The 72,089-nt window shown below is 39.0% G+C and overlaps 1 protein-coding gene across 4 annotated transcripts; it reads right to left on the reverse strand.

Annotated features, from left to right (window-relative positions):
• Positions 1-7,359: 7,359 nt before the first annotated feature.
• On the reverse strand, positions 7,360-58,528 carry LOC117405866 (SR-related and CTD-associated factor 4-like). Of its 4 annotated transcripts, XM_059029708.1 has the most exons (21): positions 56,868-57,095; positions 51,359-51,466; positions 39,316-39,399; positions 28,867-28,911; positions 28,612-28,773; positions 28,294-28,435; positions 27,050-27,192; positions 26,264-26,413; positions 26,069-26,163; positions 25,432-25,549; positions 23,951-24,136; positions 22,287-22,375; positions 21,550-21,740; positions 21,271-21,371; positions 19,814-19,927; positions 18,481-18,637; positions 17,250-17,356; positions 15,247-15,400; positions 14,213-14,293; positions 10,039-10,251; positions 7,360-9,076 (listed from the first exon to the last, which is right to left on the reverse strand). In XM_059029708.1, the coding sequence occupies exons 2-21, from the start codon at positions 51,416-51,418 to the stop codon at positions 8,175-8,177; spliced, it is 3,294 nt and encodes a 1,097-aa protein (XP_058885691.1). In that variant the 5' UTR covers positions 51,419-51,466; positions 56,868-57,095; the 3' UTR covers positions 7,360-8,174. The 4 variants fall into 4 exon arrangements, with proteins under 4 accessions (XP_058885691.1, XP_033865205.2, XP_033865204.2 ...); XM_034009314.3 differs by lacking the exons at positions 51,359-51,466; positions 56,868-57,095 and adding an exon at positions 58,164-58,528; XM_034009313.3 differs by lacking the exon at positions 51,359-51,466 and having other exon boundaries at positions 27,050-27,189.
• Positions 58,529-72,089: the final 13,561 nt, after the last annotated feature.

Here is a 72,089-nt window from a genome sequence, read left to right on the forward strand (position 1 = left end):
TAGAAATAACATGAAATATCCAACTATTTTGGCTGCTTTCACAAACCCTGATCAGCACTAATCTTGGACTACTTTACCTGAGTTAACATTAGGTAGTCCTAGATTAGTGCTAATTGAGGCCTGTGCAGCCAGCCATTTAAGAGCTACAAATAATTCCAATGCTCTTATTAGACAAATTATTCAGTCAATTGAGGGTTCAATTCAGTCATTTAAAGCTCAGTTGGAACAAAAATCAGCAAGCACTGGGTCCTCAGGATCAAGATTGGGAAACACGGTTTTATGTAACTTGCTTCCTATATTGGTACATACCTGTTAATTATTATGAACTACGTGATTACTGTGTTTATGTTGTTATTATATAAACTGCTTTCCTTGTATGTCACCTTGGATAAAGACCTCTGCCAAATTCATGTTAATAAATTAACATTTGTTGTATGTGAAAGTATTTGAAGTCCATTTAGCATTTGTCACATATTTGCATTTGTATTTAGTTTGGTAGTAAATGTATCACATTTGCATTTGTATTAAGCAAATTCGCAAGAACATTGACATTACCACTGGTCTCTTCAATGGGGCAATAGGGAAGCTTTAAGCTGTTTATTACTATCTGGAAAACACAATTATGGTCAAAACCATAACCATCAAATTTAACAATGGAGTCACCCATACCTTTCACTGTTTATGCTCAAAGTTTGAAATCATGGATAGAGTCTACATTGTTCAAGAGCAGTTCCCAGTCATTGATGCTCATGCAATCACCATTCACAAATGCCAGGGTATGATTCTAAAAACAGTTATGATGGATCTTGGTAACTCCATTTTCTCCTATGGACAAAGTTTCATTGCACTTTCCAGAATTACTTCCTTAAGTGGTATTCACCTTATCAACTTTGACCCCAACTGCATTTACACATGTCAAACAGCAGTTGACGACTACCATCGGCTCAGAGGGATTTATTGTCCTAAGTTGATAAGCTTGAAGGAGACTAACATGCACAAGGGACACAAGGTAAAAGATCGTGTGCATTTCCTTCACCAAGCCATCATTAATGTTCAGGAACAGCAAAAGATGAAAAAGATGAAAAAAGATGAAAAAAATAAGCCAAGTTAGAGGCAACAATTGTGTGAATGTTGGGCCCCAGCACCTTTCCAATTGTGCCTATTTGCTGATGCTTGAGAAGGTTGCCCCAATTGCTTCTCCTAACTTGGGCTTTTGTGTTTGATATCACCACTTTAAACGGTTGTTGCTTTTTTTACTTTGACAAAGTTTTTGTTATAGATGCAATAGTCCTTGTGATATCAGTAACACTTTGGGGTTTGACCCACATTTTCATAAGGTCTTATCTCAGGACCTTATTAACCAAGTTTTTTTTTTTTTTTACAACATGCCAGCTACAATTATTCTTAAAATAAGGATGATTCACATGGCTGATGGACCAGTGTCTTCTGGCGTTCTGTCTGATTACTTGCAGATATTGGTCCGATTGAAAGCCTTCTGACAGCCATTAGATCTGTTAGACTCCAGCCCCACTTAACCCTTTGTTTACGATGTAACATTCTAAGCTTCGTCTCTAAAATGGTAACCACTTGTTCATCTTATTCTTGCTCAGTAATGGTAGGTCCTTTAACCTATTATTATATACATGTAAAAAGCCCATACATTGCACTTTCTGTAATATAATTTGTTTTGATATGCTATATATATATATATATATATATATATATATATATATATATATATATATATTTATATTAGGTGTTTAAATTCAGAAAAAAAAACAAGTGCATTTTTTAAAAAATATATACAGTGCCTTGCAAAAGTATTCAGACCCCTGACCAATTCTCTCATATTACTGAATTACAAATGGTACATTGAAATTTCGTTCTGTTTGATATTTTATTTTAAAACACAAACTCAAAATCAATTATTGTAAGGTGATATTGGTTTTATGTTGGGAAATATTTTTAAGAAAAATAAAAAACTAAAATATCTTGCTTGCATAAGTATTCAACCCCCACACATTAATATTTGGTAGAGCCACCTTTTGCTGCGATAACAGCTTTAAGTCTTTTGGGGTAAGTATGTACCAGCTTTGCACACAGTGTCGGAGTGATTTTGGCTCATTCTTCTTGGCAGATTTGCTCCAGGTTGTTCAGGTTGGTTGGACGACGCTTGTGGACCGCAATTTTCAAATAGTGCCACAGATTCTCAATGGGATTGAGATCAGGACTTTGACTGGGCCACTGTAGGACATTCACCTTTTTGTTCTGAGTCACTCCAATGTTGATTTGGCCTTGTGCTTGGGATCATTGTCCTGCTGAAAGGTGAATTTCCTCCCAAGCTTCAGTTTTTTAGCGGACTGAAGCAGGTTCTCTTGCAGTATTTCCCTGTATTTTGCGCCATCCATTCTTCCTTCAATTTTAACAAGATGCCCAGTCCCTGCTGATGAGAAGCATCCCCACAGCATGATGCTGCCACCACCATACTTCACTGTAGGGACGGTGTGTCTTGAGGCATGGGCAGTGTTAGGTTTGCGCCACACATAGCGCTTTGAGTTTTGGCCAAAAAGCTCTATCTTGGTCTCATCTGACCACAAAACCTTTTCTCACATCGCAGCTGGGTCACTCTCATGCTTTCTGGCAAACTCCAGACGTGCTTTCAGATGGTACTTTTTGAGTAATGGCTTCTTTCTTGCCACCCTCCCATACAGGCCAGTGTTATGCAGAGCTCTTGATATGGTTGACTGGTGCACCATTACTCCACTCCCAGCCACTGAACTCTGTAGCTCCTTCAAAGTGATTGTTGGCCTCTCTGTGGCTTCTCTCACAAGTCTCCTCCTTGTTTGAGGGCTGAGTTTTGAGGGACGTCTTTTTCTTGGCAGTGCCTGGGTGATGTGATGCAGCTTCCACTTCCTGATTATTGATCCAACTGTGCTCACTGGGATATCCAAACACTTGGATATTATTTTGTACCCTTTCCATAATCTATGCATTTGTATTATTATTTATTTCTTAGCAGACGCCCTTATCCAGGGTGACTTACAATTGTTACAAGATATCACATTATTTTTACATACAATTACCCATTTATACAGTTGGGTTTTTACTGGAGCAATCTAGGTAAAGTACCTTGCTCAAGGGTCCAGCAGCAGTGTCCCCCACCTGGGACTGAACCCACGACCCTCTGGTCAAGAGTCCAGAGCCCTAACCACTACTCCACACTGCTGCCCTGTATTACTTTATCTCTAACTTCTGTAGAATGCTCTTTGGTCTTCATTTTCCTTCAGATTCACAGCCTGACCAATGATCCTTCAACAGTGGGGTTTTTATCCAGAAAATGTGACAGCAATTTCAATGGTTCACAGGTGGAGGCCAATGGTAAGGTAATTGTGTCCTCGTTAGGGCAATTTCTTTCATCGGTGTAAACTGGGAGCTTCCACAGCACAGGGGTTGAATACTTATGCAAGCAAGATATTTCAGTTTTTTATTTTTCTGAAAAATATTTCACAACATAAAACCAATGTCACCTTACAATAATTGAGTTTCAGTGTTTTAAAATAAAATATCAAACAGAACGAAATTTCAATGTATAATTTGTAATTCAGTAATATGAGAGGATTGGTCAGGGGTCTGAATACTTTTGCAAGGCACTGTATATACAGTGTGTGGATATATATATATATCAGGCGCGTAGCGTCCATTGAGGCAGCTGAGGCAGCCGCCTAAGTAAAAAGCTGCTTAAGTCTTAATTGTGAAGACGAAAAAAAAAGATAAAAAAACCAAAACGTACCCACTTTTTAAGAGTGTAAAATTGAGATATATAAAATATTATTTTTAATTTCTTCACATTACTGTGATCTCGGGCTGTACAGACACTGGGGTATGTCAAATTCGCGCCACAAAGACGTTTCTCATTAGTCAGTTTCCCAAGTTACTCTGTACTCTGATTTACAGTGCAGCACTAACATGAAACGGAGAAAAAAACAACTAATTACACATTTCTTTCTAAAGAAGCCAACTCTTGGTAAGAATCAATGTTAAGTGAATTTATCATTTATATTTGTTGTTTTTCCCCTGCGCAATGTGATGTTTAGCTGCAATACGTTTAGATTAATCTTTTTTTTTTCCCCCCCATGTAGAATGTTTTAATGCCAGCACAGCAAAAATCCAAGAACCTGTTTTTATGATGACATTAAATGTGAAGCTAAACCGGTATATGTCTGTTTTGTTTTTTTTCCGTCACTTTAACTGGACAATCAGCTCGTCCAAGTATCACCCTACCTGCTATAGCATAGCGTTTTATTATAGCATAGTGGCTGTGTATTTGCATCTATAGTGACCAGGCCTGTGCGCTAGGCAGCACCTGGCATCTGTTGCCCTATGCAGTGTTAAAAGGACTGTCACAGTACGAGTATCCTTCCACTGCATGGCCAGGATGTTTCCTTCTTCGATACAGTGCCATCTCATATCCCACATCTTGTAATCCTTCAAAGACCTAGGAAACTGTCTCCTTTTTGGATTACAAGTTCCACAAGCCAAAAACCCACATTGTCTCAGTTCAGCCAGCAAAGATGGGGACATGTAGTAATTGTCAAACCAAAGATAGTAACCTTGGTTCACCAGTGGTTGAGACAATTGAAGCACTACTTTTCTTGCCAAGTCATACGTACGTCCCTCTTTACTGCCAGTGTACACATCAAAGTCATAGGTGTAGCCAGTATCAGAGCAGGCCAGCACCCACAGCTTGAAGCCCCAACACGTAGGTTTGTCCCTGATGTACTGCCTCATCCCAGATCTTCCCTTTGACCTCACCATACGTTCGTCAATAGACAGGTTCCTCTTTGGCTGGTAAAGTGCTTGGCAGGTGGTCTTTATGTGATCCAACAGGTAATGCAACTTATGTAACCTGTCACTGTACTCTTCATCCGGATGCACTACATGAAACACTGCAAGCAATGCCTGGAATCGCTTTCTGCACATGTAAGCACGTGCACAGAGACTGTGTCGTAGAGGTGCTGTGCTCCAGTATCTGGAGGCACGTGGCAATGGAGTTACACCCATATATATATAATGAGGCCAATGAATTTCACCATCTCCTCCACTGTTACATCGACCCATGCTCCATGTGCATCACTAAGATGGTTCGTCAAGGATGTGACAAACCAAAATGCATTGGTGTACTCGCAGATCTTGGCGAGTACTGCAGTGGTGAAAAACAACATGAAGAAATCCATTGCTTTTTTCATTGATCCATGTGTCAGGTGGCTGAAGTCTATTCCGACTGGACGACAAGGTCTAAATGGGATTTCCTCAGGCACAGAGGGGTCTGAATCCTCTACGAACAACTAGCAGGGAATCTGTTGGAGGGGAAAAATAAATACGACTGTAATGCAATACTTTATTTAAATAGTGTAGCTAGTGTACATTTTTTATATTTTAATATTATTTGATAAACAAACAACTAACGAGTTTCTATTAAGACATACAATTCAGTGCTTTACTGATACAATTAGTAAACGGCTTTGTGCATTTTGGTGGTTACGATTACAACACACAACCAAAACAAACATGATCTATTAAAAAATATAAATAAATAAAAAAATAGCATAAATGAAAACTCATCAAAAAACAACTTGCACAAAGCAAGGAAACGCATATTTTACATATGAACACCATTGCTAGAATACTTTGTCAAAGGGCAGGGCAGCAGTGTGGAATAGTGGTTAGGGCTCTGGGCTCTTGACTGGAGGGTCGTGGGTTCAATCCCAGGTGGGGGACACTGCTGCTGTACCGTTGAGCAAGGTATTTTACCTAGATTGCTCAAGTAAAACCTAACTGTATAAATGGGTAATTGTATGTAAAACAGTGAGGTTTTTATCCAGAAAATGTGACAGCAACTTTAATGGTTCACAGGTGGAGGCCAATGGTAAGGTAATTGTGTCCTCGTTAGGGCAATTTCTTTCATCGGTGTAAACTGGGAGCTTCCACAGCACAGGGGTTGAATACTTATGCAAGCAATATATTTCAGTTTTTTATTTTTCTTAAAAATATTTCACAACATAAAACCAATGTCACCTTACAAAAATTGATTTTGAGTTTCATTGTTTTAGAATAAAATATCAAACAGAACGAAATTTCAGTGTACCATTTGTAATTCAGTAATATGAGAGAATTGGTCAGGGGTCTGAATACTTTTGCAAGGCACTGTATGTATGTGTGTGTATATATATATATATATATATATATATATATATATATATATATATATATATTATATATATATATATATATACACACATACATACACACATACACACACACACTTTAGTTTTTGGTTTTGTTTTTTACGCAACCTACCTTGATGATGCGCTGCATCCGGACATAGAAGGGGGCACGTCTTCATCAGATGACTCCTCTGCTGATTCAATAATTAATTATTCGTCAAGAAGATCAACGCTTCGACATTGTCAAAAGTGTCAATCCTTCTTCTCTGTACAAATTGCTCCTCCATAACTTTTCTGTTTCGACTCCATTCTCTCAACTACACACACTAAAAAGATCAAATTATGTCACCCACTCTCTGCACGATCAGGTTGAATTTAGTTGGTTTATACTCACTGAAAAGTCCCCATCACTACAAACTATCTTTGAGATTGGTAGTTGGAGGTCTTAGGGTAATGCATAATAAAAAATAAAAAAAAGCTTGTCACATTGGTAAAATAAGCTGTCAATCACCCGTGCTTCAGCATCGATCGAAATCATAGCGCGCTGTAAGCAACGTGTGGGTCTGTTACATAACTGAATTGTGTTATGGAATTGTAATATGGAGTATGTTAAATCATTAAACCAAAATACTCACTTTAGTTTTGTTTCCTGTCTGATTGAAATTAGTTATTACAGTTGACTACTGTATGTTTGTTCCCTTCATTACCATGCACCCAAAACTATAGATGTTGTAAATGCAGACAGCTTGTCCCCACACCTGATGATTAAATCTCCTGTACCACACAGTACTTTATCCTGCTTTCTCAACTTACATCAAATAGTGGTTAATACAGGTAGCAGGTATCAAGCACTACATATTTATGTACTGAAAATGGAGTTGAGATCACCACCTCCCCTCCCCCTCTCAAAATACCAACAGCCTGGTATGTTATCAAACATGCCACCAATGTCAATGTTTCCACTGCCCTGTGTTAATGCGCCAAGATGTTGAGCACAGTAACTGTTACCATCTTCAGAAAGAAGGGCCAATATATGCAATTTCTAATTCTTCACAAACAAGATGCAGCAAGATGAAACGGTTTCTTTTCTTGAGACAAACATCATTGCATTAAAAAAAGAAAGTTCAACAAGAACTGAGCAGTAGTGTCTAAAAGCAACACTTACCTTTTTAATAATTATACAAGCTTCAAGTATCAAATGGTGAACTGTAGTAAATCAATGTTTTATATAGTAAAAAGACAACAGGCCACTTCAAAGCAAAATTGATCTGAATGTTCAGGAATTCAATTATTTTTTGTCTTTTGTACAGTTAGCATCAAGTTTACAAAATATTTGAGCACAAAATCAATAAAATAAAACTGTCTTAAAACACTTATCCTATTACATAATTTTGCTTGTCAGTTATCTAACTGTCATGTACAACTATCAATTAAACTAATTTAAAAGTGATATTTTGATTGGTAAGGAAACATAGCAAACTATATACAAAAGCATTGGCAAAACTAATTTAGGCTTAAACAAAAAACTTAACTCTTAAATGCTTTTGCCGTTACAATGGAAAAATATCACACACTAAAGTTTGTTACGAAAATAGTTTATTAAAAACAAATCCCTAAAGCTCAAACGTTGGAGGAGATTTTACCTTTTTAATTTAAAAATGATAGAAACTGCTCATTTCCTATGTTTTGAAAACATTAAAAGTAAAAAAAAAAAAAAAAGTTACAGCAAATGGGTGTTTTTTTTTTTATTTGTATTAATTCTTAGTTAATTTTGAACCTATTTTCTTGAAACACATGGGGGATGTTAACAAAATGCTTACCCCCAAAAAACTACAAAGAGGTGTTGAGTGGCATAAGCAAATATACAGTATTTTATACAACATTCAAGCTCAGAAGGGGACACTGTGGCTCACAAGGGCAGCGCTCCACATCTGCCTTACAGTTCATTTTCTAGCTCTGAGCCTTGTCAGGCTTTTCTGGTTGTTCAGTAGATGATGTGGGCTCAGCCATTGGCTCAGCTGCTGATTCATTCACTGACTCCATCGCTGGCTCAGCAGCCACCTCAGAAACCTTTGACTCAGAATCTGGTATAGTCAGTTCTTTGATGGAGTCTGTGGCTTCCTCTGTATTATTTGAGTCACGGTATTTGTCAGTGCTCTCCGAATCAGCCATTTCAGGTTTCTCCCTTCCACGGTTGTCATCTTTGTCCCTACGAGACTCCCCGTCCCTAGAATTCCGATCTCGGTCTCTGTCTCTCTCTCTATGCCCACTAGACCGTCTGTTCCTGTCCTCCAAGTCTCTGTTTCTGTCGGGTTCCATGCTCCTTCCCCAATCCCTTCTGTCTCGTCCTCCGCCAGGGCGTTCATAGTCATCATGGCGGTTGCTATAGCGATCCCGACCTTCAGGCTCACCTCGGCCGCCCCCACCAAAGGGCCGCCTTCCAAACCGCTCCTGGTCTCGCTCTCTTCCTGGAGGGAAACCTTGTCTATCATTTCTAAACTGCCTCCCGTCCCGGTCTTCTGGCCCCTCAGGACCTCTTGGACCCCCCGCACCTCCAGGACCACCGGGGCCGCCTGGTCTGACAAAAGGACCATGTGGTGAAAAGGGGCCCCGGAGTCCGGGAGGGGGGAGCATGCCAAATCCTCCAGGTCCAGGTGGAGGACCTCTATGCATGAGCTGTGGAGGCATGGGCATATTAGGACGAGGTGGAAGGAGTGAAAACCTTTGCAGGTGAGGTGGTGGCACTCCAGGAGGCCTCTGAAGAGGTATCATCCCAGGCCTTGCTCCTAAAAGACCCCCGGATGGAGGATGAAGGCCCATCACTGGCCCCCCGGGAACTCCTGTTTGGTTACCTGTGGGCAAAACGATTCATAAAGTGAGACCACTCAATATCGACTGACCTTCAACCAACCATTATTACAAAGATAACAAATCCTACATGTCTGAATATTTGAAAGAGCTCATTTACCCAAACTAGGGAGAGTGAAACAAGAATCCATTGAATCTTTTTTACAAAATGTACTCCTATTTGAAACATATTACAACTCATAATGTGTATTTTCATCTGAAAAATAATTTGTAATATACTAATAATCATGTATAGTATACTACTGCATTATGAACATCAATGTAGCATTAGAAAGAAGCTACTTTACAATTTAAAATGTGCATCTGAGTTTAAATGGTGAACGTCCATTTACAAAAAAAATAAAAATAAAAAAAAAAAGTTCAAAAGTGGAACTTTGCTTAAGAAGCTTTATTTCAAAATGTGCCCATACTGGAGTTTGTGCAGCAACATCCGTATAGTCTGAAGGCAATTAAATTAAATTACTTGGCTAAAATGCCAAAATGTACTCTAAAAACAGTGAAGAAAAAAAACAACATATTATAATATATATATATATATATATATATATATATATATATATATATATATATATATATATATATATATGTTATTAGCTCAAGCAACATCACTGGCTCCCCTTTTCTTGTGTTGGACATATTTTACTCAATTATATACAGAAAAAAATCTACCTCTTTAACCCCTGCCTTTCATTAAGCAAAAACAACTGCTTTCCTAACTAGTGACATGCTTTGACCACAGAAATGACCCAGGAAATAAGACATGCAGAATCTACAACCCCTTTAAACTTTTATATATACTGTTTTGTCTTGACAAACAGTAATATTAAATAGGTACATTTCAGTTTGTTGTTTTATCTATACCACCCCCCCCAAGTAGATTTGAATTAAAGTACAGTATCAGAAATCGCACCTGAAGACTTATTGTCATTGTTTGATCTAAACTTACCAAGAGCACCCATAGGTTGTGGTAAAGACACAGGAAGGCTGGGAGAAGTTAGTCCTGGATTCATGCCTGGACTTTGTCCTGGTAAAGAACTGTAATGTTTTGCACCTTCAGCAGACTCTGCATTATTTCTCGGGCCAGTAAGAACTGTTGAGATGGCGTTCCCACCTGAAGAATCATTTTTGGGGTTTGCTGTTGAACTTCTAAGGGAAGCAGCTATAAAAAAAAAAAAATAATAAAATAATAATAATAAAAAAATGATATATATATATATATATATATATATATATATATATATATATATATATATATATATATATATATAGATAACAGAGAGAATACTCTCCTATCATGTTTTATGCAATTTTCCTCCACGAGAAGGTACATTCAGCCATAATATTCTGTACAATACATTTTGGTTGTCGAGACAAAAATAAATAAATAAATACATACATACACACATACATACAAAAAAGTCCACCCCACCACCCACTACCTGAAAAAATTTGACACTTTGCGCCCATTTTTTGCAGTTACTAAATTAAAATACATCAGCTTTGTCACTCACATCTTGCATTGCATAACTAGCTACCTTGCATAAGTACAACGCACACACTGGTGTTCCATGGCATGTCAATATTACACAAAACACCTAAACTGAAGGGAAAGTCTGTGATGAACATTGGAAGCGATCATTGGGTAGGTTGTACTTCTCTTACAGTACCTGTTTTATTAAATACTCTAACATTATGCAATTGTTTTGCAAATACATATGGTCAAATAAGCCACAGTCTAACTATCTGCATTTTAATAAGCATACAGTAATACACATATACCAAGCATCAAAAGAAACTTATCACTATTATAACACATTTATTTTCGAAAAAAAATTAAGTTATATAAAATGATGGACATTGACTAAATGTTTTTGGTTTCTTTAAATCACTCAATCATCCATCCTTGACCATGACACGCTCGAGTGACTATGACTGAAGCACATGCACTGAATTCACCTAATTAGTAAGGCAGTTGATTGGACAATGGATATGGAGTGATTTCAGCTGTTGAATTGCAAGCTTGAATAAAAGCAATAAAGAAAATAACAGAAAAAAACAATATGCCATGTCTGTCAAGAAAGCAGCGCCTTCATGCAATTGGCATGTTGGAGGCTGGACTAGTTCAGCGTACTGTGGCTCGCCGTCTTGGGTGCTCACAGCCAACAATTTCAAACCTGCGAGACGGTATAACCAGACACACTCTGTCAATGACAGGCCACGGACTGGGAGACCAAGAGTCACAACACCTGCCCAAGATTGACAGATCATTTTGCCGCATCTTCATGATGTAAATTGTTAAATCAGCACAATAAAAAGTCACTGCACCTGCTCTAAAACAGAGTGTCATTTTTCGATCACATCTAGTGAATTTTATCCAAATGTAAGTGATAAGTTTCTTTTGATGCTCAAATATAACTGATACGTTTCTTTTGATGCTCAGTATACATTATTTTACTAAACGAAGACGGCTGTGCAGTTTCTAAGAATAGTTATGTGACAGTTACTGTACTTTAAAACTCTAATTACTTCTCTAGGCCTCTCTTCCTGGAGTTCCCTCTAATTTTTCCCTTTCCCGCAATCATATTTGCTGACCATTTCGTTACCAATCAAAATTAAACTACAAACTATAGCTTGTTACTCTTACTGACTATGATAAACTACATCAGCCATTATATCTACAGGACTGAAATGTTAAAGGCTTAAACCAAAATATGAAGTACACTATGGGTAATGTGAAGTACAAAAACAAGACTTCAGAAAGACTAACTTGAAAACGACATTAACTATAGCTAAACAGACTGTGAACACATGTGAAAAATCATTTTACATCATATATATATTAAAAAGGAATAAGTACCAGTATAAAATAATATGAACCTATTAGTTCTTATGTTTAGTGTTTTGTACCTGAAAGATAATTCAGGCTGTTGAAACAGCATCACCTTACTGCATAACACTGTTCCCGCTTATTTGGTCTAGAACTTTCAGAGAGCTGGGCGCAAATTTACCAGACTGTCAGAAAAGAACGGAAATCAGCCAAAAAAGTTCTTAAGAATCTCACACTGTTCGTACGCTAGTCTGGAAAAAGTATGGAAAAATGCCAAACTGATTTCCAGGACTGGAAAATGCTTGTAAAAAACATGTCTCACTTATGAAAGTCTTGAAAAAGTCTGGAATTTTTACTAGTATCACGGGGGAATGAAAATAATTCCGCGATTATTTTTTCATTATTAATAATAACTGATCTCGAAAGCAAGTCAGCAGCTCTAGCGACAACTGTCTAAGCAATTTACTAGTAGCAACTATATTGCTTGCGACCAAATCCCACAAGGATTGCCCCGTGTAACACCCCTGACAACGTCCTGACAACTCAAGCAATCCTATCCAATCAGCGCACTGGTATATGTCACATGACTGTCTGCTCCAGTGAAACGAAAGGTAAAAAGGACACTACGACAGCCAAAATATATACATTTATATTGAAGGCTATGATTTTTTTAAACAAAGTTACAGACTGGAATTACAAGCTACTGCACTCCGCTCACCGAGATTTACATTTTGTTATCTTCTGGTTACCTTTACTAAATTGTTTAAGTTATTTCCCAACCCAGTCACGGGTCCAAACCGTCAGCCGAGTGTAGATATACTATTTACATCCTTGCTACATGGTCTTCATTATACAATTAAATACCGATTAAAAAAAAATTATAATCAAACTGCTGATGTTGGCTCGTACAGCTCTATGCAACCGGCACGGCAAAGCACATTGATGTGTTTTTTCTTTTTTTAAAATTAACATTTACAATTGAAACAAAACAAACTTTTTTTTGGGGGGGGGGGGGTTGTACTGTGTTCTTCTACGAATAGGATATAGCCAGAATACTGGGTGCAGCACACCACAAATAGGTACAGTACTTGTAATTCTATTATTCACAATCTCATTGCTATTATTATTATTATTATTATTATTATTATTATTATTATTATTAGTGGTAGTAGTGACAAATACTGTAATAAAGAAAATCAAAGAATAAAAACAGTACTATTATTAATAATTTAGCTAATGCCTTTATCTAAAATGACTTCCTTAACTTACTCCAGCAGCTTATATTGTTAGTTTTAGATTGTCCTTTTACTATAGTGAAAAAAAGGCTTTGGAACCACACAGGGTTGTTATAGCGAGGGTGTACTGTATTTAGTATTTGACTTGTATGTTTAATATACGACACTGGCACATTTTAACATATAATGCGTGCACATTTGTTTCATTTTTTTTTTCTCCTCCCATAGTGTTCAACATTTAACAGAGGGTATAAAGAAGTTTGGATCAGAATCCAATAGCAATCCTTACAAAAAAGTAATATAATTGTCTGGTTTTAGTATACTATTGGTACCAATATACTATCCTATTTTGGCACAAGTATACTTGCAGTATACAATTTTTTATATTCTCTTTGTAAAAAATAATAATAATAATAATAATAATAATAATAATCTATTTTTATATATTTCATATTGGACCACCATCACAAAGCGCTTTACAAGATACGAGACTAGGGTGTGTGAACTATGCATCAGCTGCAGAGTCACAACTACGTCTCACCTGAAAGACGGAGCACAAGGAGGTTAAGTGACTTGCTCAGGGTCACACAATGAGTCAGTGGCTGAGGTGGGATTTGAACTGGGGACCTCCAGGTTACAAGCCCATTTCTTTAACCACTGGACCACACAGCCTCATATAATGCAACGTAGTTCTCAAATATTGGACATTTCTAAGATTGTATCTTACTTCTTTTTTGCATACCTGTATTGTCTCTTGCTAAATATCCACCTCCAGATTCTGACAAATACTTTTAGAAAACCAGGAGCAACTTCTGCTCTGGATCAAAAATCTGTAATGCTCTGCGGCTGCCCGCCTATGTGGATAACTATCAAAAAACTAGTAGAAACTAACTAAAACACAAGTCTGGGAAAAACAAATGGAAGTCTGGAAAAAGTATGGCATTTTGATGTTGAAAAGTGTATGAACCCTGATCTCATCACCGTGCATAGTATGAGTGGGTCTTATACAAATGCATTTGATCAAAATCTGTTTAGCAAATACCCAATAGGAAACTTACATGTTTGGATGTTTGTGACTGGATTAGGAAGTAAAGGTGCTCCAGATCCCATTGGAGGCATAGCACCAGGAGGGAGAAAACCTACAAAAACCAAAACCAAGTCGCTTAGTGAAAAACACAAATCTTCAGTTTCACTTGAGTTAACCATGAATTTTGCTTATGGAAACTGAAGCCCAAATAATGCATCCAGTTGGAAAGGGGCTAGAGTAGGACTACTGAATACCACAACCATGTATGGAAGGCAATAGGAAATAGGTTTAAAGGAGTGCTTATCTGGAGCGCTAGTTGAGATTTTGTTTAGTTATTCTCCAATAAGCAGGGTCACTTTCAAAGGTACAGACCATTTAAAAAGAAGAGTTTCACAAACAGTAATGCCTGACTGAGATTGACAGAGATTCCTGAAAGATGGGTTTCCCATTATAGAGGGTTCTCTTCAGGCTCCATGTCAGGAAACAGATTGCTCCATAAGAGGTTTTCCAACAGCTCTATACCAGATGGAAGTAGTTGAAGGTGTGCTTATTCACTAGATTTAGTCGGATTAGTTTCTTTGCTACACCTGGTACAGGGCTGTTAGTTATTTTGCTTACTCGACAAGTTTTAAAAATCAACCGTGGTATTACGGCGATTATATGTCAGTGGAGATATGGAATGTTAATGGTATCCTAAACATGCCACAATCTTTACCAGACTAAATTGTTTCTTTAGTTTTAATCCAATAACATTCTCTAATAGTATCTGCGCGTGTTGTTTTCACAACTCACTTAGTACAAGAACATCATTACTACAAAATTCCACAAAAAAAGAAATATCTGACAACTGACTTATGTTGCTATTTTAAAACTTAAAATGCTAGTTACAATGTTCTTACTCTCAAATCAACAACATTTGTGTCAGAATACAGAAAAATCTGCATTAAGGTACATCTGAACTAAGTGGTGACCTGTTCTTACCACCCAGTAAACCCATGACAGATGCACCTTGAATAAGCAACCACAAATATTCAGACTTGTTTTCAAATGAGTTAACCAAAGCACCTGGAGGCATCTGCAGAGGGTTAAAGCCAGGCCGCATGAAGGGAGGAGGAGGAGGGACCCCTGGAGGAAATCCCGGAGGAGGGATTCCCATGTGACCTGGGAAACTCGGAGGCTGTAGCGCACCAACAGCCTGCATTGGCTGAACTCCAGGAACCTGAATTTCAAAATAAGAACATGGTGTTTAAGTGATAAAAGGGAAAGAATTATCACACGTCAATGATTAACACTTTGTGAAAAGGCTTGACATAGATAGAAGGCACTGATTTATCAATCATGCGTACAGACAAACTTGAATACAACAGCTTGCAACAAAAGCCAAATCCCCACCCTCCTACCCTCGATTAGCCTATACCAGTGCTGCCCAAACACGGTCCTGGAGAGCCCCTATCCAGTAAGTTTTGTAGGTCACCCTAAATCGCTAATTTCTAAAGACTGGGAACACATGGAAGTTATTGATCAATTAAGCAAATAACTTCTTCAATTAAGGGAACTGGTCACTCGGCCAGTTTACATGCTGGGAAAATGTCATGACCTGTTTACTGTCATGACTTATTTGAGGTGGTACGGTCTGGATTACAATTTTAGTTAGTTATGTTTAGTTTATGTTTGAATACAAATGTAAAACATTATACATAAATCAAATACAACATTTGAAATACAACAAGTTTCAAAGCAGGAATTGTTAAATTAAACAAACCAAAATTATCTAAAATTAAAATTCAGCCGTACCACCTTAAATAAGTCATGACAGTAGACAGATAAGTCATGACATTTTCCCAGCATGTAATCCAGGCCATTGAGGGCTGAAAAGGGTAGTTCATTTTTTGTATCAAATGATCTCTAAATGACTTAATTTAATAAATCACCTGCTTAATTGATCACAATGAAATTGTTCCAGGTGTTAAGAAATTGATGATTAAAGGTTACCTATAAAACCTGCTGGATAGGGGCTCTCCAGGACCGGGTTTGGGCAGCACTGGCCTATACTCTGTTGCACATCATTACTGATGGTTCTGGCCTGGAATTCTGTATAGCTGGGTGGCAGAGTATTATAGCCAGGACCACTTTTAACAGAAAAATAAAATTGCCTTACCTTAAATATATAATAAGACAAATCACTTTAAAATAGAATAATCCACCCTAATTCGTACACATGCTACACTGCTCCATTTACCTCATGATCCTTTGTAATCTTTTGTGTTTCTGGCAGAGCTTGCACATCATACTTGCACATCAATTCCTTTCTGTATAAAGCCATTTCCATTTTTTTCCCCCCAGATAGCATCATACCCACTATCATGATGTTTCTTTATTTTGACACACTGGCCCCTCTTGCTGTTCCTTTAATTCACTTTCTAACAGGTGGCTCTTCACTGAGTATTGGATTGCTCTTTTTCATCATTCATTTCGGTTTGGTAATTTCCACATTCATCGTCACTATTTTTGCTTAGAAAATAGGTTATTTTTTTCAGTTATTTTAACGTTTCAGCCTCGAAGTGCTTCAAACAGAAAACCCACCCCTTCCACACTCCAATTTGTTCAATGTGGTGTCAAGACATAACACAGCAACACAGCTGTCATGTGGTTCCAATATTTGTTTTTTTTTTCACCCAGCGCGTGCAAGTGATCTAGTCTGCTAGCAGCACAATCCACCCTTATCGTTAAAGGCACAGCAGCAACTGCAAGTCGGGCAGTTCTGGGTTTTTCTGCTGGGCAGTGACAGCCACTTAGCTGGGCAGCCCATCCAGCTGAAAAAGCCTGGGGAGAACCCTGGTGTATGCAATAAACTCATTACTTTCTGTTGCTTCCTTGTAAGGTTACATATAAAAGATACTGTTGATCTGTAATACTGGAAATCAGTGATGCTGATCATGGGGAAATTAGCCACCCCTGAGGCAAAAAAATATCAGCACTGTTTAGATCTGCCACTTTTTGTATAACATAACCAAACATAACCCATTATGGTTTTTAGTACATCTAATATTACATTTGACAGATTGTACCTGTATTGGGGCAGCTATCGGAGCATCTCCAACCTGTGTAGCTTCTGAACCACCATTTTGAGATACCTCATCAGTTTTCTCAGAATCATTTGAATGATTTTTCCACTCTGAACAAAGAGATCAAATACAGAGTTAAAAAGAATATCCCCGCTTCAGAGCTGCCAATTTATAGAAAAAAAAGCTACAACCTCACAGGAATCAGGAGTACAAGTTACACCCAACAAAGCACCTACTTTTACATTTGAGAAAACCCACCTGCTCACATGCATTATATAGAGGGGGGCTTTAATCAATTGCCTGCAATGGAGCATAAACCCTGCAGAGCAATAAAGAACCTCTAAATTGAAATTCCTGCGAAGTACAAATTCTGAGCATCAGTGTGACCAAATAATAATGCAACAGCCACATTCTATCTTACAGTCCGCTCCGCTACACTAGCCCAGCAGCTGCATGGGTAAGAATCAGCCCTATTCACTACCTTTTAGAAAACAATATGCCTGAAATTGTTATCGGTAATTCCCCAGTTAGTGATGTAAAATCCAGAGCAAAAATCACAACGTAGATTCATTCACTCATGTTGTCTGATCAACTTCTGTCTAAACTATTCATATGTTGAAAGTACTTAAAGTGAATTAAGCTATAGCCGCATAGCTTTCTTGTCTTCTCTTTTAGCCACACTAAATGGCCTTTAACTAATGTAACTTGTAAATAACACAGAATTCAAGTGATGTGTAATAGCCATGTAATACACCCACAGTAGAAAATCTGAGCCAAAAAATATAAATGATCATACAATTTGCACAGTAATGCTGCTTATAATTTGAAGGACCAATTTCTTTTCACCACTGGTGAGGGGACTTTGTTCTCAAAAGATACAGACCACTTTCAGGATCATCTGCCCAAATAGATCTACAAATATGCACACAGTTTGACAACAAATACAAATAATTCCTGTTTTATAGGCACTGCAGCCTCTATCTCATTGGCAGCTGACAAAAGGACGATAAAAAACAATCATATCATTGAAAAAAATGTAATAAATAACTCCTCGAACAAATGAGCTTTCAACAGTTAGTCAAGGACTTCTGGTCAAGCTTTATTTCAATGGTCACTTTTTTAGTTTATTAATAAAGTAACTTACTAGAGATTTGAGAACGTTCTTAGTAATCTAGTTATTAACAGTTAAAGTTAACTACTGTGTTAGGTGGGTCTAACAAATTAGATGCATTACCTGGACATAGTGTTTCATTGTCTAAAATGCCTCCTTCACAAAAGCTAGCCAGATCTTCTGTTTTCACTTTGGCCCAAGGAATATATGTCACACCTAGATCCACATCCCAGTACTGCTTGTATTCAGGTTTTATTCCTTTGTTCAATGCCCAAGCAATCTACAAAAAGGAAGAAATATAAAATTGTATAGCGTGACAATTAACACAAAACCTTAAATACTATTTATCTGCAAGTAACAAAAGGGTTTTTACATAGAATGTAATACGCAAAATAAATATCAATGTTTAAATAGTTAAGATTTTGCAAGCAATATGTTTGTATAATATATTTAAAACCATGTGTAAATTTAAAATAGAAACGCATTTAAATGATGTCCCAATAGTTCATTCTAAGCTGCACAGACATGCAGAAATGCATATTCTTTGGTCTTCACAATACGTATTTTTTGTATTGAAAATAGGTTGTTATTTATAGTAAATATTGCAGTATTATGTCCAAGGCAGGAAAAACAACTGTAGTAATACTAAAAAAAACGAAACGTTAATCGGTAGTCTTAGTATCATTTTAGTATTACTACATATCTAAAAACAAAAGCAAGTGTACACAATTAAAAGTAGTTATTTAATTAGGACATATGGTATGTTGTTTTCAACAGAAACTGAAATTTAAGCCAGTTTTCCTTTTTACGTGCCAGTATTTAAAGTGTCTCCCCTAAAAAATAAAAGCAATACAATGTTTGACTGGCTATACCTGAACTGCAGGCATGGTTTAGGAGGCACTACAAAGTCCAGACTGCTGCCTTTATATACTCCACTGCAACAGCAGTTAACCTGGAGTTACTTCATTTCATATTCACAAGTGAAAACATTCAGTTCTCCACTATTTTTTATATTTATGTACACATAAATCAGCTGGGAAAATATTTTTCAACTTTCAATTGGGAGAGTTTGACTGGAGAAAAGAGATTCTCTTATGAGCATTACACTATCCAGTCCATGCTCCTTCCTGCAACACTGGTGCTTTGATTGACAGGAATGGTGAATTGTGAAAACAGAAAGCCATCCGCAGCATTGCAGGAGGGAGCATGGTTTGGATACACTGTTGTGTTTATAAGAGAAATCCTTTTTTCTCTTATAAACACTTGAGAAGTTGAGAAATATTTCCCCATGTGATTTATGATGTGTTTATAAAACATATTGCTGTGACAGAGATACTGCAGAGTAACACTTAATTGTCCACGTAATTAGAGACAAAAACATTGAATTACCCAAGTGAAAAGATAAAATGCGAACAGGCATTTACAATTAAAAAAGCAAAAACAAACACTACCTTACCTTAATAGCTTTTTGGTTTACTTTGAAAGATCCTCTGCTTAACTTATGTAAGGCTCTGTAGGCATCTTCCCTATGAACCATAACTATGTATGCACACCCTCGAGGAGGAATCATCTGCAGTAAATAAAAAACAGCAATATAAACTGGGTTCAATAATATTAATGTGGCCAGATTATAATCTCATCTATACTACCCAATATTTAGGGCTCTTCGTTTTCTTTTTTTTTTTTTTTTTTTTTTTTAAAGTTGACTCTGTTCAATTAAACTCTTGGAAAAGTATGGAATGTGAAACAAGTTCACTTTGTTTTTTCTCCCGTAACTTGATTGAACTATGATTCTGTTTCAACGGTAATGTAAAAGGCGGCTCCTTATTTTTAATTCAAACCGAACGCAACCAGCGAGTGAAGTTAAATTGATTTAATTTAATTAAATCGTAATTAAGGTGAAACTTATTTGCAAAACAGGTTATAACATTTTTATAACGAGCCATTAGATTTTTAATCTGGGAATTTAAGCAATTATTATTTGTTTATTTATTATTATTATTATTATTATTATTATTATTATTATTATTATTATTATTATTTATTTCTTTCTTAGCAGACGCCCTTATCCAGGGTGAGATTTAGCAGATGCCTTTATCCACAGAGACTAGGGTGTGTGAACTATGCATCAGCTGCAGTCACTTACAATTACGTCTCACCCGAAAGACGGAGCACAAGGAGGTTAAGTGACTTGCTCAGGGTCACACAATGAGTCAGAGGCTGAGGTGGGATTTGAACCGGGGACCTCATGGTTACAAGCCCTTTTCTTTAACCACTGGACCACACAGCCTTGAAGTTCAATTTATCTGAACTTGCTTTTTGTGTTCGGTTTGAATTAAAAATCAAGCGCTGTCTTTTTTTTATTATAATTTTTTACATCATCAATTAAACAGAATCAGAGTCTCATTCGAGTTACGGGAGAAAAAACAAAAGTGATTTTGTTTCACAATCAACGCTTTTCCAAGAGTTTAATTAAGAAACGGAGTCGGCTCAATATAACTTTAAAAAGGGACCAAAAATAAAAAAACAAAAAACGAACAGCCTTCCCAATATTACAAAATGTCAACATTGATCCGTACACAAATCAAAGCAGACATTCTGCTGCTTCATCAAGGTCTTAATTTCTTGGGGGTCTATTCAATTGATTATAATATTCTCTGCGGGTACCAAGGTCGTAAAAAACATTTAACTGGGCATGTCTCTAGTGTATATGTCTGTAAAAATATGTCAAATTTGAATAGACAATACTCGAAGAGTATCTTTGAAGATTTGAACTCTGAGAAAACGGGCAGTGAAAAACTGTACTCCCACCCCCAATGTCCCCCTCAAAAAGACCAGAAAGAAGGTAAACAAACTGTCAACTACATATTTTAACACAAAAAAAGTAAGCATTTCAAAGTATAATCTACTTACATTGATCGACTCTATCTGTCCAAACTCCTCCAAAAGGTTAGCCACATCCTGCTGCTGCGTCCTCTTATCCAGCTGGCCTACCCACAACGTAGTGCTACAAACTAGAAACAAAAATAACATATTTGGAACATGGACAAATAGCTAGTATTGGTTTGCTTTATATACCAAAGGACACATGGTTTACTGTGGGTACATAAGTATTGGAGCCACCAGACTTTGAAAAACAGAGCATGTTATCATGAAAATCAACTACTACATTTTTAAACAAAAGACGCTCACCACTGAGTGTATCTGCCTTCAACTGAGGCAGTCCCTTTTGCCTGCGTTCCCTGTCTTTCTCCCTCTCTCGTCTCTCCTGTGAACGAGAGCGTGGGGAGTGCCTGCGTCGATCGCGGGACCGGGACCGAGAACGGCGGTGCCGCGACCTCCGTGACCTGGAGTTTGATCGAGAACGTCTCCTTTTTGGGGATCTATTAAAAAAAAAACAAATAGGACAAACCAATCAGTAACAGGAATAACAGATTCTCAAAAAATATATATAATTGTGAGTTTTAAATTCAAACACTATTTTGTATTCATTTGTTTCAAATCTGTTTTATTTGATCCCATTTGAAATGACTAATTCATATGTCTCCTCAACGCTGCAACCCACGTACTGATTAGGACCGAAGATCAAGAGGCCAATTGCATCTTTTCACTTGCCAAACCAAGGCAACAAAGCTCCTCTCTGCCTAGTTGTCACTGGAGGGTGATGAGGTGATCTAGCCCTAACTGATTTTCCTCCCTAACCATGCAGCAATGCAAATGCAAGCAGGATTCAAACAACGCTCACATGCGGTGCTTTTACTTGGCGAGTAATGCATTCGTTCATCTTGGTATTCATAAGAGGTGCTGGACTGGCAGCACTGGAGAGAGAACCTATCCACCACCCCACCCAAAAAAAATAAAAATAAAAAATGCACACTGAAATAGGTGGGCAATATCAACATTATGCTTAACACCTGTGTATAGCTAACCTGGAGGCAGACTTGGATCTTGACATTCTGTTTTCTGTACGATGTTTTACTTCTTTCATTAAAGGTGGGTCAATTTCCATAGATACATCCTGAAAGGAAAACCAAAAAAAAGTTTTTCTTCTGTGAATAGTGGGTTTCAGAAATGAGACTTCTCATTGGCCTATAAATTGTTTTGCAATCCAAAACCAGGACTGGTACAAAATTAAACAAGCACCTGCAAAATGCAATATACAGATTTCTCAGAAGGCTATAGCATTGTAATATTTTTTAAACTAGTACATTTCAAAACTAATGCTCTTGTCTCTCCACATAAGATCTGTTTTTAAATAAAGCAGATACAGCAAATAAGTAAAATATCAAGTACATTCTGGTTTACGAATACATGACCAGAGAAAAAACCTTAAAGAAGTCGTAATTTTTTGGAGGCATAAATAACTGTAGAACTTTAAATAAACACCACAGCCTTTATTTACAATATTTGCCAGTAGCCCCGGCACCTATTTGAGACTCAGTGTTTATTATGTAAGATCACTAACATCTGCAAATACTTCCGATGCAATCATGAAAAAACTGCCTGCACACAACCTTATAGAAATGACATAAGTAAATTACAACATTCCAGCAACGTCAGTAAAGGTTGTGTCAGTGGGTAATAACAGTTTGTATTGTAATAATAATAATAAAAACAGTAAAATCCAGTAAAGACAGCCCTGTAAATATGGGAACACACACATGTATTAAAGGTGGGCTTGCAGCACAATAAAGAAACAAACATGGTTTGAAAATTAATAAAAGCAGCAAGTATCATGCTTTATTAACACATATTTATTTATTGTTCACCCTCAAAACGTGTACATTGGTAAGCATGGACAAGCGATGAAAAATTAACCAGCAACGAATCTTCATTGCAAAACAACCGCATGAAATACTGTGTTAATATGAAAAATAAGTTCATGCTGTTGGCCCACAACACACTCAAAAATGGTTCAAACTGTTTAAAGATTAACAATAAAATCAATACAAGTACCAGCTGTATCACAAAATCAAAGCAAAAGTGACTAATTTGTTTTTATAACGTGTACATTGATAAATAAGAACGTTGGAAAAGGAGCAAAATACGAATATTCATTGCAAGACTCAAATGCACTAAATACTGTTAATACAAAAAAAACAACAAAAATAAAAACACATACAAATACACTAAAAGGCAACCTTGTTAACATCAGAAAACAAGTTTGTATTTTACTTACTTTCAGCACGCTCAAAAAAGCTTCACAACTGGTTTTAAAATGAATAACGTCATAAAAAAAACCTGATATGTGTACCTTTTAAAATAAATTAAATTCAGTTTACTTATTATTCACCCTGAGCCTCGGGGTCTTTTCATCTCTGTTGAAAAACAAATTGGTAACCTTGCTGTACAGCCGTGTGTGTGTGTATTGACTGGAACATTCAGTATGACGCGCATTATATTATTATTCATAACTCGGCGTTTAAAAGAGACCCAGCGTCTATTGACCATATTTCCCAGCAGCCCCAGCGCTTATTAGACCTGCCGAGTATTGGAGACCGGTGATTATTTGAAGTTTTACGATATGTACATTTTCTCTTCGATACATTAAGGATTCTTGGAGAAGCTGTAAAAAGTGAATCATTTCACTTACTTGTTGTTGGACCATCTGTTGTGGATAAGGTTCGTTCTGTGTGGGGTAACCTGGCGGATATCCATGTGGTACTTGAGAAGTTGGTGGTGGCAAAATAGACTGTGTCATTTGCTGAACCATTGGCGGATAAGATGCAGCAGGCATAAGGCTATATCCTTGAAGCTGTCCATTGGGCGGAAGAGGGCCCTAAAAAGACAGTACATTTCCATCACATTCCTGGGCATGTGCAATTGTAATCTAAGAGCCAATCAATATAAATATGCATTGCAAAAAACTGTTAAAATAATGTTAACAAAGTGTTCTATCTAGGCATTGCAGCACAGTACTGTCTACAAGGTGCTAGAGTTTAATATGATAATGCAGAACCTAATTCTAGAAGTCTAGAAAATTCTGGATTGAAGGTGAACATTCTTAGAGAGTATAAAAGGGTTAGGCATAGGATGATTGCTGTCATTACCAATAAGTCAATATGGGAAAGTAAAGAGCTATCTGAAGACCTTTATTTATTGTCAAAGCTGGAGAAGGATACAATAAGATTTCCAAGCACTTGAGTATCCCAATTTCAACTATTGTTTCTATTATCAAGAAGAACAAGACTCAAGGTACTGCCACAACGCTCCCTCGGTCTGGAAGAAAGAAGGCTCTTTTACCAAGAACAAGTAGAAGAATTATGAGGAAGGTTAATAACAATCCGAGATTGACTGCCAAAGATATTCAAAGTGAATTGGCTGCAAGTGGGATGGGGGGTTTCCATTTCAACCATAGGTCAAGTATTTCATGGTGAAGGTCTCAATGGTCGCAGGCCAAGGAAAAAGCCACTTTTAGGCAAACATCACAAGGACAATCGCTTGAAGTTTGCAAAACGGCATTTGAATGATGTATACGAATTCTGGTCAAAAGTTTTGTGGAGTGATGAAACAAAAAATAAAGGGCTACTTGGTCATGCTGATAGTCGTTATGTTTGGAGAAAGTCTGGTGAGGCGTACAAAGAAAAGAACACCATACCGACTGTCAAGCATGGAGGTGGTAAAATCCTTCTATGGGGCTGTTTTTTCTCTAATGGCACAGGAAACTTAGTTCCAATACATGGTAAAGGAACCAAGACCCCTGTTAGGGAATGCTTTTGAATGAGGAGGAGTGGATTAGATAGGCATCCAATGTTACAGCACATGTATTTAAATTTTAAAACAGCATGTCTAGTACCACTAGGTTAAACAAAGCTCTCTATTTCTATGCACTTTCTGGATCAATTCACCTCAGCAGGGTCTACTGGGACAGGAAAGGAAGCCATTGAAGGGGTGGAGACATCTTCACCCTCCAGATGAATTGACCAAGCAAATGCAACACTAACTGAAAGCATTGCTGCAATTAACCACTTTAATCATATACAGACATTGTAGATTGTAGTGTGCAGAAGTCTGGTTATCACCCTATATATAAAAGTTTACATCCAGATTGAACATGAAGTAGTGTTTAATTACCTGATGATGGGGCGGTTCCTGTGGCATTCCTAACATATGCTGCTGAAAATGTTCCATGTTTGGCATCTGACCAGAAAGCTGCTGATACACAGGGTGCTGCATTCCTTCAGGGAACCCACTTAAAAAGTAAACAATTAAAATAAAAATGAAAAGGGATATAAACCCATTTGCATAGATGAAAAAGTGACTGGGATCTACATCCAAGTAAAAACAAGTAAAATGGCAACTCATAATAAATACCTAGTATAATCTAAACCAGGCAATAGGTTCCTAAAATACAGCATTTAATAGCTCTGTAAACATTGCACATGGTCACTGATTTCTTAACAGACACTATACAAAGTGTTACACTACTATTATCTTGAGAAGGTCTATAGCAGATCTTGTGTATCATTTTGAGTTTAGAAGTCTGGAGCGAGTCTTTTCTTGGAGTCGGATATAAGCAGCAGATATAAAACCAACTACACACTTTACATTACCTTTTTCAGTTTGGTAACTAAACTATGAAGACTTCAAGTAAGTACTGATGTATCTTCCTTTTTTTTTGTTAATTACGGTCTGGTGCTTTTACTAAACCCTCTTTTTTTGACTAGTCAACTCAAATACTTTGAAATGGTCAAGCTTCAATAATACTTACAAAGACTGTGAAGCAGGAAATGGTGTAGAATCATCCTTCTTTGCATCCTCTCCTCCTTCTGGTTCGTCATCATAGTCAAAACGATCAAGTAGTTTCTGTAGATCAGTAAAACCAATTATTTTAAATGTGCAAAATGTCACTTCATGCTTGGTAAAGGTTATTTATTGATTTGACTTGAGAAAACAAAATAGCTACCTTATCAAAAGCTGCTTTCTGTTCTGAAGTTTGAGAAACAGGGGCTTTCAACTGAGCAGTGATAGCCTGGACCTGCGTCAACACCTTGTTGTCAGGAGCAGGCGACTGTGGCTTAGGGGGCTGCTGAAATGTCTGCAGAATTTGTTGTAGCTGAAAAAGACCAAATATTAGGTGCAATTACCAGAAATTTGTATTTTCTTTTAATCTCAACAATTATTTCATTAAAAATTGTATTTCAGTATAGGGCAGCAGGTGGCAGCAAAGGATAATCATGCTGCCAGCTGAGGATTTTATATGAATTGTTTATTATTGTACAACTGTAGGTACTTGCAATATTATCCTACAGCAGTAGGTGGAACAAGTTGGCAATAACAAGAATACAGAACCATAACGTTGTACAGTAAAATCTAATGCTGAAGGCAGAGTTTGTAAGAACTCTGCTTAAATAAAGTATTTTATCTGCACCTATATAAGCTTTCTATTCATATTCACAATTGTTGTGAGAAAATATAATGCTAACATTTTAAATGGTACACTAAACATCTGTTGTGGCAATAAGTACATAAGAAAATGTTTTAAAAGTATTAGTTACTGTACCTGAAACTATTACCTTTGATAACTAATTCAATGTTCAGTGTATTATACAGAACTATGCATCAAACATTTTTTTAATTGGGCCACCAGTTACCTGGTCTCCTGTCTTCCATGGACTTGTCTTTTTAAGACTGCAGGTCTGCAGCATGGCAAGAGTTAAGATGCCCATTTTCTTTCCCACAGTTCTCCTACCTGTTGTCCTTGTGTTGACTGGAACAACTGAGCGACAGCAGCAAAGGCATCCGAGTTGGGCAGCTGTGGCACGATGGGAGCCGAGTTAGTGGTGACCAGAGGAGGTTCTGTTGGGACTTTCACAGGCGAGGGAGGTGATCCTACTGAGGTAAACAGGCCAATTAGGAACATAAACCATTCACCCTTTGAGGTCCTATGTTGACCTGGTCTGACATCGCAATTTTCCCTTTCCGGTCCAATCTCGGACCCTGTCCGACATCATCAAAGACGCAAAAAACAGGTCTCTAGTCGTTTCTTCTCCGGAAAAAGCCGAGAAAACCATTCAATGGCCGAGTGAGACCGATAGGAGCCGAGAGTAGCCCGAAAAAAATAAATAAATAAATAAAATGGGGGGCGTATCTCATGAATACTGATAGATCCGACACCACATAGATAACACGGACATAAACAAACAAGATAGCTGCTTCCGCATCCAGCGCTCAGAGAATATCACAGACATTTGCAGAGCTTTTTGAGATGTTATAGTTATAAAATAACGACTTGGATCGCATTATTGAGGAGTTTGGTGATAACACGAGTGATCAAGAGATGATGTATCGGTATGTACTATTATTACGAGTTATTTGAAAAATATAGCGAACAAGGGGTGGGTCGGTGCTGGAGATGCAGTACTGAGTGTCCTGTTGATATGCAGGGCCTTTTAAACCTGTTTTACTGTGAAAAAAAATACTTTTAAACAGCGCGTCTAAAATAAACTGCACGTGTGAAAATAAATTGGACCTGGCGCGCTGAATAAATGGACCGCAAAGGGTTAAAATACCAATAACAAATATTGCCTTTCCCTTTGTTTGAAATTAAAGATTATTATTATTATTTATATTTTGTAAGTGAAACCTCCATACTACAACTATATTTTTCATTTAAAGATGGCTCCAGTTACATTTTTTGGTTTAGAATAAAATTAAATGTTTGCTATTGTAGAACATGCAGGTTTTTTTTTTTCCCCTCAGAACTGCATTTTACCTATGGTATAAGAAAATTATTTAATTAGACTATAAAACAAATGACATTGACATTTATTTAAATTGTTTATGGATTTAGTATAATACACACTTTTAGTACCACTGCTTTTCGATCATGCTGGGCAAGTCTAGTTGCACTATACCACACAAGTTTTGAAGACATGCAAAAAAACGATAACTTGATAGAAACAAGCTGCATTTTTCATGACTTAAAGAACTCACCTGGTATACTGGTATCATTATCCAATTCAGGCACTGCAGCACTAGTGCTAGTTCCAGCTGCCATATCCAGTAGAGGCTGAATAATTTCAATCTTGAAAACTCCATTCTTTTGCCAAAGGTTCAATACACGCACTATCTTACTCTGTAAATAAATTATTTGAATTGTATTATTAATTTAATGCATCTAAGATGCCTATTACATTTCTTTAGAAGACAATGATATTTCCATAAATCATAAATACAAATACAGTAAAAACATTAGTATCTTTAGGAAATCATACAGACATTTCATAAAACCTCTGGCCATAGCTGAATTACCTTGTCTTCAGTAGGACACAAGTACAAGTTTTGGAAGGTTCCAGTGAGGTTTTTAATAAACCTGGGCCCAAACACATCTTTATCTTGTCCAAACTGGTGACGTGATTGGCGGACAATGGAATCAACAACATACAATCCTGGAACTTTATATTCTGGTTTACACTGCAAGCAAATAAAGGAGGATACAAGTCAGGAAAAAAGTTATTTAAACGTAGTAATAAAACACAACTAAAAACAGAGTTGGGGTTGTCTTACCTTTTTGATGAACTTCTCTACTATTTGGACAACATGCTTGTAAAGCTAGAGAGAAATGGGGAAGAGGTATAAATTAAAAAGAATAAAAATATGTCAGTACATCCGCTAAGAGTATAAAACACACGATAGATGTTTTTATGACCATCAAGAATAGCATGGTTACAAATGCCATTGCAAAATTTTTCAAACAACTGCATGCTTACTTTTCATCACCTAAATGAAAACAAAAATGAAGTGGAGCTGAAAAAATCCGAAACCATGGCCAATTTATCTGTTGCATGTCTTATTTTGGGTAGTACTTGTCTTGGTCTACTGACACCAGGGATTGAAATTAACACCCGCCAAACGCGGTTTCATTTGGTCTGTGGCGGGTACATTTCACATACTTATACGCCACAGTGGTGGGTACGTTTTTGTACACTTAACACTTTGAATGCCAGCGGCTCTCTTCCAGTGGTGCGAATTTGCGAAAGACCGCTGTACCTTTAAACAGAAGCTGTTGGCAAAAATTGTCACCAAAATAAGCACCACAACTGCTTTCGATTGGTCTATTATTTAATATATGGTGTCATTCAAGTGTTTTTTTTTTTTTTTTTTTTTTTTTAGCAAATCACATATGAAAGTGATGTTGCTGACAACCAAACAAGAGAGAGGAGGCGGTGCTTGCACCGTGAAGTGATAGGACTAGTTTTTCCGTACAGTCTGTCAGCACCTCTCTAGTTTAAGAATTGATGTTAGTTTCTGATATTTACTTAATTAAATCTAAAATGATTTTTATAAACAGCTTCTGTTAATCGTATGTCATTCTTTTTAGATGTAAATCGCTGAAAATGAGAACTTGTAAATGCTTACTGCTAAAAAAAAAAAAAAAATGCTTACTGCTACTTAAAGTAATGTTTACATGATTTTTTCTGATTGATTTACAATAAAGTCAAATATTAGTTAAATATGTGTGGAAAATAACTTAGCAAGTTTTCAGTGTCTGTGTGTGAAGGGCATAGCAGGCAGCTTGTCAGATTGAGTGCCGCGGGACACTTCCACAGGTTCAAAACAAACCCCCTCAAATACGTCTTGGGCCGCACTGCCTTTCTCTCCATGATTACGTTTTACAAATAAAAATGCTGCCACAGAACAGTTGTGATCCTCAGGACAGTTTAGCTAGCGAGATAGGAAGAGACGAGGTAGGAGAGGAGAAAAAAAAAACGTGCCAATTTTTCAAGTGTGTGGAACTTGTGTTGAAAACAAAAAATGTAAGGCCAATTAATGACTCAAATGTGTCATTGTTAGATAAACTAATAATTTTATTCATTGATTTATTAGTACTGAATGAAGTATGAATTATATTTCGGGGTCTCTACAACATTTCGTTTTTTGGTTGTACAGTGAAAACATTATTGCATTTATGGAATGTATTGTATAGTTAATTAATTATACATGTATAAATTATTTTTTTCACTTTTAAATATTGTGATGATGTGTATGTACCAGACAGTAATTTGGAGGCTTTAGGACCATGGGGGGTAGCCACACACTGTGTTGAAACAAATGTAACAAGTGTTTAATTGTATAATTAATCGGCAAATGCTGATCAGATGGAAGTGATCAGGTCGGGGTTAAAAAGGGTTTCAGTTTGTGTGTTCGGGGAGAGGGTTGAAGTGGAGAAACCAGCGTGTTGGACAAAAGGTTTCCTTATAACAAAATAAAGGTACGGCGATCCTTGACAACGGAGTTCTGGACGGTGATTTGGCTGAGGTGATTCTGGGAATTAGTTTAAACAGGGGAACAGGCTTACCCTGCCCTGCATTAGTTAGCCTTTCTGTTTCTCAGTTTAGTTAGCGCCTGAAGAAAGGCTAGGTTTTGTTTTGTGTGTTTTTGTTTGAACAGTTTGCTAAATAAACGTACGCCACGGCGTTTAAAGAGCACTACCCTTGTTTCGTGTATAATTAAAGTGACAAACACCTGTTGGAAAGAACAAAGTACTTCACATTTGGTACCAGAAGTGGGGCATCGTTTTCTTTGAGAACCCCGCAACATGGAAGAATTACTTAAAACAGTTCTACAAGCAACAGCAGCTCAGCAGCTCGCCACAGCGGCTTTGCAGGAGCATACCAAAGCCCTGGCAGAACAAGCAGCGCAGGATCGTCGAGAGTGGAGAGAACTATGGAGCCAGATGAATTCTGGAGAACGGGGGGGAGCAGCTTCTGCGGGACCACGTCCTATAAGAGCTAGCCATGTTTTACAGAAAATGAACCCAGCAGACGACGTGGAAGCTTACCTGTTGGCGTTCGAAAGGACCGCCGAGCGAGAGGCTTGGCCACTTGAGCAGTGGGCTGGCATTGTTGCGCCTTTTTTGAGTGGAGATGCTCAAAAAGCTTATTTTGATTTGGAGCTAACAGAAGCAGCTAATTATAATCTTCTGAAAGCTGAGATTCTGGCGAGAGCCGGGGTCACCGTAGCTGTGAGGGCTCAACGCTTCCATTCTTGGAGATATGAAGAGGGAAAAGCACCAAGGTCACAGCTGTTTGACTTAATCCACTTAGCCCGTAGGTGGCTTAAACCAGAGACGAATAGCTCAGCGCGGGTTGTGGAACTACTGGTCCTCGACCATTATCTGAGGAACCTTCCAGTGGGCTTACGAAAATGGGTGGCACAGGGCAGTCCAAACACCGCCGATGAACTAATCGCCCTGGTCGAGCGTCAACTCACTGCCCTGGAAATTGCCCAGCCCACATCCCGTTTTGCCAAAAGCAACTGGCGCCCCACAAGCCCGAAACAACGCACCGCCGAGAATCCCGGTAAGAATGTGTGGGAAAAAGGGGGCGCTGAAGAGCGGTCTAGAACCGTGAAGGGACCTTGGGCAGGGGAGAATAAATTGTGGAATGAAATGCAGAGTTTGCCATATCACAGGGTGCAATGTTTTAAATGTGATGGTTGGGGGCACATTGCCCGAAATTGTCCCAAGAGGGAGACGGTAGAGTCAATGGACTGTCATGTAGTGACTACGGTTAATAACTTATTTTCCTGCAGGTCACCAAAAACAGAGTATGTGGTTGCTGTTACAATAGGCGATAAAAGCACAGTAGCTTTGTTAGATTCAGGCTGTGGGCAGAGTTTAATATCCTCTGACCTGGTGGGGGAACACTTTTCTACAGACCAGGCGGAGGTACGAATAATGTGCATCCACGGTGATATTAAAACCTACCCAGCTACCACCGTAAATCTAAAAATAGGTTCCCAGGAGGTAAAGTTAAAAGTGGGAGTGTTACCTAGACTTCCTTATCCAGTGATTGTGGGTCGTGATTGTACCGAATTTGCTCGCTTAGTACAGTTGCGAGAGGTTTTTGTTGCTACTAATGAGGCAGGGTCATCTAGTGGCCAGAACCCAGAGTTGTCTGAATTGTTTCCGTTTGACGAAGAGGTACTAGCTGAACCGGGAAAAACCAGGAAGACACGAAGTCAAAAGTATAGGACCCAAGCTAAACCGCAAAGGCTCCCTGGGGGGAAATATACAAGCAAAAGTGCAGACCCCCAAACGCGTGTAGGGCAGCCTAACAGGGAATCTGAGTCGTTAGGAAGTTTAGAGGAAAACCTCCCCGAGATGTGGGATGAGCTAGCAGTGTCTTCTTTGGACTTCAAACGAGAACAAATAGAAGATAAAAACCTACAATATGCCTTTAATCAAGCTGTGGTACCGGACGAACGTTATTGGGAAAATAGGGACACGGTGACTATACCACATTTCATTGTTAAAAATGATCTCTTGTATAGGGTCACTAGAACTGAATGTGGCGAGTGGTTAGAACAGTTACTGGTGCCAAGTAAGTTCAAAGGGGTAATACTACAGCTGGCTCACAGTCATCTGTTAGGAGGGCATCTAGGCATACAGAAAACTAGGGACCGGGTAATGATGCGTTTTCATTGGCCAGGAGTCTATAAGGATGTAGAGCGGTTTTGTATAGCTTGCCCGGAATGTCAACTGGTCACTGGCAGGAAACCTACTCGAGCCCCGCTTGTCCCGTTACCTGTCATAGACGTGCCGTTTGAGAGAGTGGGAATGGACTTAATTGGGCCCTTGGAAAAGTCTAAAACAGGGTTCCAGTACATTCTGGTCATTGTGGATTATGCCACTAGATACCCCGAGGCTATACCGTTAAGGAACACTAATTCAATGAATATAGCACAGGCGTTGATACAGGTTTTTTCTAGGGTCGGTTTCCCTAAAGAGATCCTTACCGATCAAGGGACCCCCTTTATGTCCACAGTTATGAAAGACATGTGTAAGTTGTGCAAAGTAAAAAAAATTACTACCTCTGTTCACCACCCACAAACGGATGGTTTGGTGGAACGGTTTAATAAAACGTTAAAACAAATGATAAAGAAGGTAATGCACGTAGACGGCAGAGACTGGGATAGTTTTCTTCCTTATCTTATGTTCGCTATCAGAGAGGTTCCTCAAGCCTCGACTGGGTTTTCGCCGTTTGAATTATTATATGGGAGACAGCCGAGGGGAATTTTAGACGTTGTCAAAGAAGTGTGGGAAGGAACGCCACCTAGAGGGGACAATTTAGTCGAGTATGTAATAAAAATGAGAGATAGAATGGACAAGGTTAGCAGCCTGGTAAATGAAAATCTGGTCAGAGCGCAAGAGCGACAAAAAACGTTGTATAACGCCGGGGCTCGTCTAAGAGAGTTTAAAGTGGGAGACAAAGTGTTGGTTTAGCTCCCTTCACATGCACACAAGTTTTTGGCTAAATGGCAGGGACCTTTCCAAATAGCGGATAAGTTAAGTAATGTAAACTATAAGGTGTACCAGACAGGGAAAAGGAAACCATACCAGATTTACCATGTCAATCTGCTGAAACCGTGGGTAGACAGGGAACCTTTAGTAGGCACAGTACAGTGCGAAGATTTAGAACTGGGTCCTGAGTTGCCGGGTATGACAAGTGCGACTGAAATGAAAATTGGTGAACACTTGACTGCGGAACAGAGTAATGCAATTAAAGAACTAATTAATAGAAATGATGACGTGTTCTCAGACTTGCCAGGGAGAACTAATCTTATATCACATAGTATCATTACCCCTCCAGGAGCCCGAGTCAGAGTGAAACCATTTCGAATTCCAGAGTCTAAACAGGGGGATCTCGCTAAAGAAATAAAAAAGATGTTGGAATTACAAGTAATTGAGGAATCAAATAGTGACTGGTGCAGCCCGGTGTTGATGGTGCCAAAACCTGATGGAACTATAAGATTTTGTATGGATTTTAGAAAAGTGAACGAAATATCAAAGTTTGATGCATACCCAATGCCGAGGGTGGATGAATTGCTAGAAAGGTTGGGAAAAGCCAAGTATATTACCACACTCGACTTGACCAAAGGCTATTGGCAGGTGCCATTGTCACCAGAGTCAAAAGAAAAGACAGCATTTGTAACTCCACAGGGTTTATTCCAATTTACAGTGTTGCCCTTTGGTCTGCATGGTGCCCCAGCCACGTTCCAAAGGCTTATGAACAGGGTACTCAGGCCACATAGTCACTATGCAGCAGCTTATCTTGACGATGTGGTCATTTTTAGCGTTGATTGGGAGTCTCATGTATACAAGGTGGAAGCGGTATTGAGATCGTTAAGGGAAGCAGGCTTAACAGCTAATAAAAAGAAGTGTGCATTCGCTCTGCAGGAAACAAAGTATCTGGGATTTTCACTCGGACATGGCTTAATTAGACCACAGCAAAACAAAATTGAAGCTGTTCTGTCTTGTCCCCGTCCAGTGAACAAGAAACAAGTCCGAGCCTTTCTCGGACTTATTGGCTATTATCGCCGGTTCATTGAAAATTTTGCCTCAAGAGCTGTGCCCTTAACAGATCTCACTAAAACATCCACGTCTAACATGGTAAAATGGTCAGCAGAGGCTGAATGGGCATTTTTAGATTTGAAATCAGCACTGTGCTCTGAACCTGTTTTGATAAGTCCTGACTTTGATAAACCGTTTATATTACAAACAGATGCTTCGGAAGTGGGTTTAGGGGCAGTGTTATCACAGTCCTGTGAGGGGGAGGAACATCCTGTTTTATTTTTGAGCAGAAAGCTCCTCCCAAGGGAAAAAGCATATGTTACAATAGAAAAGGAGTGCTTAGCTGTCAAGTGGGCAGTGGACTCTTTGAGGTATTATCTCTGGGGAAGGAGATTTACACTGGTTACAGACCACGCCCCATTACAGTGGATGTATCGTCAGAAAGACAAGAATGCGAGAATAACCAGGTGGTTTTTAACGTTACAGCCTTACTGTTTTGACTTAATACATAGAAAAGGTAAAGAGCACATAAATGCTGATTTCCTGTCTAGGTTTCCGCAGCCAGCAGAAGTCTTGTATGCCCGACCCCACGGGATCGTGCAGAGGGGGAGGGTATGTGATGATGTGTATGTACCAGACAGTAATTTGGAGGCTTTAGGACCATGGGGGGTAGCCACACACTGTGTTGAAACAAATGTAACAAGTGTTTAATTGTATAATTAATCGGCAAATGCTGATCAGATGGAAGTGATCAGGTCGGGGTTAAAAAGGGTTTCAGTTTGTGTGTTCGGGGAGAGGGTTGAAGTGGAGAAACCAGCGTGTTGGACAAAAGGTTTCCTTATAACAAAATAAAGGTACGGCGATCCTTGACAACGGAGTTCTGGACAGTGATTTGGCTGAGGTGATTCTGGGAATTAGTTTAAACAGGGGAACAGGCTTACCCTGCCCTGCATTAGTTAGCCTTTCTGTTTCTCAGTTTAGTTAGCGCCTGAAGAAAGGCTAGGTTTTGTTTTGTGTGTTTTTGTTTGAACAGTTTGCTAAATAAACGTACGCCACGGCGTTTAAAGAGCACTACCCTTGTTTCGTGTATAATTAAAGTGACAAACACCTGTTGGAAAGAACAAAGTACTTCACAATATGCATCTATGGTCTTCCTATATATTAATTTGAACAACTTGCATTGTTAATATTTATTATTGTTGTTGATGTTTCATTTCTAATGTTTTGTGAATTAAAAAAAAGAAAGAATTAAAAAAAAGAAGATAGCGTGTAGTATATTATAGTTTTCAAACACTATCCTCTCCTGAAGACATACGGTGTATAAAGTACTGTATAAAAAAAATTATGATGAAATTATTTCATATTTACCTATATTGTATGGATTTTTACCCAATTTTCCAATTAAGTAATAAAATGCATACCTTTACAACCAAACATTTCATACCCGGCAAAGTAGGGAACATTCCTTTTGTTGTATCTTGTTTTTTTTCAAGGATATATAAAACCACTTACTAAAATCATGCATAACGTTTGTGAAAGACAACATTGTATGAGAAAACAATGTGGCATTGAAAGTGTTAAGGAAGGTTTATATTCCATTGCTCGACTGTCGTTGAAGAGCAAGGAGACCTGTGATCATCACTGTCGTGTCGCTGTGCAGTTTATACTTTCTATTGGCAATCGCCCTGCTCAAACTGCACTTGCTGACAGTTCAAATCAAATGAACTTTGACCTCGCCGCTATGGTTATTACAACACTAAAATGGATGACCGGTTGTTTGTCGAGAAGCTGCTCAGTGTTTATCCCTACGTATATGCAGTCGATAGAGCTGATTATACGAGCAGGTGAAAAAAGAGAACGCATGGGTATCAATTGCTGAACAAATGCAATCAACTTGTGAGTATTTTAACCTCACAAAGTGTAACTGGTGAAGTTTTAATTCTAATACAGCGATATTATGAAGTGCCCCAGGTAAAACATATTATTATTATTATTATGCTACAAGATTTTTTATATATATATTTTAGCTCAAAGAGCCAGCTGCCCAACGTTTCGATATGTTGTACATGTTGTGACATCATTTTTACTTCTATCTTTGAATCTGTATTAATTCTAATTAACACTACTTTATATAAACTTATATTTTTATTATATCATGCATTGCTGGCTTTGAGGATCAGTCTAGATTTGGCCTCCCCAGCGCATCAGCATGCACAACTTTTGAATGAATTTTGTTTATTTATTTAAATGTTATATATTTATTGAAGTTAATTAGTTCATTCTTTTCTGTTGAGTCCCGCTGGCATAATCGTGTTCAGTCTATTTATCCATTTACTTTCTTTTATTCTTCTATATGTCGCATTGTCTAATTTGAGCTGTTCTAATACTACAAACTTTACATCATTTATGTCATGTCCCTGACTGGTGAAGTGCTGTACTATTGGTTCATTCATTTTTTTATTTCTAATTAATGAAAGGTGGTTCTGAATTCTTTTATATAAAGTAGTTCCAGTCTCTCCAACATATTTGATTTCATCACATTTTTCACAGGCTATTCCATAAACAACATTGCTATTTTTACAGTAGGTATTAGTTTTTAGTGGATATGTGGTGTTCTTATGTTTAATTATATTTTTACGTTTGTCTATGTATTTACACACTTTACATCTACTAGTGCATATGTTCGTAGAACCTATTTTGTCAATTATTCTTTTATGTTTACTGTGAACTAAAATATCACCTAAATTAGCTTCTCTTTTGAATGCTACAGCTGGGGCCTTAAGAAATACTTTTTTTTATTTTTTCTGAATTATGTAGAATCCGCAAGTGTTTCCAAACTATCTTAGAAATATTGGGCAAAAGTTTAGAGTAAGTCATTATTAATGGGACTCTTTTGACCTTTTTATCTCTATTTTTATAATCTAGTAGATCATCTCTTTTTAGTTTATCCACTTTTCTTAACTCCGTCTCTATAATTCTTTCTTTGTATCCTCTTTTTTTAAGATTTGTTTTTAATACATTTCTTTGTTTTACATAGTCACTTTCTTTTGAGCATATTCTTCGTATTCTTATTCCTAGACCCTTTGGGATTGCCCTTTTAGTGTGTATCGGATGTGCAGAGGACATGTGTAAATACTGGTGCATGTCAGTAGGTTTACAGAAGAGGTCAGTCTCAATTGAACCTTCTTCAAGTTTTACTATGGTATCTAAAAATTATATTTCTTTCCTTGTCCATCGAAGGTCCACCTTAATATTACTGTGTATTTCATTTGCCATTTTATGAAACTGGAAAAGAGATTCTTCTCCATGTGTCCAAACCCCAAAAATATCATCTACAAACCGAATGTATTCTAAAGGTTCTCTTTTTGATTTTCTAAGTAATTGTTCTTCCCATTTCCCCATGTATGTACTGGCAAAATGCATTCCTAATTTAGATCCTATTGCGGTACCATAGTTTTGTTTGTAATTCTTATCAACAAATGTAAAATAACTGTTTTCTAAAACTATGTTGATCATGTTCAGTACCTCTGCTGTAGGTATTAATTTATCTAGTCTATTATCTAGTGCTTTTTGACAAGCTTCTAAAGTTTCTTTACGAGGGACACTTGGGTACAAGGATTTTACATCCATGCAAAATAAAATTGTATTCTCTGGAAGGTTGTGTTTTATTGATTCAAGTCTTTTTAAAAATTGTGTTGTATCCTTAACATAGCTTGGTAATTTCTCAACGTGCGACCTAAGTTGTTTTTCTGCTATTTCAGCTATTATGTGTGTTGGATTATCAATTGTACTGACTATCATTCAGATAGAGAGATAGATAGAGAGATAGATAGATAGATAGATAGATAGATAGATAGATAGATAGATATTTTTAAATAGCATAGCATGTCCAATATTTTCTGTAATAATAATAATAATAATATTTTGCATGCTACAAACTGAAAAAGAAATGAAAATGATTGCTAGTAAAGTATAATGTAACCACGTTAATTAAAGTAAACTCTTATTTGGTATTTAAGATTAATTTTGGTGAATTTAAGTAAGTTAATGCTTAGCAGATCCTCAGTCAGAAAGTGTGACAATATAAAACAGCATTTTTTTTTATTATTATTATTTATGCACTACATTGCAGAGGTAGAAAGAAGGCAACTGCAAGAGAAAATAAAAGAAGCAAAGTTCCTGTCAGTGATGTCAGACAGTTCAACCGATAACGCTGTCATAGAAGAGGAGCTAGTATATGTATGATTCTGCCAGAAAGGGCTGGTGACTGCAGTTTGTGGGCATGCAGTCTGTGGAGAGGGCAGATGCCCAACACATCTCAGAAGCTATATCTACCCATGGTGGCTAGTGCATGGAAAAGTTAATTTCAAGCCCTGAAACATTGAGTTTTGTTTATACACACAATAACTGTGCAACAAATGGACGCAACATCTAAAGGAAGATTATTGAGGATGCTTGGGTAACCAGAGCTATCCAATACACTCCAGTTTCTCCCAGCTCTCACTGTAGCAATTGATACATTTACAAATACCCCTCTTACGTCCTAAACTGGGGAGCATATCTACTTTACCACCATTTTCCCCACAGGGTGACTTCTCAGTATATACTATTTTTCTGGTTAATGAGGATGCAACATCAGAATAAGTTTTCCCTCATCTTACCTTAATAGCCTTGATTGCTGATTTTGTAATTGCAATCATCTTTGCCCGTGAAATCGGGGGCTTCATGTCCATCAAGCAGAAAAGCTATAAAAGAAAAAAAAAAGACAACTTTGAATACATTTACTGAACCTCTGATTTGAAAGGCGACCTTTCTCATCTCTCATACTTGGACATTCCATTCTAATGTAACTATTGTTCCATGAGAAGTCATCAACAAACTACTGGCAAGTTCAAGACTTTTGGATGATCACATTTCTGTGCATTAGGACAGACCCATCGCCACAATACCCAACACAACCATCTTGTAATAGTGTTATTTTTCTCCAATAATTATTTTCCTATAATACATACAAATCAACATGCAAAAAACAGGATTGTTATTCTTTATTCATAGGGGAAAGTCTATAAATGTTTTTTTTAAAAAGTCAGCCATGGTTTAGGTGTGGGCAATTGCAACATTTTCAGGGTATATTAGTTTTTTTTGTGTTGAGTACATCTGCAGTGTTTTTATTTATTTTTCCCTCCGTGTCATGTCTGTGTGTGCGTGCTTACTGGGCAGGGCTAACTTTTATGATTATAGACAAGAGTAACTACTGTACCAACATCACATTTAAAAAAAAAAAAAACTCAGTTTTTATTTTAGATTTGTTTTTCCATTTTTTGAACTTGTTTCTCCTCAGGAGATAAGGCAAAATTAAATAGGTCTATCGCATGTGATGCCAAAAGTTAGGTGTTTGGGTACGTCGTATATTAGCTCATTTTTGTTTACTTTTTCTAGGAGATTCATTATTTATCTGTAGTCATTATTTATCTATGCATTTACTATTTTTTTAACATTTTTTTTTTTTTTATTTGATTTGTAAAAGAGGAATTTTCATTTTATTATTGGTTTAGTTGTTATTTTTACTTTGTGTATGTAGCCTATGTAAAGAACAAAGGCATTATTTAGCTGTAGTCATTATTAATATTTAGCCATGTATTTTATTATTAGTTTACTGTGTGTGTGTGTGTGTATAAATAACAGAAAAACACTTGGCTGTAGTCATTATTTAGCCACTGTATTGTTTTTAGATTGCTTTTACTTTGTGTGCATGTATGGATATAAAGCACAGTCATTATTATTATTAGTTTACTTTTTTCTGTATGAAAAATGATGGAGAATCTAATTATTATTATTATTATTATTATTATTATTATTATTATTGTTATTATTATTATTAATAATAATAATAACAACTGGTATTTATTTTAATGTTTTATGTGGGTGTGTGTAAGCCAGAAAATGGATGGAAACAATCAGTTCCAGCATCTGGTTCAATCACTGCAGAGGAGATGGAGATCCTCCTCGTGGAGGACCACGAGGGCATGGACGTCATGGAGGAGGAATTTCAGATTTGGCACGCCCCCGAAGGTGATTTTTTTTGTTAAAACAAAAACAAACAAAAAAAGTAGGTCTCCATACGTGAACAGGGTGCTTGTTGTTCAGTTTCATCATTTTGCATGTTGCCTCACTGTTCATTCACTGTTCTTATAGAATGTTGTCTTGTTTTCTAATTGCATGTTGCCTAACAGTTTACAGTTTTCTTACTGCATGTTTTCTCTTTGTCATCTTTCTGTAATGACAATTTATTAAGTAGTTTACCGATCATTATCTTGTATAAAATGTTATAAAATATTAATTTTCTGCAATAAAATGTTTTAGCCTGATTTTTATTTATTCTAGTTCTGAAAATAAATAAATACAGCACAATATGGAAGTGTTTTTTGTCTCCCTCCCCCCAAATAAAATTTTTATTCGTAATATGTTGTTTTTTGGGGTTTTTTTTCAAATAATAAAAAAAATTACTTGATAACTTGTGTGTTGTTTCTTTATTTTTATACTGAAATATAATTGCATCTCAAACAGGGCAATAATGTTTCCATTCTGACTTTTTGGCAAGTCTTAGCCCTGGTTTGCCTTTGCCATTTTGGAGGTTGATTTTTGTAAAATACTATGCATTATAAACCCTGATCTAGTTCTGCAGCTTTACAAGATATTTCAATTCTGATTCCAGATTTGAAATCCTTGACCAATAGTGAAGCTACTCTACATTTTTTTATATAACACTTGGAAAGAGGTTGAAATTGGCAATTTTTAAAATTATTATTTTCATATGTTTATCATTTGTTGGGAGGTGTAGCTCATATGAAAAAATTAATTAATTGCATACGTCATTTACTGTTTGCCAACTGATCTTTCAATTTAATTTGCCAATGATCTTTCAGTTTAATTTGGCAAACAAAGACCTTTAAAGGTTGTCAATCATTTGAGGGGGCAGGTTTTGTCCCCATTAAGTGACCAATCAATCGTACTAGGGCGGGTTCAATCGACTATGCTGTAAATTGTGAAGCAAGACTCGTTGTGGGGATGACTGGCCAATAGGGGAGGAGAGGAGGTTCATTCCGTCCAATCATTTTTGCATTCTGAATCGGAACTCGGGAAACCAGGTGTGCGTCTGAAAAGCTGCCTCGCCGAGTGTTAGGTGGGCACATACAGTATGTGATAGGTGAAACCTACATTATGTAAGTACATTTTTTAAAACCTATGCTGTCAAAATGTTGTAGTTACAGAGGTGAATTCTGGGTAATCTAGTCCTTACCTTCTTCAAAGCGCTCTCTCTACTCTCGAACCGCTTCGGCAGAGCCCTCTGCCTACTGAACACAGCACCTCAGGAAATATTTTTCTATTTTGGTTTTTGAAACAAAAACCAAGCCATTTTCCATTTTCCAAATAATTGAAATAAGACCTTTTATATTTTTCTTTTACAAAGTCCTTGTTTAATAAGACGTTCGAGTCGCATTGGGTTTGCCCTCGGTCTTACACAATCCAATGATTTTCGCATTCTTTTTCAACAAATGTGCTTATTGTGGACGTGTGCTGTCTCTGTGCTCAGCCAATATTTTTATTATGTATTCATTTAGAAGATGCTCTCATCCAACGCGGTTTAGAGTTATTACAAAGTACTACTACAATACAGCCAAGTACAACAACAATGTAAATATACAGGTACTTTTTTTTCTCGGCTGCTGCTGCACTCCAGTATAATAATAAAAGGTAGGGCATACGTTTTACGAAGCACAAGAGTTGTCTTTATACATGCAAGTCACGAAAATAAGCACATTAACACACACATACATCACAAAAAGGAAAAACACGCACATTGCTGTAATACTGTGCCTAACCCCTGGTTTTATAACTATAAAATTAACTGGATTATACCATATATGTTCAGGGCCTGTTCATAGCACCATAGCTCGGCCAATTGAGCGCCGCCCCCTGGAAGCTTCCATCCTCGGTCGGCAAAGGAATAGCCTGGACTCGAACTTGCGACGTCCAGACTATAGGGCACATCCTGCACTCCACACGAAGCGCCTGGAGGTGCCACTTGGGAGCCCCTAAACCAGGGTTCTCCCCAGGAATTTTGTATAGCCGGGCGGCAGAACATTATAGCCGGGAGCATTTTTAATGTAAAAATAAACTTGCCTTACCTTAAATATATAATACGACAAAGAATTTGAATAATGTGTTGTCTTTCATTGACTATATCTGGCTGCGCTTTTTTTATGTTCTACATTCTTTTTCATTACTGTTTTTTTAATTTCACGGTAAACTACCGTGCTTATTTAGGAACTACGATTTGACTGGGGAAAGATAATGTAAGTTTGTTGGAGTTCACAAAAAAGATAAATGGTAACCTTTTCACTTCCTTTTTAGCTTAATTACTGAGCTTATTGCTTCATTTAAATTGTTTCTTTATGTTTAGTTTTCAGGGCATTTTGTTAATGCACGTCTATTTTTGTTTTTCGCTGTTCATTTTAACAATTATTATTATTATTTTATTTTTTTTTACACAGGGGGAGGGAAGGTTAGGTCGGCCAGGGTGTCCTCGGCTCACCGCGCACCAGCGACCCCTCTAGTCTGGCTGGGCGCCTGCGGGCTTGCCTGTAAGCTGCCCGAGAGCTGTGTTGTCTTCCGACACTGTAGCTCTTGGGTGGCTGCATGGTGAGTCAGCAGTGTGAAAAAAAAGAGGTTGGCTGACGGCACACACTTCCGAGGACAGTGTGTGTTTGTCTTCGCCCTCCCGAGTCAGCGCAGGGGGGGTAGCAGTGAGCAGAGCCTAAAAACAATTGGCCATTCCAAATTGGGAGAAAATAATAAAAAATAATTGGCAACAACTAAATAAAAAAATTTAAAAAATCCTGGTTTAAATATAGGCCCTATGTCTTGTTCTAGTAGTTTACCTGCACTGCCTAACTTTATCTGTGCACCCCTTATTGTTTTCTGTTGGTATGACAACCTTAGTGTAGCATATTTTGCACAGTGCACCTCCATTTTCTCCAAGAATACCAAAATGGATACTGTGTGTGTGTTTGAGCTGTTTTGAAAGAGTCCTCACTGCTGCTTTCACTCACCGCCTTTTGTCAATGAAATCTCGCAAAAGCCTCACAACCACTGGGTCATCGCTAGGGCGGAAGTGGTGGCTGCTCAAACACTACAAGACGTATTAATTCAATATTACTAGAACAGACAGAATACTTGGAATTACTTGTGGAATAATTAAACAAAAAATATCATTAAAAAAAAAAATCAGCCGTCATTATAAATCATCATAATGAATACAATCTTACATTTCCAATAACTAAATTATTTTTATAATGCAATTTTTTTTATCGTGTCTTCTGTGCTATAGAATATTACCGAGTTATCATAAATCGTCCCAACCCTAGTTGAAAGGTTGTGTGGGATTAACATCTGGCTAATAAAACACAGTTTACCAATCAGAGAGCAGGATTTCTCCAAGCAGGTTTATAATGTGTATTAATGGTCGCAATAGCTGGAAGCTGATTTGGCTGATGATACTGAATTGTAAATGCTCCGGCTAAAGGAATACCTTCTAGGCATCGACAGCGATCCGTTCACAACATATACAGTACCAGTACTGTTTTGTAAAATGTAGTTTAGTTTGACAGTTTATTAACGTTAAGTTAACCCTAAGTAACGGCCATTAGTTTTGCCTCTGCCATTGTGATAGACCGAAACATAACCGCCAGATAGTACATAGAGATTTATGCTTTTTGATTGTGTTTTGTTTTAGTTTTATTAAATGTTAGTTTGTTAATTCTATTATAGTTTATTAACATACACTTGCCTATTGTTTTGCTTTTACTTATTCAGTTCATTTCATATGTTAATGCACGTGCGTCATGACAAGTAATACATATGTATTTATTTATTTATATTGTGTCTGGTTGCTAACTCCGTCTTAGAGAACACTTTGGCTATAAAAACACTTTGCTTGCTTCCCAAGGGGTGTTCTCTTAGCCGCAGGACTACATTACTCTGCTGTTACCTTGCTGAGCACATGTGAACACAATAGCAAAACTGGGATGATTGAACCCTTTTTGTTTCTGACCGGGACCAAAAATGAAGGCTGAAAACTGGGACAATCCCACTTGTCCCGCGACGTCTGTAACCCCAGTACAAAGTCTAAATGTTATGGTACATTTTTGAAAGTTTTGAAAAAGAAACACTAAAAGCCACAAACAGAATGTTGTTTGTTTAAAAGAATGAATAAGAAAAAGACATTGCAATAGAATCCACACCCGTGTCCATGGGTGAAACTGCTATGCAACTGGAGTCTTATTTCCATTATTATTATTATTACTACTACAATTCCATGTTTTGCTACAAACTCGATCAGCCCCAGTGTATAGGTAACAAGCTCAGGTGTGTCTTATTAAACTCATACTAAAACCAGGAATGGATCAAACTGGTCTTATTTTCCAACACTGATCCGCGGTGAGGGTGCCCGTGTCAGATGGACAGGCGCACATTTTGGGGACGCAGACAGCATGCGTGCGTAAAAAAAAAAAAGTATGTTGCTTACATCTGCAGAGCAACTGGGGCATGCAATGTAAAACAGCATACAAATGGCACACACACGCCAATTAATGTTGAACAGCTCTATACAATTTGCCCTCTAGACTTCACAACCTCCATTACAGTATTACTTACTTTTTTTCTTCAAACTAGGGGCTGAATTTCAAATAAGAGTACTCTAGCACTTCAAATTTAGAGTACTTGCAAATCCAATGAGAAGCACAGCAAAGTTGTGGTTTACTGATTATGTTGGCATGACATCCACCCCTACTCCCACCGCTGTACCTTTATGCAGTAATTGTTGACTTTCCCGCACCACACTCTTTAACAGGTTGAACAGCACGTTCACCCTTTTCCAACCGTTGAATAAGTTTCAGCTGGAGTAAGTACCATTTTGAATTTGTCAGGGACACGCTTGCAGTGCGGTGAATAAGGCGATTCGGATCAAAGGGGTTTGAGTAACCGGCTTCTACTGTATTGTTTTCAAATTTTGTTTGATTCTACATGGAAACATCTATGTATAGAATATGTACTTGTCAAGGTTACCAAAATTACAGTTTTGGGTAAAGAACTTTTGCGATCCTTAAAGTAGGTGGGGTTTCCCTGTTAGAAAGCAAAGTCAATGGTACTAGGCGATACATTTCTAAGGCTGGGGCGATGCCTAATTTTTCACTATCAACATATCCAGGGTTCTCCCCAGGAATTCTGTACAGCCAGGTGGCTGTACATTATAGCCGGGAGCACTTAACGGAAAAATAAACCTGCCTTACCTTAAATATTTAATACGACAAAGAATTTGAATAATGTGTTGTGTTTCGTTGACTATATCTGGTTCCTCATTTTTATGTTCTAAATTATTTTTCATTGCTGTTTTCTATTATGGTACATTTACCGGGCCTGTTTAGGCACTCTACGATTTGACTGGGGAAAGATAACGTAGGTTTAATGAAGTTCACACAAAAACAAAACAAAAAAAAAAGTAACCTTTTCACTTGTTAATGCATGTCTATTTTTGTTTTTTGCTGTTCTAGATTTTTTGAATGCAACTGTTCATTCAAACCATTTTTTTTTTATACAACAGTACTCACACACGTTTGGTCACCATCATAACTGTTGCATGAAACCGGACTGTAATAATCTTGCACCTCTGCACTTAAGCATTTGTGACCCGGGACAGCAAAATCAGTCTGAAGTTGCATATGTAGATTTTACACAGCAGCCAGATTACTGAGTGAAGTCATGAATTATCGATTTTGAGTTTTACACGTTTTTGTGTACTTAACAGTCCAAACTATCGTTTTATCAAGTTTATTTTGTGAAATAATGTCTTTATTATACTGTAAATAGACAGTTTGGTAACAACAGCGACCTATAGATTGTCAAAAGTAGCTGAAACAAAGACTAAAATCCGTACAATTCACGGAATCACAACAGCGTCCTTCCACGCATACACATCATCCGGGTATCTATTGAAAGCTGTACTTTCCCGCTATGTAGGTCATTAATAGACTGACATCTTATTTAGCCAATGAAAACAGTTTTGAGAAGTGGTTGCAGTGTAAACAGTTCTGCTTGTTGCTATGTGTGACGTCATTTGGCTTCTTGTAGTATCCACAGATTGGCTGAATGCCTCCACGCGCTTTGACTTCTGGGACAGCGGCATTGCTGTGGTTGTGAACGCAGAGAACTTGTGATATTAAACCCCGGCAAAAAATAAATAAATCAATAAATCAATAAATCAATAAATCAATAAATAAATAAATAAATAAATATAAAAAATCACAGGCGAATTATGTCTTTATCAAAAGAACAGGATGTTGCAAATTCTCTTAACATTTTATGATCCAGCAACATGGAATCTGCTGCGACTGACAGACAGTGGATGCAGCTGGTTTCGGAATATTTTTGTGATGGTGCGTACTCGTCTGAGTCTGACAGTGAGAGTGGTGATGTAGATGACCCTGATAATGTTGACAGCATAAGCGAAAGTGATCGTTTCAGTGCCGATAGTGATGACGACGCGGCTGTCATTGATGAAGTAGCTGTGGTGATGGAGAATCATGTCGCTGACATTGTTATTGATAACAATACTAGAACCGAGTTGCAAAAAATACATAATTACAGCTGTGTAAATAAGTCATCTAAATACAGCTGCAAACTGAATGACGGGAAACCCTGTGTTAAGGTATTTTCTGATGAATATATACTTGACCTGAGGACATCAATGGGTTATTTGCCAGACTATGAGAAGGATCTGATTCTCTTAGGAAAAATCAGCGCCACTATCAGCAATGACAAGCTAACTACAAACTCAAAAAGAAAAGAACAGATACCTAGAAAAAACCAAAGAACAACCTACTACATACAGGGCCATCGTGTTTGCAGAGAAGCGTTTAAGTTTCTACACTGGTAAGCACTTTGCCATTGAAAACTTTCTGAAAATCAGCCAGGATAAGCCGACAGCACTGCTGAAGCATTACCAACAATTTTGTTTGGTACCTCGGTACAAGAAGTCAGGAGGCAGGCAAGCAACAGATGTCAGGCTGCTTACGCATGCTGCAATAATTAATTTGCCTAATTAGAGCTTTTTAATGATTTTTAACTCTTAAATGGCTGGTTTCACATACCGATTAGCACTAATCCTGGACTAGCTCATGTTAACTGAGGTAAGGTAGTCCAAGATATGTATTTCAGAATATGCAAATACCAAGTGAAATGTAAATAGTAAATGTAAATAGTTCAGCACTTTTAATTTAAAAGCATTTACATTTTTGTTAAAAAAAAAAAAAAAATCGCTATGAATTGTAAAAAAAAAATGAATTTTTCTATGTTTCAATAAATGAAAAATAAATATTTGTATCATATAATTTCTTTGTCATATTTTGCAGAAAGGTATGAGGAGTTATTGGTGTATGTGTCAGAATTCTAACATAATGGTTGCTAAGGAAATAGCTGGAAAGTAGGTGTCCCATATTTCAACTTAATTTTCTCAAAATGGCGTCTTCTGACTTTGCTGATTTCAAAATGTCATATCTCAGGCCCCATTTGAGATATATCAATAAGTTTGGTATTATTTTAAAGCTTATTATATGCCCAATCCATTGCCACAATAAAACAGTTTTTGAAATTTTTGACCAAGTGACTGATTTTGCTGTCCTGGGTCACATTTGTAATTGTGTATCAGCTAACAAGTGTTCCGCTGATATCCCATGACGCCTTTCATCTTAAAGGCATACAGCCTCTATACATGAACCCCAAATATGTCTCACAAGAAGGTGAGCTCAATTGCATGCAGATTCAGCGAGTCAGACCTGAGGGGAGCAGAGAAGCTATGTGCGTAATGCAAAAAATAATTGCAGATTCCAAATTTAATAAAAACTTTCCTTTGCTAAAATCGATGCATCGCCTCAGCCTTATACATTTCAAATTGTAATAACCAACAAGGTATTGCCAAGTACACTATAGCCAAAAGTTTTGCATCATCCTAGAGAATTACCGTAAAAATCGTTTTATAGGTAGGGCTACTGATTTTCCACGATCGCAGAACCACGGACGGAATCGCGGAATTAGGCATAGGGAATCGAACTGGCATTTTGGGAATGGAATTCTGCGCAGCCTTTTACTGCTGTTATTCTCCTATAAAAATAATGGATTGCTTTGAAAACTACACTACCCAGAAGCCCAGTGATGAGTCTCTGTTGCGGCGCTGCCTGTGTGCTGTGTCGTTCTGTGGTTCTGTGGAATAATTTTGGAGTTGTATATACAGAAAAGTGAAAAGTACCTGATAAAAACGATCAACCCCCTTGATTAAAAAAAACTTAATTGATTATGTATTCATTTATTTAGTTATCACAAATCTGTTAATCCGTCACCTGTTCAACACAAGGAAACAACACTGTGGTTGAGGTGAAACCTTTAGTTTTATAACTTACTATTGCTAATTTATCATTAACTCCTTAATAATAATACGTACTCTGAGTGATTTTTAGTTTTTGTTTAACTCATGTTGCTATAACATTGCTCTCTCTACTCCACATACTGTAGTAAGAACAGAAATGGTTAAAATTGTAGATTCAACGAGTGGACCAATAAATACTTTATTTACCAACTGTACCGAACACAAAGCCAGTGTGTTTATTGTGCAATGAATGTGTGTCAGTAGTTAAGGAATACAATATGAAAAGGCATTTTGAAACTAGAGGCACAGTAGTTAGAGGCTCAAAAGTAGACACGCTGATCTCTTCTTAACAGTTACACTATTAATATGTCATGCATTTTAAAATGTTTGTAATGATACTCCGTTAAATTCTCACACTGTTCTATTAAAAGTACTATTCATATGCAGGGGTGGACAAATTATTACTGTGTGGTAGACCAATGGGCTACCAAAAGGTAAACTATGGTAGCCCACCACAAATTTTGGTAGGCTACATTTTTCAGTAGATAAACATTTCCCTTTAACGCTACGCACCATTAAAAAATACAATACAATTGTAAGGTGGTAAGGTTCAGAAAATAAATCAGACATCACTTCTGAGTGCCACTAATAAAACATGTTTGGTTTTCTTTACCATATATAACCAGATACTACCAAAGTTTGCTAACAACCTAGTTTCTGTTAATATTTCTACCAAACAATAACAAGCTAATAATAGTTTATTTTATATAAAATGTAGGGAATTATGCTGGACTGCATTATTTGCATTATTTTATTCTGCTAAGAAATAAATAAATAATAATAATAATAATAATAATAATAATAATAATAATTTGGCTGTTTTATCAGTTGGTCTGTACAAAGTAACCAAAGATCTTCTATATAGAAGATCTTTAAGTAACTGCTTAAGAAAAAAAAAAAACCTTTCAAAGCCGTCGGTAGTCCCGCGGGCTTTGGAACATTACAGTACAGTAGTCCCGGACCCAATTATTGGTAGTGCCAGGCGCCCGGACTACCGATTTGTCCGCCCATGATATGGTAAAATGTGTAAGTCTTGTTCAATATATGAACATGAAGTTATGCAATATTTATTATTGCTTAAAAATGTGCAGAGTAAAATATTCTGGCCCACCTACTCCTAACTTTTTTCCAATCTGGCCCCCTTAAATTTAAAAAAACAAGTTGAAGAGCCCTCCTCTGCCTGTCTGTCCAGGGTATAGGTGAAACACATGCAAGCAGTTTTACAGCAAGTACAGCATAAACCAGTCTGTGTTACTGCAGATGAAACTACAGATGGGAGAGATAAGTGCCCTGAACATTGTATTTAATTTGTAATTTTATGAAAATTGTATGTTTTTGTAATAATGCCTCTTGTTTGACTATTCTGTATATTGTAATTCTAGCAATATGCTTTATTTGTTGACTGACCTACAGTACATTTCTACTAGTGGACTGCTATAAGAAAGTGTAGTTTTCAGGGAAAAAAAATCTACTCAGGGACTTAAATTTGAAAATAAATAAATAAATAAATAAATAAACAAACATGAATTCTATAGATTTTTAATGTAAAAATGTTATTTATGTTCAAATTACGCTGTTAACGCTTAATAAATTGGTAAAAACAGAATTAGTCATTTTGAAAAACGGAATTTGCCATTCACAAGAATGGAAAATCAGGAGCCCTAGGTCACAACTGGCATAAAAGTCGCTGCCCCCCCGTTTTTTGAGACTTACATTTAAAAAAACACTTTCTCTTCCTACACCAATTCAACACAGATAAATAAAGAAAAATTACATAGGTTTAGTTTCGAAATAACCCTTGTTTGCAACATTTTAATACACTAGTAATTTGTGTTTTTCATTTTAGTTATACTGCTAATAGAAACTCCATTCCATTTTTCTAAATTTCATAATTGGTTCAAGACAATTTAAGTACAATGTCAAAATACATCAAAATAGATATAATACTACTACTGTAAATTCCAGTAGTAACAGTGCAAACCACTGACAAGTGGTACTTGAATGGATTTAAAAAGTAATAATTAACAGTGCACCAATCAAGTTATACATTACAGGAGGCTGTGTGGTCCAGTGGTTAAAGAAAAGGGCTTGTAACCAGGAGGTCCCAGGTTCAAATCCCACCTCAGCCACTGACTCATTGTATGACCCTGAGCAAGTCACTTAACCTCCTTGTCTTCCGTCTTCCGGGTGAGACGTAGTTGTAAGTGATTCTGCAGCTGAGGCATAGTTCACACACCCTAGTCTCTGTAAGTCGCCTTGGATCAAGGTGTCTGCTAAATAAACAAATAAAAAATAATAATACATCCCACATCAAATCTGTATTAACTTATTTTATTTGAGCTTCTCAAGTACCCAAACACTTCAAGAACATACCTTCGCGTTACTGAACATTTCTTTCCAAAACCACTTAGACAGTATAGTACCAGCTGCATTGGTTTTTACACATATGTTGTATTAATTACAATTTTAAAGAAAAGTATTAAACAGTGCTGCTTGCACCAATTAAAAAAGCAAAAAACAAAATAATCTAAACAGTGCACCATCTACTAACCAGTTAACAAAACATCTTAGTGTTGCATACGGTGCAGTACAATTGCATTAACCCTTTCATGACCAAGCATTTTTCAGTGGGATGCTCCCCCAAGACCAGGCATTTTTTGGCTGTAGTTGACTTTCTTCCTATAAAAATAAAAAAAGAAATCACTAAAAATCCATTTTTTACAGTAGCATCTTGCAAATGGTGTCCTTTTTTCAGCACATTCTGGGGGAACATTATAAAGTACTTCAGAAACCATACAAACGTTATGCTTTCCCCCCCACCCCGCCACCCCCCAGTAATTTTTATTATGTATTCTGCTTAGAGATACATGTATAAAAACGCGTTATTCTAAGACCTGAGGGATATTACAATACTTCCTGAAAGTTTTGTTGCAAAATACTGGTGTTTGGGCAGATTACAAGACATTGTTTCACTTGAGTGACTGCAATGACATAATACACGTTTATTCTCAGGGTCTTTATAAGCAATAATGGTCACTACTCGATTTATTTTCTCAAAATAAATATTTATAAATAAAATAGGTTACACGTTTCATTATCAGTAACAACGAAAATAAACGTACCCGATACATTTAGTTCATGAAATAGTATATGCTTATATCCACTCTTTATATTTATAAAATGTTATAAAAACATATATATTAAAACACAACAGAATAAATGTTCTAATATAATTATTTACAGTCTTTCCCCATTTTTTTTATTAGCTCTAAACAAGTTTCTATGATGTTTTGTTTCTGCTTTTGTCTCTTCCTGGCTGCTGTAAACAATCTCCGCCCTTTAGACACCAATGCCCCTCTCAGCGACGTCACACAAAAAAATAAAAACTATCAGGATGTGAACATCAGTCTCTCCCCTATCCATTGATTTGTGTTTAAAGCCTGTACTGCAAAGTATGGTGGCCCTGTAAGTCTAAAAAAACAAAGTGCTTTTTTTATCGTGTTTACACGATCGCGGTCCTGTAAGCCCAGTTCAGTATGATTGTGTTAACACAATCCCAGTCCTTAACCCTTAGCGCTCCTATGTCAGACCAGGTCCGACATTACAATTTTCCCTTTCCGGTCCGATGTCAGACCCTGTCATGGTCCCTGCACCACAGACCTAACACGGACATAAACAAACAAGATAGCTGCTTCCGCATCCAGCGCTCAATGAATATCACGGACATCTGCCAAGCTTTTTGAGATGTTATAGTAATAAAATAATGACTTGGATCGCATTATTGAGGAGTTTGGTGATAAAACAAGTGATCAGATGATTTATCAGTATGCACGACTATGAAAAGGTATGTGATAAATACAGCGAACAAGGGGTGGGGTAGGGCTGGAGATGCAGTACTGAGTGTCCTGTTGACATGCAGTGCCTTTTAAACCTGTTTTACTTTGAATAAGAGGCAGTGTGGCCCAGTGGTTAAAGTCCACAGCTTGTAACCAGGAGGTCCCCGGTTCAAATCCCACCTAAGCCACTGACTCATTCATTGTGTGACCCTGAGCAAGTCACTTAACCTCCTTGTGCTCCGTCTTTCGGGTGAGACGTAATTGTAAGCGACTCTGCAGCTGATGCACAGTTCACACAGACCGACCCACAGACCCAGTGTGAATGCAGCCTTAGACAAACTGTGTGAACTTAATTGCTGAATAGTTTTGGAAGTTGGGAAAATATCTGTTTTAACTGTTTGTTTTTTTTGTTTGTTTTATTTATTTATTTTTACTCCAAAAAATAAATCAGGAAAGGATAGGCCCCAAACTTCTGTTTATGAAACATTTGTTTTGGCGCATTAAGGGACTTTTGGACAAATTAATAAAACAATTATCAGTATGGAGGGTGTATATATTTACTTAAATGTGCTACACACTACTGCATTCAGTAAAGCTGCTCCATCAATAATGTTTAAGTGTTCAATGATAAATACAATATTTTAAATATATAATTCCCACAATGTTAACGAGAGTTTATTTATTTTCTGCATAATGAGAATGAATATTTAGACTCCCATTTGTACCCCTCCCCTTATAAATGTTAGGAGCAGTTTGTTTGACATCCCATTCAGATTTCCTGATACTGTTTTTTATACAAGAGATAAAAGTTGTTAGCATTCAGAGTAATGCATAGCCTATACATTAAAACTAAATATACAATATAGTAAGTGCCAAGTCAAAATTATTTGTTATAATTGTAAAGAAGTTTAAAATATATTAATTAAACTACAGAATTTTTCAGGTAGATATTTTTTTGCACGCCCAATTGATTAGCTTGTCAGATTCAAAGTGAAATGGAAATATAGCCTCTCCCCCTTTAATTTCCAGAAGGTTTGGAGTCTGTACGCTGAAGAGTTTGAACATTCTGCTACCCTGCAGCCTAAATTCCTACATTGATCACAGCAAAGCTAAATTAGTTTGCAAGAAACTTAACAGTGCAACCTGAGATTTATGCGCTTTAGTATGTTCAAATGGCTGTTTCCTGATCATTTCGCTATCACTTCTGGATAGTCAAAAACAACTTTTTGTGATCAAGGAAACGACGTGCATAACAATTAGTGCTGGGACATTTGCTCAATTTAAATATTCGTTTGGATATTCATTCTTTCAAAAAGTAATAAAAGCCATTATATGGCTCTGAACGTAGGCAGAGACAGCTTAGCAGCAGGGGCAGGGGGTGTGACCCGTGTGTGTGTGTGTGTGTGTGTGTGTGTGTGTGTCTGCCCTTATTTTAGAGCAAGACCTTACAATATGTACGTTAAAATAGAAAAATATCCCAGGAGTAAAGAATAAGTTGTGTAGGACTTACTTTACCCCAGTGAATTAACTACAAAACAAAGGGTGCCAAATAGCAGTTCAAGTTAAACGCTGTTTCCGAAATAAGTAGTACATAACATTGACACTGCATTTCATTTTTTTTTTTTTCATTCCTTGCCATTGCTGTTTCTTCACAGTAAACAGTGGCCATAGACATGTTTTCATAAAGTAATAACATGAGGTTTACTTGTGCCTTTTTGTGGCTTAACATGCAAATGAAAGCTGAAATCAGAATGATTTGCTTGCCTTTTTTCTCTCCCATTAGATTCTGACTCGCTCTAAAGCAGCACAACACGTTTTTGTCGCAGACGGCTTTTCATAGAGATCACAATGCGTGCATGCGCATAATCTGGTCAGTTTACTTTTTGCTGTCTAAAACATTTAAATAGAGGCTCAAGAGCTGCTGTGTTGTACCTATTTATATATGGTGGAGTAATAGCAAATGAAAAAGAGCTCTGTGATGTGAGATATATTATATATGAGCTCTGTGATGTGAGATATTATATATATCTCACATCACAGAGCTCTTTTTCATTTGCTATTTTTGAAACTGTCGCGCAAATTCTGGTGAGACAGTAAATAAGTGCAAGGTATTTTTGTCACTTGTAGCTAATACAAACATCTGATTTTTGTATCCGAATACATGTCAAAAAATATTAGTTTGAATATTCAGATATTTGTCCTAGCACTAATAATTCTCATTGCCATTTCACTCAAACATCATCAGAAACCACAGCACTTGCCAAAACAAACATTAGCATAATTATTATGTTTCAAAAGCAAAGTGAGAGTTATCTGAGACTCTCTATTTCAAAGTTTCATGACTGAAAACGTTTGTAGTCTATGTACAACAAGACTACGCCCTAAAAATGTAATAAAAGGTAGGCAGCAGATACAGAAGTGCCAGCAAAGGCTCAAATCAGCCAGTTAAGCTGTACAGCTCAGTCATGTTTCCCTCCACAAGCAACAGCTGCTACCCACTCTGTGGAGACCAGTGCCCACTGTAAAGGATGACAGAAAATAGGAATGACTGACAGTTCCACACCTGCTGCCATTTCTGTGATGAAAGCTTTCGTCTTTCTAATATAGGTTCAACAAGCATACATATAAAAGTATTTACTTTAAAATGTTTTACCACAAATACTGTAATGTTTTGAGATGTAGGCTTTGTTGAGTACTGGGTAAAGAAAATTGATCAACTTTTCCCAACCTAATTTGAACTTTAAAACCAAAGTAACAGTTATCGATTTCTACAGTAAATGGGGTACAGATGATACAGGGATCTTACACAATCTTAGCTAGGTAGTATGACAATTTGTTTTAAAGAAATGTCTTGTTTGTTTCTAACTGCTGTCAAATACAAAACAAAAATAATAAGATTAAATCAGGTAATAATTAACAAATTCAATAAACATACAAACATGGCTTGATTTGTAGACCCTTAACGGCTGGTTTCACAGACCCTGGTTAGCACTAATCTTGGACTTCCTTACCTAAATTAACATTTGGTAACGCTGATCTTGATCTGTGAAACCAGCCCTTATGTTAAGGTATCTACAACTGGATACCCTCTAGTTTTGATGAAGGGGGATTATTCCATAGGCTTGCGTGGGAATTCCTTCAAAAGAAAGGTCGGGCCTGTATCCAGCAATATAACAACAACAAATACACTAGGTGCTCCTGTGGATACCAATCCTCTGCCAATCTTAAATTACAGACCAGCGGCTAGTTTAATCGAAAAACCTTCATACTGTCCACTTTTAGTATAGCATTCGGACTACATGATATTTAAATAAACAACTGACATAGATTATGTGATAGAACTATCAAAACGTCCTGCTGGTAGCCCCCAACTCACTACATGATGCTGCGTTCATCACACAAATAAAGTCCCATTAACAAGATGCCAGTGATCGTTTAAAATAAAACACAATGTAGAATACGATAAACAACACCATAGTTGACAGTTATGGCAGGACCACCACATCGTGCTGCTCATAGTACTCCACCACCTACTCTACAGCAGCCCCATTCATTTACGCATCCCGTTTGACCTGTATTATATTCATAGACAACACTAAAGCTGGTGAACTAGACGAACTAAAACAAACTATGTTTACCCCGATTTCCCCGTCTACACCCCTAGAACTCAACCCCCTAAAACTATTGTGTGTTTTGTTACTGCGGCCTGGGAAAGAGTCCATCCTGCGGCCTCCATGCTCACTGCAGGAAGAGACACTCGCGCGCTCACGTGATGGTAACTAGTGCCTCAATATCGTGCCTGTTTTAGATGAAAAGTCGGTCCAAAATGTCAGCTCACCTCCTGATTGAAAGCGTTAACAGCATCCATGGTTCCGGTACCGGTGCTTTTCCCTTTCACCACCGTATGTGCAATGTTTATGCCCGGCCAGGAAGGTCTAACATGTCCGCTCCCTATAGCTCTCAGCTGTAGACGCTCCGCGGTATGGCAGAGAGCGCGGAGCACCATGGGATAGCACAATGCTGCCACCCGCCATTAGCGGCGAGAGCTTGTTGTGTTATCAACTGAACCAACCTCAGAAAAATGAGATAGGGTTCATAAAAGAGTATGTAACATAATGATCATCATAGACAGGATTTCCAGTGGCGGTTGTCGTAGGAGCAATAACTTTAGGCCCCATTAATTGTGAAATTGTTTATCATTATATAAGTTTTTTACAGCAATTTTCTCATCATTGTACTGGATCCTTGAATTTACTGCAAACTATAATTTAAGCACTCATAAATAAAGATGCATGCAACATTTGCCAACATTTTATAGTACACACCAGAGGTAGAAAATTCCCCAAATCTTAAGATTTAAATTGTATATGCCCAAAAAACAGCCAAAATAGCTTAACAATGGTGTACTCAATGACACAAAATAACATTATTTTAAAATAAACTTTAAAGAATGCTCAAAATTTCCTGAATCTCTGAATAAACGCTTTTTGTTATTTCCACCCAGTTTCGGTAATCCATTGCAAATACAATCCGTTATCACTCCGACAGCAGAATAGCTTAACCAATAGCAGCTCAAAACACAAGGACGCAATATTAGAACACATAAGATGCTGGCTGGAAGTGATGTAGGTATAAATGAAAAAGTGATGTGGGAGCAAATACGGAAGTTTAAATCTGTAATAAAGTAATCGCTTGCTTTTGTTTTGGTGCATTGAAAAATTGTAGGTGTCTGACTCGGGCATGTAATCAATTTTTTTTTTTACATACCCCATCGAGATTTGTACATGCCTAGGGCATGTCGGGCAATATCATTTTCTAACACTGCACACAAATGTCTTATTGTATAGTCGCTATACCGTATTCGTTGGGACTTTGTGTCTTTATGTGGACGGACATAAGAAAGTTTACAAACGAGAGGAGGCCATTCAGCCCATCTTGCTTGTAAGTAGCTTATTGATCCCAGAATCTCATCAAGCAGGTTCTTGAAGGATCCCAGGGTGTCAGCTTCAACAAGAAGATAGCTGAAGTCCAATCTAATTGAGCAACGTTTTATTTTATTTATTTGTATTTTTTTGGTTTTGTTTATTGTGTGTGCCGGCTAAACAATGTATAATGGCCAAATGGTACTGCATACATGCCAACACAGTCGCGTTTTGCGTCGACGTCTTGTACTCCTTCCGGTTCCACTACTTGGCCTGGACTAGCACTGTTTTGTTCTGTCCCGGGCGCCGCGCTCCTTCCGATTCCTATCCTGTTCTCCATCTAATGAGCCAACCGATCCCGCTACCACTGTCTGGAAACGCACTGTTCCTTTGCCGGCATGCACTCGACCCCCGGTCTCTCTCCGCTCACAGCTCCAGACCCCCGGACACTTTCAGCGTCTGGAGTCCACTACTCTCTGTGGTTGCATGCCGGCTCCGGTAGGTTTCCCCCAGGCTCCCTCTGTTTGTTCCGTCCCACTTCTTGTGATCACCAGTGTAGCGTTCCGGAGTAAACAAAAGGAGGCAGACGAGCGCAGCAATATTTCATTCAGATTTTATTGTAGTCAGCACAACACAGCCCACAGCAGCATGCAAGCTGCCCCTTTATAACACCCCCCCCCCCGGCGAACGCGTTCATATGCCCTGAATTCACCTGTGCAAGGCTTAATGATGGGAGTAAAGTGATTCCACTGTGGATTGAAGTGGAGTGATGCAATGGGTTCCATGTCCAGTAGATGGTGATTTTGGACTGCATAGTGTCAAGCTTGTGGGTTTGGAGTACAAATCTATGTGATTCTGTATTATGTCCACCAGGTGGGCGTATAATGAACAAAAATATATACTTTACTTTATAGAGTCAACGCCGCTATATCGGGACGCCTCGGAAAAGTACAAATATCCCAAATAAGTGGCTGTCCCAATTAAATGAAAGGCAGTTGAGACGACCGTCATTAGTCCCCCTTTTTTGTTTCTAAATGAAAAAAAATCCTATCACATTATGATTAAATGTTAAAAACATCATTTAAAATACGAGTCAATGTTTTTTTTTTTATTCCTAAACACAATGATCGCTGTTTTTTTTTTATTTCTACATAAAATGAAAAATAATGAAATCACATCTTATCACAAGGCAAGGCACCTGCGATGTGAGGTATGACACAGGCCCGGTTTTTGGGATGGAACCGCATAACAGTCTCGCGTTTTGATTGGTCCATGTCTGTCACATGAATACGTCGTCACACGAGTGGAAAAGCGTGCAGGCATTTTTAACATTGTGATCAGATAGAGAGAGTGATCTGCTTTCCACAACCTTACCCTTAAAATATAATGTGGTATTACACTGTACTGATATAACAAACTATGAGGAATTACTTTATATAAATTATCATGTTATGCACGAATTTAAGAATTGGCTTTCTGTGGTGGTGTACATTTTTCTTTCAAGTAGCATATATATATATATATATATATATATATATATATATATATATATATATATATATATATATATATCTGGATACGTCCAGTGACTGCTGTGAATAGTGCAGCTGGCAACAAGGGAAAGACCTTGTGACAGCCTGGAGAGACAGCTGACAGGAGGAAAGAGACCCCATTGGGGCTGGTAAGGTTTAGCTACCCTTGTCGGCAGTATCCAGCTCTGTGTTTACAGGATGCTGGAGACACCCGCCCAAGGCTTCTAAGAAATTAAAGAGAAAAATACCCCTAGAGTCTGCGAGAGCGGGGGCGGAAGATGACTCAACGTTGGACAACACGGTTAACGACTTAGGAACGGAAACGGATATGAGTATGGAGAGTACTTCGCAAAAGACTAGTTCAAGATCTGCAGTTAACAAAGACATGGAACTCCAGGTTTGTGTCTGCGGCTGGAGCAAGGCGACAACGGTCAGGGGTTTTAAGATTCATCAAGGGAGAATGAAATGCTTGAGGGAGAAGGGACAAGGGCCTCGCATTGATCAGTACTTCTTACGAAGTCAGTCAAGTCAGTCGAATGAAATCCAGCGACAGGAAGCAAACCACAGTTCGCAGGATATCAGCACCCCTGTCATAGATGTGAGGAGGACTTGCATGGACACAGTTAGTGATGAACCTAATGATCCTTGTGAACCCGGTCAGACAAACCAGCATAAGAGAGAAAAGAACCTCAACGGGCACAAGCCTGGAGTTAAATGGCCAAGAGCTTGTGAGAAAACTGCATGGGACACAGTAAACACAGATCTCTGCGTTGCATTGGAAAGATTAAGTGGAACAGTTGAAAAGAAGCTGGATAAATTTGGGGACATCATCTACGCATATGGAAGTGAGAGGTTTGGAGTTGAAAAAAGGAAGAAAAAAGTACAAACTATTCCTGGAAAGTCTAGACGGCAGCAAGAGATTGAATGCTTAGTTAGAGAAAGGAGACAGCTGAGGAACCAATGGAGAAGAGCAGAACAAAGTCAGAAGGAGGGACTCAATCTCTTACAAAGGGTCATAAAAGATAAGCTTGCAACATTGCGCAGAGCTGAGCGCCTACGGAAACGCTACAAAAAGAAGGAGCGTGCTTGAGCTAACTTTTATAAAGACCCATTCAAATTTGTAAAGAAGTGTCACAAAGACGGCCAGAGTGGGTGGCGTCAGACCAGACAGGAATACACAGACAGAGACAGTGGTGATGATGAGCTGAGTGCAATGGCTGCACTCAGCGTTTATTAACAAATAAAAAGGTTTTAAACGGTACACAAAACAGGACACGGCACTGGTAGCCAAAATAAATAGACAAACAAAACGTACTAAACACTTAACAAACGGTGCACGGAGAGACAAACAAACACGGTGAGTACAACACTTATATTTACGCTTTCTTTCACTTTACTTTCCTACTTCTCCTCACCCGTTCTCCTCTTCTGAACACCCAACCCTGACTGACTAAAAATGTGCCTATTTATACTGTTGTGCTGGGATTCAATTACTAATTAATTATTCACTTGAATCCCAGCACGTGAATTAATTCTGTGCAACCCCGTGCTCACATATTACATTTAACCAGCATGTGAAGTGATTTGTGCCCTCCTCGTGCCTACATACAAATCTACACTTTTTAAATATACGTGAAACACAGACCCGTTTATATCCCGTGTACCAATCTATACACCAACATTAACATACGCACGCATACATACACAAAACACACAAATGCACACAGGGGCGGGGCACTTTGCCACATATACCCCCCCTTGTGCGCAGCACACATGGCCTCAACGGCCACCTCCCCCCTTAAAAACCCAGCAGTCCAGGACAAAGTCTCGGGCTGGGAAGGGAGGCTTCAGTGGGCCCTTGGCTGGCAATGCTGTCAGCACCCCTGCCGGTAGTGGCACGGCTGACAGCCTGTTGGTCCCGTCCTGCAGCGAAAAAGCTGCGGGGGCAGGTGGTCCCCCGACCTCCCCCTTCTTCGTAGCCGGCAGCTCCCTCCTGTGGGGCTCCGGCCACAAGAACTCCTGCAGTGAAACTGCTGCTGGGGAAAGTGGTCTCCAGACCTCCTCCCCCTTCTTCGTGGCCGGCAGCTCCCCTTTCTGGGGCTCCGGCCACCGTACTCCCTGCGGAGGTACGGGCAGCAGAGGCAGCTCCTGCTCCTCTGCTCCGGGCGGTGGCGGAGGCAGAGGCAGCTCCAGCTCCTCTGCTCCTGGCGGTGGTGGAGGCAGAGGCAGCTCCTGCTCCTCTGCTCCTGGAGGTGGTGGAGGCAGAGGCAGCTCCTGCTCCTCTGCTCCTGGAGGTGGTGGAGGCAGAGGCAGCTCCTGCTCCTCTGCTCCTGGAAGTGGTGGAGGCAGAGGCAGCTCCTGCTCCTCTGCTCCTGGCGGTGGTGGAGGCAGAGGCAGCTCCTGCTCCTCTGCTCCTGGAAGTGGTGGAGGCAGAGGCAGCTCCTGCTCCTCTGCTCCTGGCGGTGGTGGAGGCAGTGGCAGCTCCTGCTCCTCTGCTCCTGGTGGTGGTGGAGGCAGAGGCAGCTCCTGCTCTTCTGCTCCTAGTGGAGGAAGCGGTGGAGGTGGCGGAGGCAGAGGCAGCTCCTCTGCTCCTGGCGGCGCTGGCTCCCTCCGCTGTGGCGGCTGGGCTGGTGCGCGCCGTGCTGCCTTCAGCAGCATGAATAGAGGCTGCTGGGGGACACCAGCCTCCTGCCCCTCTCCCCCCAAAAAATTTCCAGGGGGTTGGGCCTGTAACCCCTCCCCTTCCGGCTCTTGGGGCTGAACCAGCAGGCATTTTCCCTCTGCTGGTGGCTTGGGTCCCAGAGCTATGGAAGCCCCGACTTGCCTCCCTTTGGGCTGTGGACGCACCGACTCCTCCCTTTTGGGCTGTGGACGCACCGACTCCTCCCTTTTGGGCTGTGGACGCACCGACTCCCCCCTCTTGGGCTGTGGACGTTCGGGCTCCCCCCACTCAGGCGTAGGACGTTCGGGCTCCTCCCACTCAGGCGTAGGACGTTCGGGCTCCTCCCACTCAGGCGTAGGATGTTCGGGCTCCTCCCACTCAGGCGTAGGACGTTCAGGCTCCTTCCGCTTGGGCACTGGCGAGCTGGCATAGGGGCATCCTGACCAGTCATGTCCCCCTTCCTCACATCGCCCGCACCAGCTCGGTGGCACCTCGGAGCAGTCCCTCCAGCGGTGATCCACCTCTCCGCACCAGGTGCACCAGGGGAACAGGTTCTCTGGCTCCTCTGGCCGCTGTTGCAGTTGTGGTTGGGGCGGTGGGAGCAGCAGTCTACCTCCCCCTGCTGGTGGTGGAGACTGAGGCGACCCCTGCTCCTCCCTCTCCTGATGGACAGGGCAGTGGGCCACGAAGTGCTCACCTCCGCAGATGGGGCATCGTTGGGGTAGCTGTCCGAGGGGGTACCAGGGGCAGTTGGTGCGGGAATGCCCAGGCTCAGCACAGCAGTAACACCCGGGCTGCTGTTCCTCCTCCTCCTCACCTTGGAAGGGGCAGATCGCCACCGTGTGTCCTTGGACCCCACAGGCCATGCACCAGCCTTGGTCCTCGAGGCCCCCGAGGAGGTCCTCCAGGTCCCGGCAGCCGTCTCTCCAGCCTTCCATTTTCCCCTCGGGGTGCACCAACCAGTCCCATATTTCTCGGGACAGTGGGGAACCCGGTGGCAGTGGGGTGGCTACTGCTGGTTGGGGTGACCGCTGCTTCTGCTGCTTCCTGCAGCTCTTTCTCCCCATCCCTCTTCTTGCTCTTACTTTTTTTTTTTTTTTTGTAATCCAGACCCCTCCTGGTCTGACGCTTGGAGGCGCGGCTATCCCACTTCTGACACCACGTGTCACAAAGACGGCCAGAGTGGGTGGCGTCAGACCAGACAGGAATACACAGACAGAGACGGTGGTGATGATGAGCTGAGTGCAATGGCTGCACTCAGCGTTTATTAACAAATAAAAAGGTTTTAAACGGTACACAAAACAGGACACGGCACTGGTAGCCAAAATAAATAGACAAACAAAACGTACTAAACACTTAACAAACGGTGCACGGAGAGACAAACAAACACGGTGAGTACAACACTTATATTTACGCTTTCTTTCACTTTACTTTCCTACTTCTCCTCACCCGTTCTCCTCTTCCGAACACCCAACCCTGACTGACTAAAAATGTGCCTATTTATACTGTTGTGCTGGGATTCAATTACTAATTAATTATTCACTTGAATCCCAGCACGTGAATTAATTCTGTGTAACCCCGTGCTCACATATTACATTTAACCAGCATGTGAAGTGATTTGTGCCCTCCTCGTGCCTACATACAAATCTACACTTTTTAAATATACGTGAAACACAGACCCGTTTATATCCCGTGTACCAATCTATACACCAACATTAACATACGCACGCATACATACACAAAACACACAAATGCACACAGGGGCGGGGCACTTTGCCACAAGAAGTTATTCACCAGTGAGAAGAATGGCACACTAAAAGCATCTAAGGTTGAGCTGAAGAGATATTTGGAGGAAACACATACAGATTCAAAAAGGCAGGAGCCTATGTCAATTCCGTCAGACATCCCACCTATCAATCCACCAGAATACCAAATGGAGGACTGTGCACCTAAGTGGAAAGAAATAGAGCAAGCTGTGAAAAAAGCAAGGGCTTCATCATCTCCAGGGCCTAATGGAGTTCCGTACAAAGTGTACAAGAGTGCTTCAGGAGTTCTACGAATTCTGTGGAAATTGATGAAAGTGGCATGGGAAAAACAGGTTGTACCAAGAGCATGGCGCCGAGCAGGTGGAGTCTTTATACCTAAAGAAAAAGATTCTACAAGCATCAGTCAGTTTCGTCCCATTTCCCTATTAAACGTAGAAGGCAAGATTTTCTTCAGCATTATTGCTCAGAGATTGTCAGCTTACCTATTAAAGAACTGCTTCATTGACACTTCAATACAAAAAGCGGGCATTCCAGGTTTCCCAGGTTGCTTAGAACACATCAATGTGATCTGGCAACAAATTCAATCAGCTAAAAAGGAGAGGAAGGAGCTCCATGTGACATTCCTGGATTTGGCTAATGCATATGGTTCAGTGCCACATGAACTACTTTGGGCAGCATTTGATTTTTTCAGTGTACCGATGACAATAACAAATTTAGTGAAAGCCTATTTTGGAGATTTGCAATTCAGTTTTTCAACTTCAGAATTCAGCACTACATGGCAATGCCTAGAGGTTGGAATAATGGCAGGATGCACCATTTCTCCACTGGCTTTTACCATGGCAATGGAAGTAATCATTAGGGCATCAAAATGGGTAGTAGGAGGAGAGCGCTTGGCTTCTGGAATGCGACTACCACCAATTCGAGCATACATGGATGACATGACAACCATGACTACAACAGTAGCCTGCACTAATCGATTATTGGGCAAATTAACCAATAACATTGAATGGGCACGAATGCAATTCAAGCCCACTAAATCAAGGAGCATCTCTATAATTAAAGGCAAAGTAGTAGATAAAACATTCTTCATTAATGGTGAGGCAATACCAACAGTGTCTGAGAAGCCAGTGAAGAGTCTTGGGAGATGGTACGACGGGGATCTAAAGGACACAGTTCGTGTGGGAGAAGTTAGACAACAAGCAGTGGAAGGGTTGAAGAGCATAGACAGCTGCGCTCTACCAGGTAAACTAAAACTCTGGTGCTTTCAGTTTGGTCTACTGCCGAGGTTGCTGTGGCCACTGACTGTGTACGAGGTTTCTTTGACAACAGTAGAGAAGCTGGAAGCTTTAATCAGTTCATACATCAGGAAATGGTTGGGAGTTCCACGCTGCCTCAGCAGAGTGGGACTTTATGGTAAAGGAATACTGCAGCTACCAGTCTCTGCTCTAACCGAGGAGTTTAAGTGCGCCAAGGTCAGACTGGAAAAGACATTAGTAGAGTCACGCGATAAATGCGTAAGGGAGGCAGCACCTGTGTTGAAAACTGGAAGAAAGTGGGCGGCAAAGAAAGCTGTGGAAGATGCAAATGCTGCCCTTCGAATTGGTGATATCATGGGTAAAGTTCAGCATGGAAGAGGGGGTCTTGGTTTCAGTTCAACTCCTCCTACATGGCACAAGGCGGCCCCAGCTCAAAGGAGGAAGCTGGTAGTCAACGAGGTGCAAAAGCAGGAGGAGAGGATGAGGTGTATAAAGGCCATTTCCCAGGCCAAGCAGGGAGAATGGATGAGATGGGAGAGTGTGGAACAACGCAAGATTGGCTGGAAAGACCTATGGTCAATGGAACAGAGCAGGATCAGTTTCCTCATCAGGTCAACATATGATGTTCTCCCATCACCACAGAACCTAAACCTCTGGGTAGGAGAGGATCCCTCATGTCCTTTGTGTTCATCACCTGCAAAATTAAGGCACATTTTGACAGGATGTAAGGTGGCTCTTAGCCAAGGACGGTTTACTTGGCGCCATGACCAGGTGCTGCGATGTTTGGCCTTAGCATTGGAAGACAAGCGTAACATGACCAATAAGTTGTCACCTGTTCCATCAAAACATTACACACAAAAGACAACATTCCTCCGCCCAGGAGAGCAACCACCAAGAAAAGGTGTTAAAACCAATCCTCGCCCAGGACAACTGGAAGCTGCTAGAGACTGGAAAATGCTGGCAGATGTTGGTCAACGGCTTATTTTTCCACCTGAGATTGCCACCACTAACCTTCGACCAGATATTGTCTTGTGGTCTGGATCAGCACGCCTTGTTCACCTGGTAGAGTTAACAGTGCCATGGGAGGATGCTGTAGATGAGGCGTATGAGAGGAAGAAACTGCGGTATGCTCAACTAGCCACTGAAGCGGAACAGTGAGGATGGAGAGTCCGGGTTTACCCAGTGGAAGTGGGTTGTCGAGGATTTGTGGCACACTCTACAACCCGGTTTCTCAGAGACGTCGGATTTAGTGGCCAAGAGTTGCGTCGCACAGTGAAGAACTTATCTGAAGCAGCAGAGAGGAGCAGCAACTGGCTGTGGTTGAGACGGAAAGATTCTGGCTGGGGACAGGTAAGTAAGCTGGGCTGAGTTGAGTGGGGGACGGAGGGGGGTGATGCTGGGACGCCAGAATCACCGTCGAGCCCTCTTGAGGTGTCGTGGGCTAGTCGACGAAACACTGAGGATGGAAGGTGCCCACTTGAAAACCCCAGAGATGTACCCTACTTAGCTCAATCCAGACGGTTGTCATGCTGATGCGCTGGTGAGGCCGCACTTTGGTTGATCCCCGGAGCCAGCATCGCAGCCGTTGTGTGTGCTGATGCGCCAGGGAGGCAAAATAAGCTGATCCCTGGAGCCAGCATTACACTTCAGCCATTAACACCAGACAGAAGGATATCTACATCATCATATGGAAGGAAACGTAAATGGAGGGAGACACATATGGATCACATTAGTTTACTGTAAAGCTACGTCTTAGTTGGTGCTTATCTTGGCGAGAGCCGAGTTCAAATCAGCATGAAGTTTTAACATCTACTCTCGTGTAATGGAAATCATTATCTATAATCGTTTTTGCGATATATTTTAATATAAAACATATACGCTATTGCAGTTTTGTTACAGGATACATTAGTTTATCTCTAATGTAATCACAGTTTTACATATAGACTGCCCCTGTTTTCATTTACGTCGCAAATTCTGGGCCGCTTTACTTTTCAGATAATGTCCCAAATTCTGGGCCGATTTGGTTTGCAGATAACATCCCAAATTCGGGCCGCTTTGGTTTTTAGATAACGTCCCATATTCTGGGCCGCTTTGGTTTTTAGATAACGTCCCAAATTCTGGGCCGCTTTGATAACATCCCAATTTCTGGCTGCTCTGGTTTTCAGATAACGTTCCGAATTCTGCATTTTCGAATTCAGGCCAGTTTTTGAGATATTCTGCTTAGGTGACAGCCGAGTTTCTAAGTCATGCATGCACAGTTTACCATAAACGGGACCGTTAATTCATTTAAGAGTACATGAATCAAAGTTAATGTATTTTTTACTCTCCTCAGAAAACATTTAGGAACATGGTATACCAAAAAAAAAAAAAGGTCATCTCATTTGCTTATGTAATGTCCATCAATATATAGTGAGGCATAGGGGTTTATCAGAACTTCTGGGTTTAAGAGACCAGTGCCCTTCAACAACTTCAAATAAATCCTATTGTATTGTATTAGTCAGCATTTCCCTTATCTATTCCTGATCATTTATACTGTAGGTCAGGGGTTTTCAACCTTTTTTTGAAACTGTACCCCTTCTATCTGGAGGTTTCAGCTCGGGTACCCCTTTACAATTTTCGCGCAACTGAACGGTACCTCAGTTACAATAAAATGGAGAATAATCTGATGACCCCCCCCCCCCCCCCCCCCCGACCCACCCCGTTTATTTAATAAATCTGGGTGACAAACTGCTGGTTTAGGACAGAACAACAAACAGTAAGCTTAATTCTTAAAACTTTTAACTACAAGTATTTGGATGCACAGAATTAAAAAGACAAGTATTGGGTTAGGAGCACACCTATTTTTTTGTAACTTTGACGGCCTTTTGTAAAAGTTTGAAGGCCTTTTGATACCCAGCATACACTGCAATACCCAGCAAAGTTATACACTGATATTCTGATAGCACAGCAATTCAAATGAAGTTTGTAATTGGTTGTGTTCCTCAAATACACAATAAAAAGTGATATTTATAGGGTATACAGTTATACAGCGATACAGTGGTTTCGGACATCTAAGAGCAGGTACTGCGAGCATCTGGATTCATACTCAGAGGTACTCTGTAGCCTCCTGGGACATTCACAGCTTGTTTGACACCCTCTTGTAGTTGCCCGTTTCTGCATATAAAGCAAAATGCTGTTTGTCAATCTCACTTTTTACTTATAAATCAGTCTTTGCAAGAATCATTCCAAAAACACTTGAATCAGTTAGGCACTACCAGTCTGACACTACAGGCCTTTAAATTGCAGTACCAATTTGCAAGTTGCTAAGTGGTTGCGTTCCTCAAATTTGCACTGCAAAGTGATATCTTAAAGAATAGGGTATATAGTGCTTTTTTTCGCCTCCCCTCGCTTTTGGTGCAAAACTGTGCTCCGATACACTCAGGCTGATACTGTGATCACAAAACACTTGGAATGGACTTAAATTGGTGCTTCTGTACTCTTTTTAGATGCACAACAATCTTAGCTAAAGAAAATGGGTTCCTTCGAGTTCGTAAGACCCACGACCGCCATTAGCTGAGCCTTACCCCGATGGTGTTTTTATAATGGGATTTGCCATAGGGAAGGGGGTGGTCTCTTATCGTACCCGTATCTCCACGACCCCTGGGCCAACAAACTCAGAAGGACATTCTTTGCGTGCACAAGAGTCTTAGCTAAAGAAAGACATCAGCCACGGGTTCAAACGCCACCCCACCGCCAGATGGTGGGCGTTGCCCCAAAGGGGTTTTATAATGGGATTTCCCATAGACATTTTTCAGGGTGCTGTATCTCGGGTTCCGGGGGTCCCCAAGACTTGAAAATCGGTATAGAGGTCCACCTCGGGGCCCCTGTCGATCCCTCCAAGTGACGTGTCCCCAGCTAGAAAGGACACCAGTTTAGACTTTTTTTGCCAACCTGGAGCTCAAAAGCTATTGGAAATGCAACCTTGACATGCCATCATGCTGAAAATGTGAAAATTTGTTGAAAATGTAGCATTTGAAAACGGGTGGCTCCCTGTGAAAGAGGGCCCCCAGACATGACCCTAGGAAGTTCAACCCGGTTTCTAGGCCCCGGGGTCATGGAGATATGACCCCGAAAAGGGTAGTTTTTGGACATTTTTGACAGGGCGTATCTTGGGTTCTGTGGGGGTTAGGAACTTGATTTTTTTTTTGCGTTGGAGCCCCATGGGGCCCCGCATAAGGAGTCACCATTTTCATGGTTCAAATGCCAGGACAGCTTGGCAAAGTGAATTTTTTCGTCATGACATGAGTTTTTGGGTGAACCACCACACCTTTTTAGGGGGTGGTTTGAGGTGCTCCCCTGAGTCTATATCACTTTGAATGGTGGTTCTACGTGCTCGGGTTCGAGAGATATGCCTGAAAATCTGTTTTATAACACTGCCATAGACATGAATGGGGCTGAATACCCGAAAATATATTTTGCAAATGTAACCCCCATGCTTCCTGTTTCCAAATATGGGTATCAGTGAGTCTGTTTCTTTAACACGACCCCCCTTCTGTGCCCGCAATAAACACGTGCACAGTCAGTTGCCTGCATGTTAATTTCCAATGTGCAAACGAGTGCTAGAGCTACCGTCCTAGGAATACATCTGAAATTTCTATATGCTGTATCTTCACTGTCCTGCATTGCTATTATATTTTATTAATAGGTAAGCGATTTCTCCTTACTTTTGATTTTTTTTATTGATTAAAAATAGCAGGATTTGCTGTAATAAAGCTTTAAGTAAAACTTTAAATAAATAAATAAGTAGTGTGGCCGCCATGTGGATGATTCTGTTCAATACAGCTTTGCAAATAAATATTTGAAGCGGCTATATTCTAATACTTATAAAAGAATAATATATATTTTTTATATTTGAGTGATTTCTGTTATTTACAGAGGCAGTTGTGTTTCCCATTTTACTCGGTAAATAGAAAAAAAAGGAGAATATTGTTTATACATTCGTCCGCCATTTTGACTGAACTGCAGTTAAATATAGTTCAAAACTTGAACGGTTTATAATATGTGTTTAAGATGTTCCAAATATATATTTGTCATTTATATAGTACATTTGTATTGTATGGTTACTAAAAAAATAAATAAATACACTTTAAATAAGTTTCCTTTTAATTAATGCACCACGTGTGTATTGTGTTTTACACAGTCAGTTGCCTGCATGTTAATTTCCAATGTGCAAACGAGTGCTAGAGCTACCGTCCTAGGAATACATCTGAAATTTCTATATGCTGTATCTTCACTGTCCTGCATTGCTATTATATTTTATTAATAGTTCGTGGAGACCGGAGATTACGAAGAGTGGAGGACTCGATCCATTGCATCTACCGAGACGGCTTGTATTGCAGCGGGACTGACAGTTCAGCAGAAGGACTTGTTTTTTTTTATATTTTTAAGTCCTCCGGAGGTACTTTAGTCGTTGTGCACAACTGATAGAAACATTTTGTTTTATTCTATATTTTTTATTTCCAATGTTTGTTTTTTTTTTTTTTTACTGTGAACAATATTGTAACAATTTTAATTGCTACATATATATTACTTTTATAAACATTTTATTTTCATAAAGCATATTTGTTGTTGCTGAGTGATTCTTTATAATAAAGTAACCTGGTATAAATATATTAAGGCAACTGTATAACGTAAAGTACATTTTCTTAAGAAGGGTATACGCAGCATTAGAGAGAGATCTCCAGAATTCACATATATTTTCCCTGAACTTAATTCTCAATGTGACTCATTGTAATAGTGGGTTACATAAGTAGAAAAATTTGGCGCCCAACGTGGGGCTGCGCCCCTTCTAGTAATCATTCATGTTTAAATTACTCAGCAACAATTAAAATTTGTTTTGAAATATATATGCAATAAGTTTAATTTCTATAAGTAATGGAATTGTGCAAGCAGTATGAGTTTTGCGCTGATAGGTCCATACTTTTAGGTCATGTAGATCAAAGAGTCACCTATGCTGACATTAAGAATGCATTCAGTCCAGTTGGTGTTGTTACTAAAGTTCAGCGTTTAGTTGGACAAGTATCTGAAAGTGTACTTTGTGAGTTTGAGGAAGGTTTGTCTGTGTTTCTGTTAGATGATGAGCATGTTAGTCATGACTTCAGCAGTCGCTGGACAGTACAGCCTGTTTTATCAGATCAAGTTAGATTTAGCAACACTAGCACCAATGTAATGTCCACAGCTATGTTACTGGATGCCATTTTGTTAGATGTGACTGATACTTTTCAGGAGCAGTTGGCAGAAATAGCTATCAAACATGGCACTGATGCTAAAGAATTAGAAAAGAGGGCATCCAAGCTGCTGTCTGATAAACTTAGTGGAAGCTATAAAGACTCTGAAGGGGTTAGTCCCTTGCCCAAGGTGTCTTTTGATTTCTCAAATGCTTTCACTCCTAAGCAGACATTCTCAGAACATTTTGAAACCTTTTCTTCACCCTCTCAACAGCCAAATGTGTACAGCAACCAGTCCACACCTATCTCTATTCCTAGTGATGTACAGAAAGTTGTAGTAGAGCATGTAGTGAAAACTGCGAGTGAAGGTGCATTTCTTAACAATGTCCGTTACAAGCTCAAGTGTTTTTCGGGCACTGCCAGTAAGCCAAGTAGTGAAGCAGACTATGAAACATGGCGCATTCAGATTCGCCAGGTAATTAAAGATGTTGATCTCACTGCTAATGCAAAAAGACGCAAGTTACTGGAAAGTCTTTTACCCCCAGCTTTGAATGTTGCCCTATATGCAGGAGAAGACGCAACTGCTGAGCAGTACTTTGAAGAGCTAGAGAAGGCTTATGGCAGTGTAGCAAGTGGCGAGGAGCTGTTTATACAGTTTATTGAGACACATCAAAATGCAACTGAAAAAGCATCAGACTATCTTCGTAGACTCCATG

Source organism: Acipenser ruthenus, chromosome 9 (assembly GCF_902713425.1).
Source record: "Acipenser ruthenus chromosome 9, fAciRut3.2 maternal haplotype, whole genome shotgun sequence".
Classification (NCBI taxonomy): domain Eukaryota; kingdom Metazoa; phylum Chordata; class Actinopteri; order Acipenseriformes; family Acipenseridae; genus Acipenser; species Acipenser ruthenus.

Bases quoted from the DNA above. Each gene is read 5' to 3' on its own strand.
- LOC117405866 (XM_034009312.3), bottom strand. From the start codon at position 57,035: ATGGTGCTCCGCGCTCTCTGCCATACCGCGGAGCGTCTACAGCTGAGA. The intron at 39,400-56,867 runs GTGAGCTGACAT...TTTCTTTTATAG, and splicing joins TTAACGCTTTCAATCAGGAG to CTTTTCTGCTTGATGGACAT. The intron at 21,372-21,549 runs GTGAGCGTCTTT...TTTTGTTTCTAG, and splicing joins GAAGGCAGATACACTCAGTG to TTTGTAGCACTACGTTGTGG.